This window comes from Loxodonta africana, chromosome 3, assembly GCF_030014295.1.
Source record: "Loxodonta africana isolate mLoxAfr1 chromosome 3, mLoxAfr1.hap2, whole genome shotgun sequence".
Classification (NCBI taxonomy): domain Eukaryota; kingdom Metazoa; phylum Chordata; class Mammalia; order Proboscidea; family Elephantidae; genus Loxodonta; species Loxodonta africana.
The window spans coordinates 22,822,294-22,894,382 of record NC_087344.1 but is presented as its reverse complement, the minus strand read 5'-3'; the positions used below and the strand labels follow the sequence as shown (position 1 = coordinate 22,894,382).

General features: G+C 41.3%; 1 protein-coding gene across 1 annotated transcript; it reads left to right on the top strand.

Annotated features, from left to right (window-relative positions):
* The first annotated feature begins 16,730 nt into the window (after positions 1-16,730).
* On the top strand, positions 16,731-47,886 carry LOC100677366 (zinc finger protein 14-like). The gene is made up of 5 exons (XM_064280605.1): positions 16,731-17,753; positions 19,104-19,352; positions 42,985-43,111; positions 44,073-44,223; positions 44,576-47,886. The coding sequence occupies exons 2-5, from the start codon at positions 19,350-19,352 to the stop codon at positions 47,307-47,309; spliced, it is 3,015 nt and encodes a 1,004-aa protein (XP_064136675.1). The 5' UTR covers positions 16,731-17,753; positions 19,104-19,349; the 3' UTR covers positions 47,310-47,886.
* The last annotated feature ends 24,203 nt before the right edge of the window (positions 47,887-72,089 follow it).

Here is a 72,089-nt window from a genome sequence, read left to right as displayed (position 1 = left end):
TATCATGTCTTGACATGTATGTATTTTCATATCCTGTCTCTACATGTATGCACACATTGGCATATCCTATCTTTACAGGAATGCTTGTATTTGCATACCAGGGTCTACAGGGTGGCCATGAGTCAGACTTGACTCAATGGTAACAGGCTTTTTTTTATCTTTAGAACATTATGTAAGAAACCTGTAACAGTGATTGCCTCAGGAGAAGGGAGCTGTGGTGCAGGAGAAGCTTATGTTTAACTGTCTACTCTTATACACATGAAGTTTTGTCAACCATATGGATATATATTCCAAAATTAGTTTTTTGTTCTGAATCTTAGCTAAATGACCAAATGGGCAACATGCACACATACACAATTACATTCTGGGAATATTATCCAGCCTGACTAATAATCCAATAAATACACAGTAAAATAAAAGAAGGCACTATCCTTCTAAATTAGTAAATCAGCAAAAACAAAGAAAAAAATTAATGTACTATTCAGTGCTATAGTGCTTGCCAAGGTATGTGTAGATAACCATTCTCATTCCCTTGTTGTGATAGCTATTCACAGCAATATTATTTAAAGTTGCAAAACAAAATTGAAATGACCTAAATATCCAACAATATGAGAATTGCTAAGTAAATTGATAAATTAATATGATGTTGCAATTGAGATTTTAAATGACGCTTATGAAACTGTAACTTAGTGGACATGCTTATGTTAAAATACTAAGTAAAAAACTGTGTATATATTATATTCCCAAATATGTACAGGTAGAAAAGACCAGGTGTGCACATATATATATAAATAAAACACATACATATATATACACACATATATATACACATATATATATATACATATATATATATATATATATATATATATATATATCCCCCACGTGTCTATCAGTTTGTCATACTGTGGGGGCTTGTGTCATGCTGTGATGCTGGAAGCTATGCCACCAATATTCACACACTACCAGGGTCACCCACAGTGGCCAGGTTTCAGCTGAGCTTCCAGACTAAGACAGACTAGGAAGAAGGACCCAGCAGTCTACTTTTGTAAAGAATTAGCCAGTGGAAGCCTTATGAATAGCAGCAGAACATTGTCTGATATAGTACCAGAAGATGAGTCCTCCAGGTTGGAAGGTACTCAAGAGACAACTGGGGAAGAGCTGCCTCCTCAAAGAAGAGTCGACCTTAATGACATAGATGGAGTCAAGCTTTCAGGACCTTCATTTGCTGATGTGGCATGATTCAAAATGAGAAGAAACAGCTGGAATGTACGAAGTATGAATCTAGGAAAATTGGTAATCATGAAAAATGAAATGAAATGCATAAACATTGATATCCTATGTAGTAGTGAGCTGAAATGGACTAGTATTGGCCATTTTGAATGGGACAATCGTATGGTCTACTATGCCAGGAATGACAACTTGAAGAGGAATGGTGTTGCATTCATCATCAAAAAGAACATTTCAAGGTCTATCCTGAAGTAAAACGCTGTCTGTGATAGAATAATATCCACATGCCTACAAGGAAGACCAGTTAATATGACTATTATTCAAATTTACACACCAACCACTAAGGCCAAAGATGAAGAAATTGAAGATTTTTACCAGTTTCTGCAATCTGAAATTGATCGAACATGCAATCAGGATGCATTGATAATTACTGGTGATTGGGATGCGAAACTTGGAAACAAAGAAGGGTCAGTAGTTGGAAAATATGGCTTTGGTGATAGAAAAGATTCAGGAGGTCGAACGATAGAGTTTTGTAAGACCAACAACTTCTCCCTTGCAAATACCTTTTTTCGCCAACATAAACGGTGGCTATATACGTGGAAGGAAACCCTGGTGGCGTAGTGGTTAAGTGCTATGGCTGCTAACTAAAGGGTTGGCAGTTCGAATTTGCCAGGTGCTCCTCAGAAACTCTATGGGGCAATTCTACTCTGTCCTAGAGGGTCGCTATGAGTCGGAATCGACTTGACGGCACTGGGTTTGTTTGTTTTATACACATGGACCTTACCAGATGGAAAAGCTCCGTATCATCAGCCAGAACAAGGCCAGGGGCTGACTGTGGAACAGACCATTAATTGTTCATATGCAAGTTCAAGTTGAAACCAAAGAAAGTTAGAACAAGTCCGCAAGAGCCAAAGTACTACCTTGAGTATCCCAAAACCCAGTGCCATCGAGTATATTCCACCTGAATTTAGAGAGCATCTCAAGAATAGATTTGATGTGTTGAATGCTAATGATGGAAGACCAGATGAGTTGTGGGATGACATCAAGGACATCATACATGAAGAAAGCAAGAGGTCATTAAAAAGACAGAAAAGAAAGAAAAGACCAAAATGGATGTCAGAAGAGACTCTGAAACTTACTCTTGAATGTAGACTAGCTAAAGCAAAAGGAAGAAATGACAAAATAAAAGAGCTGAACAGAAGATTTTGAAGGGCAGCTCAAGAAGACAAAGGAATGTATTACAATGAAATGTGCAAAGACCTGGAGATAGAAAACCAAAAGGGAAGAACACACTTGGCATTTCTAAAGCTGAAAGTACTAAAGAAAAAATTCAAGCTTCAAGTTGCAATATTGAAGGATTCTATGGAGAAAATAATAAATGACACAGAAAGCATCAAATGAAAATGGAATACAGAGAATCACTATACTATAAAGAATGGTCGATGTTCAACCATTCCAGGAGGTAGCATATGATCAAGAACCAATGGTACTGAAGGAAGAAGTCCAAGCTGCACTGAAGGCATTGGTGAAAAACAAGGCTCCAGGAATTGACGGCATACCAATTGAGATGTTTCAACAATCAGATGCAACGTTGGAAGTGCTCACTCATCTCTGCCAAGAAATTTGGAAGGCAGCTACCTGGCCAATTGATCCATGTTGTGTTGTTAGGTGCCATCGAGTTGGTTCTGACTCATAGTGACCCTACGCACAACAGAGCAAAACACTGCCTGGTCCTGTGCCATCCTTACCATCCTTGCTATTCTTGAACCTATTGTTGCAGCCACTGTGTCAATCCACCTCGTTGAGGGTATTCCTCTTTTCCACTGACGCTGCACTTTACCAAGCATGATGTCCTTCTCCATTGGGCAAATACACAGCAAAGGACCTCTTTAAAGTGTTGAAAAGCACCTTGAAGACTAAGGTGCATTTGACCCAAGCCATGGTATTTTCAATCGAATCATATGTGCAAAAGCTGCACAATGAATGAGGAAGACCAGGGAAGTATTGACGCCTTTGAATTGTGGTGTTGGCGAAGAATGTTGAATATGCCATGGACTGCCAAAAGAATGAACAAACCTGTCTTGGAAGAAGTATGACCAGAATGCTCCTCGGAAGCAAGGATGGCGAGACTGCGTCTTATGTACTTTGGAAATTTCGGGAGGGATGAGTCCCTGGAGAAGGACATCCTGCTTGGTAAAGTACAGGGTCAGTAGAAAAGAGGAAGCCCCTCAATGAAGTGGATTGACACAGCAGCTTCAACAATGGGCTCAAGCATAACAATGAGCGTGAGCATGGCGCAGGACCAGGCAGTGTTTCGTTCTGTGGTACAAAGGGTCTCTATGAGTTGAAACCGACTCGATGGCACCTAACAACAACAACATATATATATGTGTATATCTCTATCTATATATCTCAGAGTCAGAGTCTGTAGGCAAGTTGTATTTTCTCTATATTTTTGAATCCCTTTCAATTTTTATGATGAGCATTTATTACCTGTAAAGTTCTTTTTCAGTGTTTATTAAGAACAACTGTTGCCCACCTGAAAATCCATGGAGGGGACCCATTTTAATGCTTCATCCTTCAAATAATGAGATATCAACTTAAAAAACCTTGAAAAAGTACAAGGCAGAGTTATTTAGAAACTCTGAGCAAAATGTTTCTAAACATTGGCTCCTGGTTGTCTTTTTATAGCCATGACAGTTCATTGTCAGCCTTAGTTCTAGGTCCAGGGAAATTAAGCAGACCTTAGGGTAGAGGTCATCAATTTGAGTAAGAACTGACTCGATGGCAATGGGCTTTTTTGGTTTTAGGGTAGAGGTAAGGAGCCCTGGTGGCACAACGGTTAAGTGCTCGACTAGCTCACCCAAGGTCTGCTGCTCGAACCTACCCAGTGGCTCCATGGGAGAAAAGACCTGGCTATCTACTCCCATAAAGATTACAGCATAGGAAACCTTATGGGGCGATTCTGTTCTGTCCTATAGGGTCTCTACGAGGTCAAATCATCTCTACAGCATGTAACAATGACAGGCTGGGAATCAGCGAACTTTCTGGGAAGGGTCTTGTAAATGTTTTCAGTTCTGTGGACCATATAGCTTCTGCTGCAACTTCTCGGCTCTGCTGTTGTAGCACGAAAGCAGCCATAGACAATCTGGAAACAAATCAGCATGACTGTGTGCCAATAAAACTTTACAAAAACAGTCAGGGGGCCAGATTTAGTCCATAGGCTGCAGTTTGCCAATCCTTGCCCAAAAAGGAGTTAGAGTGGGGAGAAGAAGAGGTAAAATTGAAAGCACACCCCCTCTGCACTTATCCTGAGTGTTCTTGGCTGAGTAAAGTCACAGCTCTGGAGGTCCCAGGTGGCCTGTGAGGATACGTGGCTGGGATCTTCTGTGCCATGGGGCTTGTTGAAGATTTGCATAGTATGCATCTGCAGATGAGACCTGCAGCATGTCTCTGTCAGATGGATGCCATGTAGCCCACGTGGTGGTGGGGACTGGTCCCACGCCTGAGTCCCCTCTAGCCACCCACCTTGGTGTGAGGGCTGGGCTTGCAGGAGGGCCTCTGGATCTGGTCCTCTCTAAGTTTGATCCACACAGGTCCCAAGCACCCCAACCCTGAATGGTCTTTTTGCCCACAAAGATTGCTGGTTGGCACAGGGAAGCCTTGTCAAGCGGCCCCCAGGATCATGGTGACTCTGTGTGTGTCAGAGCAGAACTGTGCTCCGTAGGGTCTTTGTTGGATGGTTTTTCAGAAGTAGATCATCAGGCCTTTCTTCTGAGGCATTTCAGTGGACTCAAGCCTCCAACCTTTCAGTTAGAGCTGAATTCATTAACTCTTTCTACCACCCAGGGACTCCTATTCAGTTGCCATGGAGTTGACCCTGACTCATGGGAGCCCCATGTGTTTCAGAGTAGAGCTGGGCTCCATAGAGTTTTCCATGGCTGATTTTTGGGAATTAGATCACCAAGCCTTTCTTCCGAGGCACCTCTGGGTGGACTCGAACCCCCAACCTTTCCATTAGCAGCCAAAGAGTGTTAACCATTCACTTCACTCAGAGCCTGGGAAATAAACCTCATGAAATGCAACAAATGGGAGAAAAAATTAGGGACATCACTACAGAAGCATAAAACGTGTTCAACAAGTGGCAACTTCAGAAGCCCTTCTTGACCTGGTTTTGGAATGGGACGGCTTTCTTTGCAAAAGCACCTTTCAGCACTAATAGAATTGTCATTTCAGTCTTCACTGCTGCCCAAACACATGGCTGCCATCTGATGTGAGGACTCATTCTCTGTGGTTGGCAGCCAAAAGGGTGGCAGGTCCTCAGTCCCATGTCTGCCCACTGACATGTCTCTCTCTCCCACAGCACCAGCCTTAAGCGAGCGTGCTGGCAGTTCAACCCCAAGAGACTGCCTGCTTTCCTGGAGATTGTGGCCAGCTCAAAGACAACCTGCATCCCAGCTTTCTGGAAGTTTCCTTCTTGCACAGCGTGGAGAACAAGGCTCCCGAGAGTTAGGAACTGGAGATGGAGTTTGAGGACATGGAAAACATCCCTCTGGATCGGTCCTTCCACTCCAAGAGGATGGCGGGTCCTCGCTGAACCTAAAGCACAACGGTGAAGAACACATTCCCTATACCCATAAGAACAAGGACAAGGCAGATTCCGTCACTGCTGTGGTGCAATATCCTTCCTAATGGTGCCTGTGGAGGAGGGGTCCTGTCACCGCTTGCCTCTGGTATAAAGGGCTTCAAAAAACTCAGGATTCTAACAACTTTCCTACAGTGTCAGTCTGAATCTTTGCTGCAGTGTCAACCAGAACCCAGAGATAACAACTACACATTTGTGGTCATTTTGTAACTTAAAACACATTTGATTGCCAATTTGATTCATCGTCACCGGGTTTAACTGTGAACATGGCGGGCAAGGGATTGTGCAACTGTGGCTTCAGGCCAAGATGTTACATATTTTTTTTCTTGTAGATGGAAAGAAAGCACTTGCTCTTACAAAGACTATTTTTGGAGGGGGTGAAGGCAGGGGCTGGCATCTGAGCTGTAGTATAAAACCTAAAGGTTCTTTGTGGAGTAAAAGTTTGAAAGCAAAAAGCCTGTTGCAGCAGAATCCCAAGCATTACGGCTTCAAGAAGTTTTTTTTTCCATGCAGGCTTTTTTTTTTTTTAATTTTCACACAATCAGTTCCATGCAGACTTTTTTTTTTTTTTTTAATTTTCACAAAATCAGTTCCTTAAGTTGACCAATAGCTGCTGCTTTCATTGGATGAGTTTAAAGTTTGGTATGTGCTTATGTGTGTGTGCGTGTGTCCAGGTTAGACATAGGTGGTGGTGTGTGTACAGGTTAGATATAGCTGGCTGTGTGTGTGTGTGTGTGCACGCGCATGTGCAAAGTACTCATGGTGGGTTGGTGCTTTAGGGTTCTGCTCTTCTCGAGTGTGTGAGCTCATTTTCGTCTTTCCTTTCTTCCTCATCCCCTGGGAGATTGTGCCCGGGACAGAATTTTCTGTGTCTGAGCTGTGCCTCAGGACTCTTCTCTCCCTTAGCTTTGGTGAAAAACATTTTCTGGGAGCCGAGGGAGTAACATTTAGTTTGGAGTGATGGATCTTTTCAAGACCAAACAAAGCCAAGACAAAAAGGGAAAAAAGGGACTGAGATGATTTCAGAATATGCCCAGAAAATGTTTTCAGAATGTATTTGTAACATATTGAATTTTTAAAAAATGTCCAGCATTAACCTCATGAGTTGTCGACTCCTTCTCTTTCCCGAGGGGTCGTGGAGCGAATGGCCTCTTTATTAGGTCTGAAAGTTATCCATTTTCTGGGAATAAAGCCACATTAGCTGCTAACACTTGTGGACATTTTAGGCCATGTTCAGGGTACGGGTGACTGTGTCTTATAGGTGGTTTGGTTGTGACAGCACCGTCTGCCTGAAGATTCCTGCTTGGTTAAACTGATAGCGACCCAGAGCAGAGCCCTGCCTTTGCTGCCATCTGTGGCTGTGCAGTCCTTTGGTTCCCTGTAGGTACCAAAGGTGCTTCCTTTCCTGGGTGTGCATTTGTAGTTACTGTGCAAACACGACAGCATCCGATCTGAAAGAGCAACCTATGCAGATGAATTTTTGAGAGCATTAAACACCATAAAGCAGGGCATACTGAAACATCTGTTGGTCCCCTCAACACTTTTTTCCCCCACAAATCATTGGTTTATTAGAAAGTTTACAGTATATATATTTCTATCATATGTGATAAATACAGTGTGTTATGCTTGTAGGTAAGGTCATTTTGTTTTTCCTTCCTTTTTTTTTTTAAGTTTTAAAATCACTGTTCTGGAAGTTAGAGAAAACTACCCCCAGGAAGGCAGAGAGGACGCCAGAATATGGCTCAATCTGCAAGCTAACGGGAAGCAGCATGGAAATGTTCATACTGTATTATTTAAATATTTACATGGGCTGAAAACAAAGAAAAATAAGTCCCGTCACTTGAAACAGATGATTTCATTTTTTTCCAATGCTAGTCATCCAAAAAACAATGCTTCTGAATCAGGTGAGGAGCACCGAACAGGTAGGGGTTGCGTTGCACCCAGTGACCTCAGATGTGCCAGCTGTGGGCAGAACTCTCAGGTGCCTACGGCGTTGTAATCCCAAGGAGAGTGGAGTCTGGAAGCGTAGTCAGCAAAGGACCTTCACACCACCGAGGAATCGCAACTGGGAGTGAATTCATGGTTTCTTCTCTTTGGGAAAAGAACTGCAGCTGTTCAAATAAAGGCCACAGTGAACTCTTTCCCTGTCACCCACAAGTGTGAGAGTATTGCCTCACAAGTCTTCGATTTCTTCTCCTCTTAAGAATTGTGGGACTAAGTGAGACAGAACCACCACAGCGCTGTATTCCTTACCTGGCTTCGTCCCCTACAGTGTTGTTTTGCAAAATTGTTTCCTTTGCTGGGCTCCCCTCCCCCCGCACTCCAGCTTTGCATTTGAATCCTGCTTTTGCTTGGAGGTTATATGTAAGCCCCATCGTGCCTGTGTAGTACGATTAAGAATGTTGCTGACATTACTTGTATGAACTCTCTACCTATAAACCCCTTTAAAAGTAACTTGCCTGCCTACCCTTGGCAAGCAGTCTTGGCAGCAGTAAGCACCGACTGACTCCATTTCCTTGTACAACGAAATAAAGGTGCCTTTTTTTGCTCTGTCACCCTCAGTCTCTCCTTTACTGGCCAATATGAGTCATGCCGAGTAAGAACCTGGGGGTTCCACCTGGTAGCATTTCTGGTGAGCCAGCCAGGAGCCATCTACTTGGTTCCCCGATGTCTGGCACCACCAGAAGATTTCTCTTAGAGACCTTGGAACAGCTCTGAAAGCTGAGCCCCCGCCCCAGGACCCAAATGATGGCTCTGTGAGAGACGTGAAATGTACCTGGGTTGCTTAGTAAGTGCCTAGGTAAAGCCTTAGAAGAGTCTCAAGAAGTGGGAGGAATTGACTGCTGAGGGCATAAAAGGCTCGGGTACCTGTTAAGTTGGTGTACCGGATTGTGTGAGTGTATATGCGTGTGTATCTAGAGAATGGAGACCGTTCAAGGGATTCTGAAATGTGGCCCGCTAAGATGTATCCTTAAGAACTGGGAACAGAGACTGGGAAAGACATGGCTCTGGCAGCATGCTTGTCCACTTCCCACTTTTCCCATTTTGTATATATGCTGGATAAAACTTTTTGTTTTGCTTTACTAAACTTTTCAATGTTCTCACCCTACAAGAGTTAGTTGCTGCAGGGATTCTAAAACCATGAACCCAGTTGACCTCGAGGAGACCTGGACTGTGGAGCAGAAGCAAGCATACGGAGGTCCTATCTTCTGGACCCATGTGTTCCCTGTTCCATGTCCCTTCGACACTGACGGGATAAGTGCTCTCAGAAAACAAGAATTTGCTTATTCTTTTTGTTCTTTTTCTCATGTTGTTTAAAGTTTTGTTTGGCATATTGTTTGAAAAACTGGTTGTTTGATTAAGGAGACTCTTTCTTAGATTTTTGCTTGATCATTTGCTTTAAGAGTGATACCTAGTAACCCTAGGTGAACTGCAGTTTAAGTCCAGATTCGGGCATTTGAAACATCAGAGAGGTAATTCTATCTTCAAAGAGTTCTGAGCCACTAAAAGCTCCAAAAATTTGGGCACAGGTCAACCAGTAAAATTTATTAGGGTGGTCACCAGTGCTCATCATGAGCATTAAAGACTTCCGTGACAGGATAAGGTGGTGGAAAAACAGGCTCGAGCACTAGGCTGCCTGCCATCCACAAGAAAACGCTCATGGAATGAAGGTACACCTTGGTCTAAGCAAAGCACTGTTCAAACCCTCTGGCACATTTCTTGCTAGGTTTCTTTTTGTGGCTCAGAGAAAAACTGGAAAGTAGTAGTCTGTTCTGCCAAATTTGCAGGGTGAAGTGGTACTTCCATACCTGTTTTATGATACAGTTTCTTGATAAAGAATCACAATGTTAAAATTACAATCATCAGTACATACTTACTTTCCAATTGGAGCAACTAGTATATTTAAGGTCTAAAGTAAGAGACTAAGTCTCTAGCTATTAGAATGAGTTAAGTTCAAAAAAAAAAAAGAAAACAAAAGCTTGAACCATATATAACATTTTTGATAAATGAGCTTAAATTCTCCCCCTACTACTGAGACACTGGTTTGGGGTTCACATTTAAAAACACTATAAACTGAGTATGTTGTTGTTGTTTTTGTTAGGTACCATCAAGTCGGTTTTGACTCATAGCGACCCTATGCACGACGGAACGAAACGCCGCCTGGTCCTGCGCCATTCTTAAAATCATTGTTATGCTTGAGCTCACTGTTGCAGCCACTGTGTCAGTCCACCTCGTTGAGGGTCTTCCTCTTCTCCGCTGACCATGTACTTTGCCAAGCATGATGTCCTTCTCCAGGGAATCATCCCTCCTGACAACATGTTCAAAGTATGTAAGATACAGTCTTGCCATCCTTGCTTCCAAGGAGCATTCTGGTTGTACTTCGTCCAAGACAGATTTGTTCATTCTTTTGGCAGCTCATGGTATATTCAATATCCTTTGCCAACACCACAATTCAAAGGTATCAATTCTTCTTTGGTCTTCCTTATTCATTGTCCAGCTTTTACATGCATATAATTCGATTGAAAATACCATGGCTTGGGTCAGGCACACCTTAGTCTTCAAGGTGACATCTTTGCTTTTCAACACTTTAAAGAGGTCCTTTGCAGCAGATTTACCCAATGCAATGCATCATTTGATTTCTTGACTACTGCTTCCATGGGTGTTGATTGTGGATCTAAGTAAAATGAAATCCTTGACAACTTCAATCTTTTCTCCATTTATCATGATGTTGCTCATTGATATAGTTGTGAGGATTTTTGTTTTCTTTATGTTGAGGTGTAATCCATACTGACAGCTGTGGTCTTTGATCTTCATTAGTAAGTGCTTCAAGTCCTTTTCACTTTCAGCAAGCAAGGTTGTGTCATCTGCATAACACAGGTTGTTAATGAGTCTTCCTCCAATCCTGATGCCCCGTTCTTCTTCATACAGTCCAGCTTCCTGGATTTGCTCAGCATACAGATTGAATAGGTATGGTGAAAGAATACAACCCTGACATACATCCTTCCTGACTTTAAACCAATCATTATCCCCTTGTTCTGTCCGAACAACTGCCTCTTGATCTATGTAAAGTTTCCTCATGAGCACAATTAATTGCTCTGGAATTCCCATTCTTCACAATGTTATCCATAATTTGTTATGATCCACACAGTCGAATGCCTTTGGACAGTCAATAAAACAAAGGCAAACATTCTTCTGGTATTCTCTGCTTTCAGCCAGTATCCGTCTGACATCAGCAATGATATTCCTGGTTCCACGTCCTCTTCTGAAACCAGCCCGAATTTCTGGCAGTTCCCTGTCGATATACTGCTGCAGCCGTTTTTGAATGATCATCAGCAAAATTTTGCTTGAGTGTGATATTAATGATATTGCTCTATAATTTCCACATTCAGTTGGATCACCTTTCTTGAGAATAGGCATCAATATGGATCTCTTCCAGTTAGTTGGCCAGGAAATTATCTTCCATATTTCTTGGCATAGATGAATGAGCACCTCCAATGCTGCATCCATTTGTTGAAACATCTCAACTGACATTTCATCAATTCCTGGAGCCTTGTTTATCACCAATGCCTTCAGAGCAGCTTGGACTTCTTCCTTCAGTATCATATACTAGAAGTAATTTGGGATATCAGTGACTACTTTGAGAAAATTGTCTCTTTCTCTTTGGGGAACTTTGCTTGATGCTCAGGTTTTGTCAAAGGGTCTAACATTCCTTCATCTGAGGCTCTGGCAAGTTAATAAGTTTATCTAGAACCTATTTTTTTCTATTAAATTGAGTCAATATTACCAAAAATTGCTATATACATAGCCTTGTTTTGTGTGATATTTGTTCGATGAGTTTATGTGGTCTTTCTGTCTCCTTTTGTGCTGAAGGTTTTCTTCTGGTCTAGAGCATTGTGTCTAAGTTTCTGTCTTTATCAGGTTGGAGGCTATGGCTGAGAAATACTGTTTTTTTTTTTTTTTTTTGGTAAGGCTGTCTTAGAAACTCAGTTCTTTCCCTATCCAAGAAAAACTGTGTCTTGTGTCTATTTTATGATTTAAATTTTTAGTAGCTATACTGAAAAACTTTATGTTTAAGTCAATCAGAAAAACAAAGCCTTTCTAAGTAACTTAAGCTAGACATTATACAAAATGTCTTTTATTTAAAGAAAAAGGACAATTTTGTCTTAAAGTTAAACAGTTCCAGAGCATGAAAAAGGAGAAAAAAAAATTGCTAAAGGTCTTTGGTATTGACTGGGTAGATAAAAGTTTGTGATAAAGAGAAAGCAAAACTGCTTTTCAAGAGAATAATTAAAGGGAAAAAATTAGTTATCTTTTGCCTTTCAAAATGCCTAGATCAATTTAAACATATGTAAACGAATCAGAATGGCCTGATCTTGTCTTCTATCGTGAGTCAAAAAATAGAAAGGGTAGGACAACATCAGGGTTCCCTAGCCCCCAGTCTCCAAGATCAAATAGGAATCACAATGAGACACACCTGAAATGGCCTGGGAGAATGTTTTAATCCTAGACAGACACTTAAGGTTATACCTATGTCAATGAATTCGTCAGTTCAACAAAGACTTTGTGATTTCTAAAGCCAGTTGATAAAATCTTTAAGGGCTAAAATTAGATTGGGAAATATTAAAAATTGAATGAAAACTTAGAATGTTTAAACAGACTTTCTTTGAACAAGTTTTATGGTATACAGGTTTAAAATTATTTCTAACAACTTTTAGGTAACTTACCGATGTTAAATTGAGTTCTTTTATCCTTTTGCTTTTTATGCCACAAGAGATTAAAAAAAAAAGTGTATATTTGGGTATGCTAATGAGTTTTTTTTTTTTAATTTAATGAGTGTGTTCATTTTTGCCATTTAAAGGGATGCAACATAAGAGGTATGCAACAAAGACAATGTTTAAGAGGTTTATTAAAAATAAATTTAATATGGTAAAAAGTTTTATCTGTCTGACTACAGTTTAATGATTTAATTTATGAGATTTTAAGGAGCTTTAAAACATTAAATAAAATATAAAACAAAGAACTGGATTTCTTGCTGTTAAAATAAAATTTTCTTTGATTTCTGAGTTGAAGGGTTAACGTATTCTTTGTGTAATCTGCCTCGAAGGCAGATGTTTGGCCTCTCATTAGAATAAGATTCCTGAGCCACAAAAAAGCCTCGGGCCTTTTAGAAAAAAGTCAAGGTTTTTTTTTTTTTAATTTAAGATCTTTGGTTAAATAACTTAGGTACTGTTTCACAGTGACCTATAATAAACCCCTGACAACTTTGAGACTTCATGGAAAGGCACAAAAAATTTTTATAAAAGTGCTAAAAAGTTTTATTTAATAAATTACATGAAGGGTTTTGTCAAAATCAAGAAAAATGCCTGATCCTCTTTGGGTTAAGATTTATATGTTAGTTATTTCCTCTTGTGTTTTTGCCTAATATTGGACAGGAAACACATAGTATAATGTCATAATTTTATTATTACTTCTTAATTGCTAACTTGCTCACAACTTTATCAAAGCCAATTCTTTGAGAATTCACATCATTCATCTTTGAAGTTTTCTTTTATTGTTATTAAAGTATTGGAAGATTTGATAATCTTGGTATATCTCAAATTTTTTTAAAGCATATTTGGCCTTTACATTATGCTTATAATTAATTTCTATCAGGTCTTTCACTATAAGAGTATTATTTTTATAAGTTAATTATGCCATATTAAGTTTCACCACATGCAGATAAGTTTTTATTTTGCTGATTTGCTGAGAACGTTTGACTAAAATATTTCAACAAAAAGAAGGACTATATTGGACTTGCGAAATAGACTGTGACTAGATTGAATAAAATTTTCAGAACTACTATCAGAAGCTTACCGTGGCTCAGCCAGGATCACATGGAACAAAAAAATTAACTACATAAAACTGAGTAAATGAAAGTATGGGTTTTATGTGGGAACACTGCTGATGTTTTAATGACCTACTTTTGAGGTATAGGAAGCCATTTTCCTTTCTCCTAAATGATTTTACTAACAGGTTTAGACATTGTAACTCTTGAATTAGAAGGTCTTCTCTCATAAAAACAGCTTCGTGACACTACTGCTTCTGAGAAAGTGACCCACAGCTGTTAATAGGTGGGCCAAAGAGGGACAGCTGGTCCTTGAGAATGCTTAGTATGTTTTAAACAGATTAACTGAAGGGCTCTCTAACAGGAGAGGTCCATCCTATATCTTCTTGTTAATCATGTATTCTCTAATGAAAATCTGGTTGCCACATGTGCATTCTTCTATACCTCCTGTTTCCTCTAGACAAAATTTGTGTGTGTGGATCCAACTATACTGGTTTTAAATGATCCCTTTCCAACTGACAGTGAGTTCACGTGGGCAATCTCTTGTTTAGATTCCTGGTGAATGCATGGGAGACGCACTTTGAGAATTTTAAGATTACCCTTAGATATTCATAGTAATGATACTAGTAACTATTGAAAAAGTAATATTAAATTGTTACACAGTATAAATTTACTTTCTTTTATAAAATGAGAGTCAAAAGGAAACCCATTGGTCCAAAACTCAAGGTATGATTGGTAGCTTTAACTCCTAGTTATGGTATAGTTGAATTGGAAAAAGTTTTAAGAAATTTATCAATCATTATGGGACAAATAACAGACAAAGTTACTAATGAGTTAAAAACACAACAGTACTCTCTGACCTCATTAACCAAGGTGATGTGAGATAACAAAATATTCTTAAGATTTTTTATTAGCCCAAGAAAGTATAGTCTGTGCTGTAGCAAATACCTCTTGTTGTATTTGGATAAATAACACAAGAGAAGTAGAACAAGATATACATAGAATTAGACAGCAAGCTACTTGGTTACACACTGTCACACCCTTACAAACACCAGATTTATTTGGTTGGCTACCATCAGGAGTAAATACACGGGCTAGAGGACTACTGCAAGGGACAGTAATTTTCTTAGTCTGCATCCTGATAGTATTAGGCATAATAAAATTTATCTTCTATTGTCTTACACATCTAAAAGGGCAAAAGGTGGCCTCGGGCTAAAATGTTGATATACATTGAGTCTGCTTACTCCGGCAATGCCACTGAGAATATGGCTCTTTCTTAACATCCTGGTGAAGAGTCAAATGGTATCCGGTGGAAAACCAGCACTGTGAGTTTAAAAAGCCTGCAATGGCTGCCATTTAGGAGCTCGAATAAGTGCAGGTATTCATCATCATGTGTTATTTCCAATCTCCAAGCAACAAGAGGGAATGATTTAAAAAATAATATTGAAATCATTATTCCCTGTCCTTGAGCATAGAGAATGTGACCCAGCTGGAGCTGGACTCACAAAGACTCATAAAGACACATCAACTGGGCCCTGAGATATAAAGACAATAGCTAACACAATCCGAATTAAAAAGGGAGACAATCACATACATAGGGCAGAAAAGCCACTCTTTTTCTTTTAATATTTAGTAAATAGTTACAAGGCAACAAGAGGTCAGTAGCCTAGGTTCAATATTTGCCTCTCTCTAAAAATATGCCAAATAATTCTAAGCCTGGCTATAGTTCAAAATGGACACTGGTCTTGAATGACCAATGTCCAAAAAGGAATGGGAGTGAGACAGAACCCCCACAGGCCTGTATTTTTTACCTGGCTTCCTCCCCTACAGTGTTGTATTGCTGAATTGTCTCCTTTTCTGGGCTCCCCGCCTCAGCTTTGCATTTGAATCCTGCTGTTGCTTGGAAGTTGTATGTAAAACCCATTGTGCCTATGTAGTATGGTTAAGAATGTTGCTGACATAACTTGTATGAACTCTCTACCTATAAACCCCTTTAAAGTAACCTGCCTGCCTGCCCTTGGTGAGCAGTCTTGGCAGCAGTAAGCACCGACTGACTCCATTTCCTTGTACAACAAAATAAAGGTGCCTTTTCTGTTCTCTCACTTTGATTTCTCGTTTATTGGCCAATACCAGTCATGTTGAGTAAGAACCTGGGGTTTGCACCGGGTAACATAAGAATGGAATAGAGGCGTAATCACAACATCCAAGCTTTGTTGGTTTTTGGTTAATAATGAGATACAAATCCCAATAGCCTGTTGCTATCTCATTTATATGATTTGAGAAAAAACAGCATGTATAACATTGCCAGTGAAACTCAGTGATTGTGAAAGGGGCAGCGTGAGAAAGAGATTGTAGGCAGCTAACATCCTGGGTACTGTAGCATTGTTTCTCCATGGCTTGCTTTTGCATACCCCAGTGATTTTGTGATTTGTGGTTTGTTTCCTCCCTTCTCTCTCCTATTCTCTATGTTCCTCTTGAAGAAGCAGAACAACAATCTGGGACGAGACAACCCGACAATGGGGGCCCATCTTGTGACCGAAACCAGGATGCTGGAATGTGGTCAATATGCCCATCTCAGAGAACAACTGACAGATTCCAGATTCTTCAAGCCTAAGCCCTAACCCTATAAAACCCTCCGGTCGGTCTCTGGCAAACAGACAGATCTTGGAGGAGCCCATTCGTCTCTGTCTCTTGTGTACCAATACACAATAAAGCACTCTTGCTGCTTACCTCACCCCTGTCTCAGTATTGGCTTTACGGCAGGGGGCCTGAATCCTTGTTTTGCGGTAACGACTGCCTACAAGAAGAGTACAAAATTTATTTTCACCAAATTCGTTGTGGAAGCAGAAGAGGGTCTGTTAGTAAAATAGAAAACATGCAGATACAGATATTTGGTACTTTTCCGCCTACTCTCCAAGCTCTCAGTCCTTCCCCCGCCTCAGCCTCTTCTCCGCTGGGCTCTCTCCACCTGACATTGGTTTTCTCTACCACTCCCCGCCTCAGCGGGGCTCTCTTCCTTTAGTCTGCATTCTCTCCGCCACAAATCGGCTAGACTCGGTTCTTCCCGGCACTCTCCGGCTTTTCTCGGTAATCTCCACCGGATCTCAGGTCCCTTCGCCTCCTTCCGGCCCTCTCCGCCACTTCTCGGCTTGGCATGGGTTGGCTTTCTCCCCGAGCCTCGTCTTTCTCCGCCATTCCTGGCTGTGATCGGCAATCTCCGCCTGATCTCGGCTCCCTTTGCCTCTCCTAACTCTCCTCAGCTCTCTCCGCCTGGCCTCGGCTCTCTCCGCCACTCTTCGGCTGGTCTCGTCAATTTCAGCCTAGTCTCGGCTCCCTAGGCCACTTCCCGTTCTGTTCAACCCGCCTCTCTTCGACTGGCTTCGTCTTTCTCGGTTTCTAGCTGCCTCAGTTGAGCTCTCCCCGCCTCTCTCAACGACTCCTTTGCCGGCTTGCCTCCGCTTCCTTAAAAATTACAGCCTTAGGAAACCCCACGGGGCCGTTGTACTCTGTCCTATAGTGTCGCTGTGAATCGGGATTGACTACATGGCAATGGTTTTTCTGGCTTAAGGCTTTTTTTGTGTGTGGAGGAAATAAAAACAAGAGGCAGACCCCAAGTCCAAGGGAAAGTGAACGTCCCAGCCACTGGGCGGAGCCCTCTGCGTCCCCACGCGGAATCCGGCCCTTCCTGCGCCGTTTGGCGCAGAGCTCAGAAGGGGAACTGCGCGTGCGCGGCCCGTAGCCTTATTTCGTAGAGGTCCTGCTGGTGTGTGAGGTTCCTTTTCATCGCCGTGGGCTTCTGGCCTGGCCCGGGACCAGGTGCAGCACGCCGGACACCGAGGCTTGTTGGGGTTCTAAGGAAGTGGCTCCGCTCCCGCCCAGTCCTGGCCTTTCCGGCCTCCCTGGATGGTCCAGAGCCGCGGGAGCCCTACTAGCCGGACTTCGCCTGGAGCCTCCTCTTTCCCGCGGCTTCAGACTCGGCCGCCGGCGCAGCGAAGCGCCTGCTCTGACAGCCCCGGCTCAGTACTCCTGCACGGCCGAGGTCGGGACGGCCAGGTAGGTGGGATCGCCCCGAAGCTGGGAGATTGTGAGAAATACAAAGTCACAAGCCTCAGTGAAACCCAGGGTAGGGAGTCCGACGGTATACGTGCTGCCCCCACCTCCTCCAGTCTGCCCCGCACCATGCTTCATTGCATTTCTGTGCCTCAGCAAGCAAGGACATTTGTCAAGTTTTTCGTGGTTATAAAAAAAGTTAAGATTGCTGTGAAACATGCCCCCCTCCTCCCCCGGCAGTTTAATTGTTAAGGAGCCCCGGTGCTAAGCGCTGGCCGCTTATCTGCCAGCCACTGGGCGGAGAAAGATGTGGCAGCCGGCTTCCGGAAAGATTTATGGCTTTGGAAAGCTTATGGGGCAGCTCTACCCTGTATTATACGGTCGCTTTATTAGTTGAGATTGACTGATGGCAGCGGGTTTGATTTTTGTTACATTGTTACAGTCGTGTTTGAGAAATCTTTGCTAACTCCAAAGTCATTAACATAGTCTATTTTTGTAATGTTTAGAATTGTGATTCACTGGAGTTGCTATTATGGAATTAGTCTTGTTATTTTCTTTCCCTATTAATAACCACTTGACCCAGATCGATTTACTTTCAAGAGTCCACTTTCCTCACTGCAGTTTCTCAAAGGTGATTTGGTTTCTATGAGTTATCCCTACCTAGGGTTGGCATTTAATCTTTGAAATGCCTGCATACCTGTCTACATTGCCATGATATCAATCCCGTGTAGAGTGAAAGCCATATATTTTACTTTTGGTAACAAGATCTTACATAATCAGGCTTCTGTGTAGCTCTCTACGGGGGGAGTGGGGCGGGAGGGAGATCTTATAAGGAAGAAAGAAATGTTTATTGCAAAATTGACAGGAAAAGTGGTGATCACATCTTATAAAAAAAAAAAAAAAGTTTAACTGCCAATAATGAAAAATTAAGGAATCATGATGGATTCATTGACCAAACTGGAAAAATACATTCTCACTGAAAATTCACCCTTGTTGATATCAAATATAAATGTTCATATGAATTTAGAGGGAGCACAGATACCCAGGTGAAACCACAGTCTGAACCGTGGGCCTCTGATACCCAGGGGGAAATCAGGTTCAAGTTTTCATGCCTGTCCAGGCGTGGATGCTTTTCATGCTCTGGGATGAGGAAATTGCTCTATTTGTGATTTCCTTGCCCTAACGTTGAAAACTGTAGAGCTGCATGAAGAACGTAAATACCCTCAAGGTGGAGCAATACCTTAAGCCTGGGAGAAAGCCCTGCCCAGGGAAAGAGTTGGAGCCAAGAGCCTGTTACCTCTACTTACTCAACACTGTCTCCCCTACCGTACCTCCCATTTTCTTCCATTTCAGGTCCCAGGTGTGGCTCTGGAAGAACTGGTCCAATCTAGGCAGCTGGGGGTCTATGTTGGACATCTTACACATCTGTAAACTGCAAGTAAGGATTTCAAGTGCTGATTGGCTTTGTAGACGAAACACTATTCATCTGCCTCTGGACTGCATAGTGGCCTAGCTGTCACTCCCATCCCTCTTGCCTTAATTGGCTTTTTGGGCTCAAAGAGGACTTTCACTTAGACTCGCAGAGGCTGGAGCCAGGAAATGGTGAGTACTACTGAGAACTGGGTTATTCTTAGCATAAAGGGGTGAGGCTAAATATGATATCATGGGGAACCAACTGTGTGCTCCGTGTTCCATGTATTTCTGTGATGTAAAAGGTGGCAGAAGAGGCCAAGGTGTAAATTCTAAAAAGCGCTGTTGTCACAGGGCACTGTCTCCACACACCTATGGTTTTTTAGCCTTGAATGCCTGAATCACCTTCCTTCTGTGACTTCCAAGTTGGCACCTTGGGGCTTTACCCTCCCACCCTGGGTCTTGGTGCACTGTCTGTGTTGAATGATGGAATCTCCTGAGCAGAGTCTGAAGATGGAGCAGCTGTGGCTGAGGAGACTGAGCCCCAGGCCCTCCAGAGCCATCCTTGTCCCATCATTGCAAACTGTTCTTGGCTTCCCCCAGGAACTGCAGGCTTTTCTGTACAGTTCTGATACTGTAGCTCCAACTTTCACACAGTGTAAGGGAGTAAAGGATGAGAGAGAGAGTTATTCAGGGGAGGACCCTGACTCTTTGTGGGTCCTGTGTGAGGCTTGGCATGCTCATGACCTCACCAAAGGAATGAGCAGGAGAGTGAGTCCAGCTAGATCATGTGTAGGGTCTCCAAATCCATCATTTTTCCCCCCGCAGTGGGTGGTGGTTTTGGTTGAGGCTTTCAGGTGTGTGAGAAGCATGGTACCCAATCCTGGCCCCTGTCTTCCCAACCTGATTCTGCCTAGAGCTGGTACTAAACTCCTAAATTATTTCACTGCTCCTCACAGTCTTAGATTAGAATCTAAGAGTGGTTTTTTTTTTTTGATAAAGAAGCTCAGGGTGGGGGATGGTTGTATTTAACTTCTCAGGGTTACAGTTTCCACTGGAGGCAAATTATGGATTCAGGTTGTTATGTTTCTACTAAGAATTTTTCCGTTTAATAGATCTAAAACATTCTCACACAGATACATGCCTATTTACTGATGTGAAAGTTACTCTAAAGCTTACCTAAATCTTGAGAAGAATCCTTAAAATTTGTATCACGTTTACCATGTCACATAGGAACTCCTAATGTTTTAAATCTTCCAACCATTTTAGAAACATGCTGACTGAGATAAAGCGGGAGTCCAGATTGATGTCTCTGGTCACTATTTAAAAAGAGATCTCAGACTTACATTTTTATGATTTGTTCAAATACATTAGACCGTTTAATAACAGTTAGGTCCTAGGTGATTACATCTTAAATGGTTTTGTACATTTGAATGGGATTTCCTTAGAAACACATTAAGTATCACATTTGATTTATATCACGTTTAAAAGTAAATGCATATTACTGTATTTTCCAATAGATAATGCCTTCAGAGTTCGAATCTCGTTATGAACTTAAAAAGGATACTTTATCAGAGTTGTTCAAACTCTTGGCTCCTCTAGACTGTTTTGTTTTTCCAGCAGCTATTGTTAGATAGCTGGCTTTATTGTAAAATATCTTAAGCACCTTGCCAATATTTCTGTATGTAACGTAAGCAATTAGAACTAGAAATTTTTATTTCTCCTATTTTGTTCCACATAAGATTGTATGGAATTTATATTTGCTTTTTACAGTTCACAGATTGTTCTGGAGATTTGTTCATAACAATACATAGACAGCTTAAACGTAAAGTTTTATAAAATTCCATAATACTGCATTTAATGGATCTTAGATTTTACCAATTTTTGTTGTTATTATTGGTGGTGGTTGTTTTTTTAGCCTCACCATCGTGGATGGACACTTCGATGGTCTCTAGTATTTTGTTTTACAAACCTTACTGTATTTTATAAGTTTAAATTTTTAAGATTTAGGCATAAAAAATTGCAGACTCAAAGCTCTTGTGATCTAATACAAGTTAAATCAAAATGAAGGGATTGTCACATTACTAGGTAAAATTAATATATGAAGATCACATTTCTTTCCAGGTTTTAAATAATGCTTTAAGTTTTCTATTATAAAATACATTATAAACAAAGAATGCATAAAACTTTTCATGTAATGTTTTAATAACACTAATATGAACACCTGATTATAAATAGCACTTGGGGTGTTCTTAGAGCCTCCCAGTGTGTCTTGGCCTGATCTCATTAACCTGAAGGTAACTATTGTTAGGTGTCATCTAGTCGATCTGACTCGTAGCGACCCTGTGAACAACAGAACGAAACACTGCCCGATCCTGCGCCATCCTCACAGTCCTTCCTATGTTTTAGCCCATTGTTGCAGCTACTGTGTCAGTCCATTCCTTTGAGGGTCTTCGTCTTTTTCACTGACCCTCTATCTCGATAAGGATTATATCCTTCTCCAGGAACTGGTCCATCTTGATAACTTGTCCATACTACATGAGATGAAGTCTCACCATTCTCTGTTCAGAGGTGCGCTCTGACTGTACTTCTTCCAAAATGGACTTGTTCGTTTTTCTGGCAGCCGAGTCTTTGCCAACACCATAATTCAAAGTCATTTTGCTTATTCTGTCTTCTTTATTCATTGTCTAGCTTTCACATGCTTATGAGGCTTTTGAGAATATGGCTTGGGTCAGGCACACCTTAGTCTACAAAGTAACATCTTTACTTTTCAACACTTTAAAGAGGGCTTTTGCGGCAGAATTGCTCAATGCAATATGTCGTTTGATTTCTTAACTGCTCCTTTCGTGGGCATGAATCGTGGATCCAAGTAAAATGAAATTGTTGGTAACGTCATTGTTTTCTCATGATGTTGCTTATTGGTACAGTTGTGAGGATGTTTGTTTTTATGTTGAGGTGTAATCCATACTGAAGGCTGTATTCACTGACCTTCATCAGTAAGTGTTTCAAGTCCTCTTGACTTTCAGCAAGCAAGGTTGTGTTATCTACATAATGCAGGTTGTTAATGTTCACCAGTCCTGATGCCACATTCTTCACATAGTCCATCTTCTTGACTTAACTTGCTCAGCATACAGATTGAATAAGTATGGTGAAAGGATACAACCCTGACACACACCTTTCCTGATTTTAAACCATGCAGTATCCCATTGTTCTTTTCGAACGACTGCCTCTTATTCTGTGTACAGGTTCCTCCTGAGCACAATGAGCTATTCTGAAATTCCCATTCTCTGTAGTATTTTCCGTAATTTGTTCTGATCTACACAGTCAAATGCGTTTGCATAGTTAATAAAACACAAGTGAACAGGTTTCTCATATTCTCTGCTTTTAACCAAGATCCATCTGACTTCAGCAATGATATCCCTTGTTCCATGTTCCCTTTTGAATCCGGCTTGAATTTCTGGCAGTTCCCTGTCAGTGTTTTGCTGGAACCGTTTTTGAATTATCTTTGGCAAAATTTTACTTGTGTATGATATTAATGACATTATTCGATAATTTTTGCATTTTGTTGGATTACCTTTCTTTAGAATGGACGCAAATACAGATCTCTTCTGGTCAGTTGGCCAGGTAGCTGTCTTCCAAATTTCTTGGCATAGATGAGTGAGCACCTCCAGCACTGTATCTGTTGATACATTTCAATTGGTATTCCATCAATTCTTGGAGCCATATTTTTGACAATGCCTTCAGTGCACCTTGGACATCTTCCTTCAGTACCATCCGGTTCTTGATCATATGCTACCTCCTGAAATGGTTGAATGCCGCCCAGTACTTTTTGGCATAGTGTCTCCATGTATTCTTCCATCTTCTTTTGATGCTTCCTGCTTTATTCAATATTTTCCCCATAGTATCCATCAAAATTGTAACTCGAGGCTTAAATTATTTCTTCACTTCTTTCAGCTTGAGAAATACTGAGTGTTTTGTTCCCCTTTGGTTTTCTAACTCCAGGTCTTTGCACATTTCATTATAGTACTTTGCTTTGTCTTCTTAAGCCACCTTTTGAAATCTTCTGTTCAGCTCTTTTACTTCATTGTTTCTTCCATTCAGTTTAGCTACTCTACTTCAATAGCAAGTTTCAGAATCTCTTCTGTCATTCATTTTGGTCTATTCATTCCTGCCTTTTCAGTGACCCTTTGCTTTCTTCGTGTATGATGTCCTTTATGTCATTTCACAACTTGTCTGGTATTTGGTCATTAGTGTTCAACGTGTCAAATGCGTTCTTGACATGGTCTTCAAATTCAGGTGGGATATAGTCATGGCCGTATTTTGGTACTTGTGGACTTCTTTTAATTTTCTTCAGTTTCAACTTGAATTTGCATATGAGCAGTTGATGGTCTATTCTGCAGTTGGTCTCTGGCCTTGTTCTGACTGATGATATTAAGCCTTTCCATCGTCTCTTTTCTACAGATGTAGCCAGATTTGATTCCTGTGTATTCCACCTGGCAATGTCCACGTGTATGGTCACCGTTTATGTTGTTGAAAAATGTGTTTGCAGTGAAGAAGTTATTGGTCTTGCAAAATTCTCTCATGTGATCTCCAGCATCGTTTCTATCACCAAGGCAGTATTTTCCGACTTCCGATCCTTCTTTGTTTCCAGCTTTCACATTTCAAATCACCAGTAATTATCAACACGTCCTGATTGCATGTTCGACCAATTTCAGACTGCAGAAGTTGGTAAAAATCTTAAATTTCTTCATCTTTGGCCTTAATGGGTGATGTTCAGATTTGAACGATAGTCATATTAACTGTTCTTCCCTGTAGGCTTATGGATATTGTCCCATCTGTTGTACCTTGGGATAGATCATGAAATGATGTTTTTGACGATGAATGCAATGCCATTCCTCTTTGGTCATTCCCAGCATAGTAGACCCATATGATTATCCGATTCAACATGGCCAATATCAGTCTGTTTCAGCCTAGGATATTGATGTTTATGTGTTCCATTTTATTTTTGACGATTTCTAATCTTCTTGGATTCATACTTCATAGACTCCACGTTCCAATTTGTTTTAGTAGTGTGTTATTTAATTTCCATGTATTTATTCTTTTTTCCTTATTTATCCTGTTGTTGAATATCAGCTTCATATTGTTGTGATCAGAGAAGATGCTTTGTGCGATTTCAGTCTTTTTAAATTTGTTGAGACTTGTCTTGTGTCCTAACGTATGGTCTGTTCTGGAAAAGATCTATGTGCGTTGGAGAAGGATGTGTATTGTTCTAATATGTCCATTAGATCCACTTGGCTGATGGTTTTATTTAAGGTCTCAGTGTCCTTAGTGATATTCTTTTTAGGTATTTTAAGTGTCTATAATTGAACATGGTGTGTTGAAGTTCCCTACAGTTATTATGGAGTTGTCTATTTCTCCTTTCATATTACTCAGAATTTGTTTCGTATATTTTGGTGCGTTGCTATTAGGTACCTATGTTGTTATGTTTTCTTGCTGAATTGACGCTTTCATTGTGTAATGTCCATCTTTATCTCTTTTAATACATTTTGATTTAAAGTCTCTTTTATTTGAGATCAGTATGGGCTGCAAAATACCATGGCCAATTTGTGCCGCTTAAAAACTTGGGCTAGAGCTTCCTCAGATTAGCTCCTTTTCTGTGTTCCCTTTTTGGGGTATTACCCATCCCCATCCCAACATGGCTGCAGTGAACGAGTATTCCTGTTGTTAGCTGGTAGGATCTCCTGGCTTCTTTGGCAATCTCCATCCTCTTCTCCCCTACTTTTGGACTCACCCTGACTCTCCAGTTCCTCAGCTTCTGTTCGGAGTTCTGAGATCTCAGGCTGTGCTTAGTTTGATTTATTGTTTAGTGAGTTAATTGCTGGGGGAGTAAATGGGAGCATCCACTCACTTCACCATCTTGGTCTGCCTCCTGTGTTTTCCATTCGAGTTTAATTTTTCAACTGCTTTGAACTAGTGTATATAAATATGTAAAATAAACCTTACATTGATATTTTCCAACCTGAAAAACATGCTTAAATTTCTGAGTTCTAGAATCATCTGTGTGTTCTTTTGGGGTTGTGTATGTATGTTATTTATTTACGCTATAAAATTGAACAGGCTGTGGTTTTTTCCCTTTAAAATGCTTAATCCTTTTTTTTTTTTGAAGGGAATGTACTGGTTAAAATCTCTAGGATAAGGTTTGTTAGAAATGGAATACTGGATATCCTTGTTTTTCACCTGCTTTTCTGGAACACAGTTGAACTTTTCACTGTCTACATCGATGCGCCCATTGTCATGGATTGAATTGTGTCCCCAAAATTATGTGTTATAAATCCTAACCTCTATGCCTGTGGTTATAAGCTCATTGGGAATGCGTTTTCTTTGTTATAGTGATAAGGCAGGATTAGTTTAGGGTATGTCTTGAGTCAGTCTCTTTTTGGGAAATAAGAGATTACTGTAAAAAAGCAATTGAGCAAGCAGAGATGGGGAAAGAGACAGCCAAGCCACATGAAGATTGCCCAGGAGCAGAAGCTCAGAAGAGAGAAGGACCTTCCTCCAGAGCTGACTGAGAGGGAAAGCCTTCCTGAAGAGCCAGCACTCCAAATTTGGATACCAGGCCTCCTAAACTGTGAGAAAATAAATTTCTGTTTGTTAAAGCCACCCATTTATGGTGTTTCTTTTATAGCAGCCCTAGGTATACTGTAATAATTTAACAATTCTATTTTTTGACAGTATTTGGGAAATTTCCATTTGGGACTATTGTGAAGAGTGCTTTTATGGTCTCACCTCTTAAATTTAGGTTGTTTGATCTATTTTGAATTAATTTTTGTATATGGTGTGATGTGTAGGGGTCTAACTTAATACCTTCGCATGTGGAAATCCAGTTGTGCTTACACTGTCTGTTGTACAGACTCTTCTTTCCCTTTACAAACAATTCTTTAAAGTACGTTTCTTGTTTTCTATATCTTAGTTGTGGTATCCTCATTTCAGCCTCAGCAAACCCCAAGTAACATCTTCATTCTTTCCCATAAAGTGTGCTCCCTTCAGGCTTCACATCTATGGTAATGGCACTCCACGTTTTCACTTTGAATGGCAAAAATCTTGGATTCATGCTTGCCACCTCTCTCAACACCAACCTTTAGTACATAAGGAAGTTCTTTTGACTCTACCTTAAAAGTATCTAGGGACCGTCCCTTGCACACTCACTTTTATTGCCACCACTCTAGTCTCAACATTTCTTTGTTTTATTGTACTTTAGATGAAGGTTTATAGAACTAGTTTCTCATTAAACAGTTGGTACACATATTGTTTTATGACATTGGTTAACAACTCCACGGCATGTCAACACTTTCCATTCTGTACCTCAGGTTCTCTTTTACCAGCTTTCCTGTTCCCTCCTGCCTTCTAGCCCTTGCCGGTGGGCTGGTGTGCCCCTTTAGTCTTGTTTTGTTTTATAGGCCTGTCTAATCTTTGGCTGAAGGGTGAACCTCGGGAATGACTTCATTACTGAGTTAAAAGGGGGCCTGGGGGCCATACTCTCAGGGCCTCTCCAGTCTCTGTCAGACCAGTAAATCTGATCTTTTTTTTTGTGAGTTAGAATTTTGTTCTATGTTTTCCTCCAGATCTGTCTGGGACTGTCTGTTTTGATCCCTGTCAGAGCAGTTGGTGGTGGTAGCCAGGCACCATCTAGTTGTACTGGACTCAGTCTGGTGGAGGCCGTGGTAGATGTGGTCTGTTAGTTCTTCGGACTAATCTTTCCCTTGCATCTTTAGTTTTCTTCATTCTCCCTTGCTCCCGAAGGGGTGAGTCCAGTGTTGCATCTTAGATGGCTACTCAGGCTTTTAAGACCCCCAGTCTCAATGGTTCTTGTGATTATGGCCATAACCTTCTCACAAATCTGCCAGCTTCTGCATTTGCCCCTACACAAGATCTTTTAAGAGTTGTCACATCAGTTTCCTCTTCTACTCCAAACCAAACCCACTGCTGTCGAGTCGATTTCAACTCATAGTGACCCTATAGGACAGACTAGAACTGCCCCATAGAGTTTCCAAGGAGCACCTGGCAGATCTGAACTGCCAACCTCTTAGTTAGCAGCTGTAGCACTTAACCACTACGCCACCAGGGCTTCCCTCTTCTATTCAAAAGCCTGAAATTGCTGTGTGTTTCACTCAAAAGCCAGAGGCTTTACAATGGCCAACAGGTGTCATAGAACATATGTCCACCTACCCTAATCACCTTTCCAACTTTCTCTAATATTGCCCTCCCATGTCTCACAATGCTCCTGTCACCATCAAACTGGCATTTGGCACACTTTGGCTAAGGCACATTCTAACTGTTTGGCATGCTTCCTCTTCCTAGAATAAACTGTTGTCAGATATTTCCTTGGATAACTCCTTCACATCCCTAAACAGAAAAACCAGTTGCTGTCGTGTCAATTCCAATTTATGGTGACCTCATATGTGTTCAGAGTAGAAGGCTCTGTGGGGTTTTCAATGGCCATTACCTTTTGAAAGTAGATCGCCAGGCCTGTTTTCTGAGGCACTTCTAGGTGATGTAATCTGTCAACCTTTCAGTTAGTAGCCTTGTTCTTACTAGTTTATGCCAATCAGAGACTCACTTCACAACTCTAGGTAAATGGCAATTCTGTGTTTATCTTCTTGAGGAACTGCCAAATTGTTTTCAACAGCGCATGTATCATTCTACATTACTGCTAGCAATGGATGAGGGTTCTAATTTCTCCACACCTTTTTTTTTTTTTTGGTTTTAACAAAGAGAAATTTATTTCTTCACAGTAAAGCAGGCCAAAAGTCCAAATTCAAGGTGTCAGCTCCGGGGGAACGCTTTCTGTCTGTCGGCCTCCTCATCAATGTTCCCTGGAACTAGGAGCTTCTTCACACATGGATCTCAAGTCCAAAGCACATGGTCTGCTCCCGGCACTGCTTTTTGGTGGTATGAGGTGCCCAACTCTCTGCTTGCGTCCCATTCATCTCTTGAGAGAGAAAAGGTGATGTAGGCCACACCCCAGGAAAACTCCCTTTACATCGGATCAGGGAGGTGACCTGAGTAAGGGTGTTACAATCCCACCCTAATCCTCTTAACATAAAATTACAATCACAAAATGGAGGACAACCACACAATGCTGGAAATTGTGGCTCAGCCAAATTGATATACACATTTTTGGGGGGACATAATTCAATCTATGACATTCCACCCTTTGGCCCTCAAAAAATCACATCCTTGCAACATGCAAAACATATTCAGCCTATCATATCTTAGCAAAAGTCTTAAATTAACTCCAGGTCCAAAATCCAAAAATTCCTCTTCATCTGTGACATCTAGAATACAAGTTATCTGCTTCCGGTGGTACAGTGGCAGAACAGGCACAAGCTAGACATTTCCATTACAAATGGGAGACACTGGAAGGAAAGAAAGCATAATAGGCACCAGACAAGTCAACAGAACATATTACAGTAGCCCTCAAAACTTTGAAAATACTCCTCTCTTCTCTGAGACAATTTACATAATGGCCCTGCACTCCAGATTCTAGGTATTGTCCACATTCTCTGGATTGTGAGTGGAGGCCTCTCGGCTCTGAGCTTCAGCTCTGCCTTCCAGGCCCACTGGGACAGCAACTCTGCTCCCTCGGCTTTAGGCGCACCATTCTAGTCAATCTGAGTGGAGACTCCATCCTTAGAAACACTAGAGGCCATGGGTCCACCCTTTGAAACCTCTCAGGTCCCATACCTTTTGAGACTGAGGCAGCCTGGCTTCTTGTGTTCTTTGTCTCATCTTCTGCTTCCTGGTTCCTTAGCCTCTGAGCCCCTCGGGCTATACACCCGCATCTGCCAGGCACTCAGCTCTCTTGCTGTGTGGGTCAGCAATCCTAGCTCTACTGATAAGTGCCCAGAGGCACCCCAATCTGCCGGGAAGCCTCCTGCGCACAGGTACTCAGCTCTCTTGCTCCATGGGTCAGCTCCAGTGACGTCTTGTACTGGTCTCCTGGCTCTGCTGCTGTTGGTTCTCTGGTGCTGCCACTTCTCTGTCGCTACAGGTTCTTTGCTGCGTTTGTTGGTCCTCTACTGCTGTCGCAACTCTATTCATTCATAGTTTCAAAACTGCTTCCACATTTTAGGTACCTGGTAGAGCAGCACCCCACTCTGTCAGTACCAAATTCTTAGTTATCTAGTGCTGCTGTAAGAGAAATACCACAAGTGGATAGTTTTAACAAGGAAAAATTTATTTCTTCGCAGTAAAGCAGGCTAAAAGTCCAAATTCAAGGTGTCGGCTCCGGGGGAAGGCTTTCTCTCTGTCAGCCTCCTCATCAATGTTCCCTGGAACTAGGAGCTTCTTCACACAGGGATCTCAGGTCCAAAGGACGTGCTCTGCTCCCGGCACTGTTGTTTTGGTGGTATGAGGTCCCCAACCCTCTGCTTGCTTCCCTTTCATCTCAGAGAGAAAAGGTGGTACACGCCACACCCCAGGGAAACTCCCTTTACATTGGATGAGGGAGGTGACCTGAGTAAGGGTGTTATTGCTTTCTTGATAGTATGAGTTCACCCTCCCCACATTCTTGATAACACTTGTCATTTTCAGTTTTTTTTAAAAAATAATACCATCCTAGGGGCTGTGAAGTGGAATGCCATTTTGCGGATTTGACTTACATTTCCCTAATGACTAATGATGTTGAGGATCTTTTTATGTGCTTTTTGGCAGTTATCTTCCTTGGGAAAATGTCCATTTAAGTTTTTAAATGGGTTCATCTTTTTGTTGTTAAGTTGTAGGAGCTGCTTATATGTCTTAGATATTAAGTCCTCTTCAGATCTTTGATTTATACGTATTTTCTTCTATTCTGGAGGTTGCCTTTTCACCACTTGATAATGTTCTTCAATGTGTAAAATTTTTAATTTTGATCAAGTGCGGTATACCCATTTTTTAATTTGGTAGCTTGTCCTTTTGTTGTTGTAGCTAATAACCACTGTTTTAGTTCTTATATTTAGATAATTGATTCCTTTTGATGTAATTTTTGCATATGGTGGATGCCCTGAGTGGCACAAACAGTCGTGGATTAGTTGTCATAGCTAGTCCACTGCTAAGTTCAAGGTCATGGAGATTTATCCATGTTTTCTTCTGTGAGTTTTATGCTTTTAAGTTCTTATAGTTAGATCGTTGATCCATTGTGGTGTAATTTTTGTACATGGTAGATTCCCTGGGTGGCGCTTAGCTACTAATTGAAAAGTTGCTGGTTTGCATCCACCCAGGAGTACCTCAGAAGAAGGGCCTGGTGATCTACTCACAAACGATCACAGCCCCTGAAAACCCTATGGAGTGTAGTTACCCTTTACACACATCGGGATTGCCATGAGTTAGAATTGACTCAACTGCAACCGGTTTGATTTTTAGCTTTTTTTGTGTGCGTGTGTTTTTTGTATATGGTGAGAGGTAAGGTTGAACTTCATTCTTTTGCATGTGGAAATCTAGTTGTCCCAGCACCTTTGTTGAAGAGACGATTCTTTAGCTGTTGACTGATCTTGGCATTCGTAATGGAAAATCAGTTGAGCGTACATTTGGTCTATTGGCTGTCAATTCTGTTGCATTTTATATGTACATCCTTATACCAGTGTAACACAGTTTTGGTAAGTGGAGCTTTGTAGTAATTTTTGATGGCAGGAAATGTCCATCATCCCAAATAGTAGTTCTTTCTTTCATTGTTTTGGCTCTTTGGGCCCTTTGGAATTCCATATGAATTTGAGAATCCTCTACTCCATTTCTGCCTAAAAAGCATTGGAGTTTTGACGGTGATTATATTCCTGTTTATATAGCACGTTGGGTAATACTGACATCTTAACAGTATTAAGTCTTCCAATCCATGAAGATGGATTGTCTGTGAATTTGTTTGGGTCTGTATTAATTTTTTTCAGCAACGTTTTATACTTTTCACGTAAAAGTCTTTCACTTTTTTGGTTGTTTTTATTCCTTGGGTATTCTTTCTTTTAAATGAAATTGTTTTCAGAATTTTATTTTCAGATTGTTGCTTAATCATTTTTAAAAACACAACTGATTTCTTTTTTGTGTTTTTGTTTTGTTTTTAATCATATTAAATACATATGTAACAAGACATTTACCATTTTTACATTTCTGTATATACATTAAATACATGTTCAGTGACATCGTGTTCATCATGTTGTTCAAACATTGTCATTAACCAGTCCTGAATTTTCGCTTCACCCTTAACAGAAACTCAGTGTCTCCTAATCGTTTTTTCTTTATTTCCCACTCCCTACTACCTGCCCAAAGTAACCAGTAATAAACTCTGATATCTATACACTTGACTTTCCTAGATATTTCGTTTAAGTGGGATCATACAATATCTGTCCTTTTGTGACTGATTTATTTTTCTTAACACGTTTTCAAGGTTCATCCATGATTGTAGCATGTATCGGTACTTCGTTTCTCTTTATGGCTTAGTAGTATTCCATTGTATTTACGTACATATGTACTACGTTTTCTTTATTCATTCATCTGTTGTTGGACAATTACCCTGTTTACACCTTTTGGCTCTTGTGGATAGAGCCACAGTGAATATCTTTGTACAAGTATCTCTTTGTGTTTCTGCTTTTAGTTCTATTGGGTATATGCCCAGGAGTGAAATTGCGGGATCATGTAGAAATTCTATGTTTTAACTCTTTCAGGAACCACTACATTGCTTTCCACAGCCACTGTACCATTTTACAACCCCACCAGCAATGGAAGAAGGTTCCAGTTTTCCCCCATCTTTGCCAATACCTGTTTTTTCCTTGGTAACCATCTTAATGGGTGGGAAGCGATACCCCATTGTGGTTTTGATTTGCATTTTCCAAATTACTAATGATGTTGAACATCTTTTCATGTCCTTGTTGGCCATTTGAATTTCTTTTTTGGTGAAATGTGTATTCAAGTGCTGGATACTAAACCATTAGTATATGGCTTCCAGTTTTTTGTTTGTCTCTTCACTTTCTTGTTATAGTGCTTTGATGAATGAATGGAACTGATTTTTACATGTTAATATTGTATTCTACAACTTTGCTGAAATCCATTATTAGGTCTAATAGCTTTCTTTTGTATTTTTTGGGACTTTCATTCTGTATGATTGCGTCATCTTAAAATAGTTTTGGGTGCCATTTCTTTTTCATGCATGATTTCTCTGGCTGCAACTAGCATTGGTGAAGAGAGGCATGTCTGTCTTGATCTTAGGGGAAAGCTTTCATTCTTTCACCAGTGAATATGAGATTAGCTATGGATTTCATGAATCCCTATTGTCATGTTAAAAAATTTCCATTTGTTTCCTAGTATCTTGAGTGTTTTTATCATTAAAGGGTGTTGGATTTTATGAAATACTTCTTTTTTATCACTTGAGATATTATGTGTTTTCCTTCGTGTTACTGGTGGGGTGTATTACATTGATTTTCTAATATTTAAGCATCCTTGCGTTCTGGGATATTGATATTAGGTTTCCTAGTATTTTGGTAAGGATTTTTTTGCCTATATTCCTGGGTTACATTGCTTTGTCATTTTCTTTTCTGGCCACATCTGTATCTGCCTTTTGTATCAGAGTAATGTTTGTCTGATAGAATGAGTTAGAAAGTGTTCCTTCATCTATTTTTGGAGGAGTTTGAAAAGAGTTGCTGTGAATTCTTTAAATGTTTGGTAGAGCTGTGCAGTGAAGTCATCAGGTTCTGGAGGTTTCATTCTTTTTTTTTAAATTGTGCTTTAAGTGAAAGTTTACAGTTCAAGTCAGTTTCTCATACAAAAATTTATACACACATTATTATGTGACCCTAGTTGTTCTCCCTATAATGCAACAGCACACCCCGCCTTTCCACCCCAGTTTTCCAGTGTCATTCAGCCAGCTCCTGTTCGCGTCTGCCTTCTCATCTTGCCTCCGGACAGGAGCTGCGTATTTAGTCTCATGTATCTACTTGAGTTAAGAAGCACAGTCTTAACGAGAATCATTTTATGGCTTATAGTCCAGTCTAATCTTTGAAAGAGTTGGCTTCAGGAATGGTTTTAGTTTTGGGCTAACAGAGAGTCCTGGGGTCATGTCTTCTGGGGTCCCTCCAGTCTCAGTCAGACGATTAAATCTGGTCATTGAGTTCTGCATCCTTACTTTTCTCCTGCTCCATCAGGAACTCTCCATTGTGTTCCCCACTGGGGTGGTCATTGGTGGTAGCCAGGCACCATCTAGTTCTGGCCTCAGGCTGATGGAGGCTCTGGTTTATGTGGCCCTTTCTGTCTCTTGGGCTAATATGAATGGAAGGAATACATAGTCACTGTACCAGAAAGAATTGGTCAGTGTTCAACCATTTCAGGAGATAGCATATGATGTAGACTGATGGTACTGAAGGAAGAAGTCCAAGCTGCACTGAAGGCACTGGCAAAAAACAAGGTTCCAGGAGTTGACACATTACCAATTGAGAAGTTTCAACAAATGAATGCAGGAGCATTGGAAGTACTCACTCATCTATGCCAAGAAATTTGGAAGCTAGCTACCTGGAAAACGGACTGGAAGAGATCCATGTTTATGTCTGTTCCAAAGAGAGATGATCCAGTCGAATGCGGAAATTATTGAACAATACCATTATATCACATGCAAGTTCAGTTTTGCTGAAGATAATTTAAAAGTGGCTGCAGCAGTGCATCGACAAAGAGCTGCCAGAATTTCAAGCCAGATTCAGAAGAGGATGTGGAACAAGGGATACCACTGCTGATGTCAGATGGATCCTGGCTGAAAGCAGAGAACACCAGAAAGATGTTTACCTGTGTTTTATTGACTATGCAAAGGCATTTGACTGTGTAGATCATAATAAATCATGGATTACATTTAGAAGAATGAGAATTGCAGAACACCTAATTGTGCTCATAAGGAACCTGTACATAGATCATGAGACGGTCATTCGAATAGAACAGGGGATACTGCATGGTTTAAAGTCAGGAAAGGTCTGTGTCAGCGTTGTATCCTTTCACCATACGTATTCAGTCTGTATGCTGACCACATAATCCGAGAAGCTGGACTATATGATGAAGAACGCTGCATCAGGATTGGAGGAATACTCATTAACAACCTGCATTATGCAGATGACACAATCTTGCTTGCCTGAAAGTGAAGAGGAGTTGAAGCACTTACTGATGAAGATTAAAGACCACAGCCTTCAGTGTGCATTACACCTCAACATAAAGAAAACAAAAATCCTCACAGTTGGACCAGTAAGCCACATCATGATAAGCAGCGAAAACATGGAAGTTGTCCAGGATTTCATTTTACTTGGATCCACAAGCAATTCCCATGGAAGCGGCAGTCAAGAAATCAAACGATGCAAAGTGTTGAAAAGAAAATATGTCAAATATGTCACCTTGAAGACTACGGTGTGCCTGATGCAAGCCATTGTATTTTCAGAAGACTTATATGCGTGCAAAAGCTGGGTGATAAATAAGACCAAAGGAGAATTGGTGCCTTTGAACTGTGTGGGTGAAGAGTCCTGAATATACCATGGACTGCCAGAAAAATGAACAAATCTGTCTTGGATGAAGTACAACCAGAATGCTTTTTAGAAGCAAGGATTGCAAGACTAAGTCTCACGTACTTTGGGCATGTTATCAGGACAGATCAGTCCCTGGAGAAAGTACATCATGCTTTGTAAAGTATATGGTCAGCAACAAAAAAGAGGAAGATTCTCAACGAGATGGATTTTCACAGTGGCTGCAACAATGGGCTCAAGCATAACAACAATTGTGAGGATGGCGTAGCACCTGGCAGTGTTTCGTTCTGTTGTACATGGGATCACTATAAGTCAGTATACATTGGATGCATGCCATATCTCCAAGGAAAGTCCGTTTCAACCGATTAGCTTCTCATGAGATATCTCACCGTGGAGGAGATTACATTATATCAGATATCATGGAGGTGATTACATCATTACATAACTGCCAAACCACTGAGCATCATGGCCCCAGCAGGTTGACACACAACCTTAACCATCACAGTCTACCCCTCGTTAACTTGGCACCTCTACGCATCTCATTAAAACACACATAATCTCTAAATAATAGAAATTATTAAATCATACTTGAACTTAATGTGATACAACTAATGCCTGGTACAACCGAAAATGCACTAGCCCTGTTTACATCTTATATTTTATAAGTGAAGAAAACTGAAATATTTGGTGAACACATGCAAAAAAGGAATACTCATAACAATACAGTCCTTGTTTATGCAACTGCTCACGTGATTGTAGCTGGTATTTAGAACTGCCTTCTTCCACCAGACATTCGGTATTCCTTTACCCTCAGCAAGCACCTCAGCTGGTTGTCATTCTTTGCCTGGTTAGATGACCCAAACCTTCATTCCTGAAGGTTTTGGGTCATTAGTAGTCATTTTGGAAAAGTGTTGCTGTAGTTTTTCATTGACTTTAATCACAGGGCATAGTAGTACTAAGAAGGGCCCGATGGGATCGCTTGTATTCCAGACATACTCTTTTTTACCTATATTTAGTAATACCAATCCAATTTCCTCTAGGTAATTAGGATCAAACACATCAGCCATTATGGTAACTTCCTTCTTTGCCTATTGATCCAGAGACATAAGGAGCTCAGTTTGGCCTGGTGGCATTTTTCAGTTTCCAGTTCAGTGGAATCAGTGATTTGTCACCAGGTGTGGGAACATTCCCCCTTTTGACTAAGACCTCTAATCTCGCAGAGCATAGGGTTGCGGGGACAGGAAGCAGAAATTTTGTGAATGAGTGAAGAGGGGTAATAGTGGTGTCACACCCATTTCCACTCCTTGATTCCTGCACCCATGAATCCTGGCCGTGGGAGAAACAGCACCATACACTGGACACTAATTTAGAGCATATACAGCCTCCTGGAGAACATTGCCCCAATCCTGCAAGGTATTGCCACCTAGCTGGCTCCATAATTGTGTCTTTCAAAGGCCATTCTATTGTTCTGTCAAGCTAGCTGCTTCAGGATTATGGGGAACTACACTGTAAGACCAGTTGAATTGCATGAACATGGGCCCATTGCTCCACTTCATTTGCTATGAAGTGAGTCTCTTGATCCGAGGCAATGCTGTGGGATACCATGATAAGGCATTCTGTAAGTCCATGGATGGTAGTTTTGGCAGAAGCATTGCGTGTAGGGAACGCAAAACCACATCCAGAGTAAGTGTCTAATCCACTAAGAACAAAATGGAAGTGGTTTCCAAGATGGAAGCGATCTAATGTAATCAACTTGCCATCAGGTTGCTGGCTAATCACCTCAAGGGATAGTGCCATACTGGGGACTCAGTGTTGGTCTCTGCTACTGGCAGATTGAATATTCAGAAGTGGGTGAAGTTGAGTCAGCCTTGGTGAGTAGAAGTCCATGTTGCTGAGCCCATGCATAAGCTTCATCCTTGCCGCCATGGCCACATTGTTCATTAGCCCTTTGAGCAGTGATGGGAGTGGCTGGGGGAAGAGCATGACTGGTTTCCGTAGAATGCATTATCCTGTCTACTTGATTATTAAAATCATCCTCTGCTGAGGTCACCTTTTGGTGAGCATTCGTATGGAAGGCAAATATCTTCACTTCTTTGGTCCAGAGAGGTGTATACATATACCTCTTCCGCATACCTCGTCTCCAGTTTTACAACCATGTTCCTTCCAAGTCCCTGACCATCCAGTGAAACCATTGGCTGCAGCCCATGAATTGGTATACATTTACACATCTGGCCACTTTTACTTCCAAGCAAAGTGAACACCCAGGTGCACTGCTTGAAGTTCTGCCTATTGGGAGGATTTCCCTTCACCACTGTCCTTAAGGGCGGTCCCAGAAAGAGGCTGAAGTGTTTCCACTGTCCAGTTTCAAGTGGTGCCTCTACATCATGCAGAACCATCTGTAAAATGAGTTTTCTCTTCCTCAGTCACGATCATAAGCAACTCATGAAGCCATAGGTGCAGACTGGGAGAGGGCAGATAGTGTGACAGGAGTGGAGACCATGGGCATTCAGGCTACTTCCTCATGAAACTTGTGCTTTTAGGTCCTGCTCAGGCCTGATCTCGTATGTACCACTTCCATTTAATGATGGAGTGCTGTGGTGCCTGTCCAACTTTATTGCTTTGTGGGTCAGACAACACCCAGTTTATGACAGGCAGATCAGGCCGCATGGTATCTTGGTGGCCCATGGTTAAGTGTTCAGTCTCTACTAAGGCCCAGTAACAAGTCAAAAGCTGTTTTCAGAAGGAGAATATTTATCTGTAGTAGATGACAGGGCTTTGCTCCAGAATCTAAAGGGTCTGTGCTATGATTCACCAATAGGGGCCTGCAAAAGACTCTAAACGGCAGCTCTATCTGCCACTGACACGTCAAGCACCATTGGATCAGCTGGATCATATGGCTCTAGGAGCAGAGCAGCTTGCACGGCATCCTGAATCTGTTACAGAGCCTTCTCTTGTTCTGGCCCCAGTCAAAACTAGCAACTTTTCGAGTCACTTGATAAGCAGGCTGGTGTAGTACAGCCACATGAGGAATGTGTTTCCTCCAAATTCAAAGAGGCCCAGTAGGTGTTGCACCTCCTTTTTAGTTTTGGGAGCGGCCAGATGAAATAACTTATCCTTCACTTTAGAAGGAATATCTTGACATGCCGTACACCACTGGACCCCTAGAAATTTCACTGAGGTGGAAGGTGCCTGAGTTTTTGTGAGATTAATTTCCCACCCTGTAGCATGCATATGTTTTACTAATAAGTCCAGAGTTATTGATACTTCTTCCATACTAGGTCCAGTCAGCATGTCGTCAATGTAATGGACCAGTGTGATGTCTTGTGAAATGGAAAGGTGATCGAGGTCCCAGCAGAGTTAATTATGACATAGTCCTGGAGAATAGATATATCCATAAGGTAGGATGCTGAAGGTGTATTGTGAGCTGAAGGCAAACTGCTTCTGGTGGTCCTTCAAAACAGGTGTGGAGAAAAAGGCATTAGCCAGATCAGCAGCTGCATACCAGGTACCAGATATGTATTAATTTGCTCAAGCAATGAAACTATGTCTCTAACAGCAGCTGCAGTTGGAGTCACCACCTGGTTAAGTTTTCAATAATCTGCTGTCATTCTCTAGGATCCATCTGTTTTTTGCACAGGCCAGATAGTCAAGCTGAATGGGCATATGGTAGGAATCACCACCCCCTGCATCCTTCAGGTCCTTGATGGTTGCGGTAGTCTCTGCATCCATCCAGGAATGCAGTATTGCTTGTGGTTTACTATTTTTCGAGGTAGGGACAGTTCTCGTGGCTTCCACTTGGCTTTCTCGGCCATAGTAGCCCTTACACCACATGTCAGGGATCCAGTATAGGGGATTCTGCTAGTTGCCGAGTATATCTATTCCAATTATGCATTCTGGAATTGGGGAAATCACTACAGGATAGGCTTGGGTACCCACTGGACCTACTATGAGATGGACATGAGCTAAGGCTCCATTAATAACCTGAACTCCATATGCACCCACTCTGACTGGTGTGCAACAGTGATGTTTTGGGTTTCCTGGAATTAATGTCAGTTCAGATCCAGTATCTGGAAATCCCTAAAAAGTGTGATTAATTCTTTTTCCCCAGTGAGCAGTCTTTCTCGTAAAAGGCCATAGATCTTTAGGGAAGGCTGGGAGAAAGATTAACAGTATAAGTTTTTGGCAGTGTATTGGAGTCCTTCAAGGGGACCTGGCCTCCCCTTCGTTCAAGGGGCTGTGGATCTTCAAACTTGTTCAACTCTGGGAATTGATTGAAGGGCCGTGGCTCTATTCTGGCAATTCACGTTTGCTTGTGTTCGTCATTGTCATGGATTAAATTATGTCCCCCCAAAAATGTGCATATCAACTTGGTTAGGGCATGATTCCTAGTGTTCTGTGGTTGTCCTTCATTTTGTGATTGTAATTTTATGTTGAGAAGATTAGGGTGGGATTGTAACACCACCCTTACTCAGGTCACCACCTCGATCCAAGGTAAAGGGAGTTTCCCTAGGGTGTGGCCTGGATCACCTTTTATCTCTCAAGAGATGAAAGGAAAGCAAGCAGAGTTGGGGACCTCATACCACCAAGAAAGGAACACCGGGAGTAGAGTGCGTCTTTTAGACCCAGGGTTCCTGCGCAGAAAAGCTCCTGGTCCAGGGGAAGATTGATGAGAAAGACCTTCCCCGAGAGCCAACAGAGACAGAAAGCCTTCCTCTGGAGCTGACGCCCTGAATTTAGACTTCTAGCCTACCACACTGTGAGAAGATAAATTTCTCTTTGTTAAGGCCATCCATTTGTGGTACTTCTGTTATGGAAGCACTAGATGACTGTCTTGGAAATACCACAAGTGGATGACCTTAACAAAGAGAAATTTATCTTCTCACGGTCTAGTAGGCTAGAAGTCCAAATTCAGGGTGTCGGCTCCAGGGGAAGGCTTTCTGTCAGCTCTGGAGGAAGGTCCTTGTCATCAGTCTTCTCTTGGTCTGGGAGCATCTCAGCACAACAACCTCAGGTCCAAAGGATGTGCTCTGCTCCCAGCACTGCTTTCTTGGTGGTATGAGGTCCTCATGTCTCTCTGCTCTCTCATATTTCAAAAGAGATTTGCTTAAGACACTATCTAACCTCGTAAATCTCATCAATATAACTGCCACTAATCCATCTCATATCAGTGATTGGATTTATCACACATAGGAAAACGAAATCAGATGACAAAACAGTAGACAATCATACCATACTGGGAATTGTCACCTAGCCAAGTTGACACAGTTTTTGGGGACACAATTCAGTCCATGACACTGCTGTTCACTTGACCTAGAATTATTCAGCTTGTACAGATGAAGAAAATATTTAGTAGGTTTCCTATCTGTTTCACTCCTAGGGATACCATGACTAAGTTGCCAAAGCCGTAAGTCCATACAGGTCACACTATTCTGATTACTGCTTTGACTCCACTCTCCATTATGGTAACCTTGCCCACCTTGCCTTTGTTGACTGAGTGCTGCCAGTTGACCCCTACCGCCATGGGTTCAAGTCAGCCCCATTGTAGTTAGGTGTCTTAATTCAGTTAGGGCAATTCCCATTGTCAAATCTGACTTACATAAAGTGGTGATCACAGCAGTCTTCAAGGATGCTGGAGTTTCCTTCACAAATTTGTTCCTCACTGTTGTGGTAAAAGGTATGTCTTCTGGGTACTCCATGTGTGGGTCTGTGGGTCTAACATGATAAATCCATTCTAACATCCCAATTTCTTTAAGTCTTTGGATACTTTGTTCTATAGTATACCGAGGCAGGTCTGGTACTTCAGCTTGATTTGGTGTAGGCCACTGTGTAATCCGTGCTTCAGCAATTCAACCAAATAAACTATCAGATCCTTCTCTGACCCCTCGAGCTGAAACATTGAATGAAGAATCTGTACTTCGTGGGCCCATATCAATAAACTCAGACTCATCCATCTTTATGTGCCTTGCAACATTATCCCACAGCCTTAATAGCTATTCTCATACATATTCCCCAGGTTTCTGTATACATTAGTAAAGTCAAGCAGTTCTTTTGGAGTATAGCCTACTTCTTCATAGGTCACACTTTGTACTTGACCTTTTGGGGCCCACTGGGACTTGTCTATAGGTCTAGAAGCAAAAATGAGTGGTGGGGATGTGTTTTGAGAACACTTCAGCAAAGTCTTGTAAAGCATGTGCTTCAGGCAATGTCCCAGATAATGACTCAGATACCTTCAGAGTCAGTATTTCAGAAAAAGGCTCTTTACACACAGTTGGGTTAATCTCATCAGATGGGGGTGGAGGGGTTAATGGTTTTGTTGACAAGAGATTCAGACGAATTCAGTGGCTCAGTGTCCATGTCCCCAGCTTCTTCTGGGTTATCTGCCCATATGTCCATATCCCAAGTTTCAGAATCTCATTTCTTCCCAATCAGTGCTGTTATTGTAACTTCAGACACCATTTGCAGTTGGGAATTAAATTCTAATTGTAATTCAGCCACTCTTAGGATAGGATCCTGGGTATGGTTTTTGGCAATATCAGTTCTGTTACAAGAAATAAGGCTTTCTTTCAGGTGGCAAGTGGCAACTTTGAGGTCATTTATGTGGGACTTGAGCTTTGACTCTGAAGCCCTGAGCTCATCTCTTTTCTCACCACTTTGTCTAGTGAAATTAGGACCAACCAATCAGCTTCCTTCTACTTCTCATTCTGACAAAATTGTAGAAAAGTATCAAATGAGCATCCAGAGCATATCCTCTCACCAGTACCTGATATATTGCTGATATTTTGTGTATTTCTGTTGGCACCTTACAGTATGAATTAATGGTACACTATTTACTGCTGGAAGCAAAGTCATCAACATCTTTAATGAAACTTGAGAACCAATTTACCATTTTGTTTCTCTACAACTACTCTCAGTACCAAATACCTTAGGCTGGGTTCTCTAGAGAAGCAAAACCAGTGAAGCATATAAATATGGTAGAGGGGATTTATATCAAGGAAATGGCTCACACGAAAAAGTCCAAAGTCCATGGACCAGTGTCAGGCTGGAGGCTACTTCTTACTCCCATAGTTGTAGGGGCTGACAAACCCAAGATCTGCATTCAGACAGTGGGCTGCTGGCTTATGGGCTGCAGAGGCTGAGGAATCCAAGGTCGCAGGTAACACAGCAGGATGCTGGCCCAAGTCCCAAGAAGTAGAATTCAGATGATGAGCTGAGTGCAGGATCAGAGCAAAGGCCAGCAAGCTTTGCCAGAATGTCAGTATATATTGAATGCAGGCCATACACCCAAGGAAACTTCCTTTGAATTGATTGGCTGCTCATAGCAGATCGCATCATGGAGATGATCACATTACACCAGATGTCTTCATGGAGGTGATTAAATCATTACATAACTGCCAAGCTACATCATGATTGCCAAACCACTGAGAATCATGGCCCAGCCAAGTTGACACAGCCTTAATCATCACAGTCTGCCTTTTAATTTTTTCTTGGAAGATGAACAATAGTATAGATAGTGATGTACTGGGTAAAAACGGTAAATTGACCTTTAGATTGATGTTTTATGGTTATGTGGCTAGAAATAGACTGTGTTTCTTGTAGCTGTATGTGTGAGAGGCTAAATTTTCCTTTTTTTTGCCCCCTCCCCTCTTATTTTTGGGCTTCGCTAGAGACTTCTTCTTAAATAAGATTTTAAACTAATAATTCTTTCAGTTTTAATCCCTTTTTTAAATACAGGGGCCCTGTTGGTATGGTGGTGTATGTGTGGAGGGTGAGGAAGCATTCTTTAGTCCTGTAATTGGATTTAAGTATTTTAGTGAGCCCGATCTCCTCAATTGGCACCGCCACAAGTACTTCACAGCTTTCCTCCTCTTACATTAAAAAAAAAAAAAAAAAAATTAGACAAATATCCTAGATGGAATTGGAGTTGGGTATTTTGCTTCTCTCAGTTCATTTAGGCTCTTATAAAAGCCTCAGTTGGTTAAAGATCACATGAAATAGTTTCCTTTGAGAGAATGTCTTTTTACGGAGAAGAGAATGATTTGGGCGTATTTCAAAATGGCTACTTTTTCCTCTACCTGCTGGAGACTCCAAGTGGTTTGTCTTTGATCAACACAATAGGATAGGAACACACAGGTCAAGATGTAAATGTAGATAGTGAAGGGAAGAAGCTGATGGCCAAACTGTAGAGTAGAATACAGCATCTTGTGTGACCTTTCTGAATTCTCCATTCGCCTGCAGTGACAGACTCATCTTTGCTTTCACACACTTTGAGGAAGATGATTCCTTTCTGATTCAGAATATTTGGGCTGTTTTAGGACTCAGTGGTGTTTGAGGATGTGACCGTGGACTTTACCCAGGAAGAATGGGCTTTGCTGGATTTTTCTCAGAGGAAACTCTACAGAGATGTGATGGTGGAAACCTTCAGGAACCTGGCATTGGTTGGTAAGGAGGACTTCATTTTTCTTATTTTTTTTCCATTAGTGAAAGATCGTATCTTACTTGTTGACCTTGTTTCAAGGTTTGGTTTGAGGAATGGGAATAAACTGGAACACAATGAAAAACGTTCTCAGCTCTCATGGAGCTTAGTCTCTAGAATCTTTCCTGTGAAAGCAAAAATCTACAGACTATACTGTGGTTGGATTTCTTTTCTGGCTAAAATCCTTTAGGATTTTTAAGTGTTGTAAGTGTGTGCATTGGCTTCAGGGGTCACTTTGGACACAGGGAGATTCGTAGATTGGTTCCAGAGTTTTACTGTATTTATTACAACTTTAAATGTGAGTATTTTGCTGTAAATAAACTCATACCAGTCCATTTATAGAAACTCTGGAGACCAAAATATTGGCCCACTGTCAGAGAAATGCTGCAGTCCACTATCTTTTCTCATGATCGGCATTCCCCATGAACACCATCAGCCACACCCACATGTCCTCCGAGGAAAAAAATCTAAGGAGAGTGGAGGTAGGACTTATCCAGAGCCATGGTGCCAACCCACAGGAAAGGCAAGAATCCTTTGAAGGATGAGCCCAGTATGGAGAGAATTGCATTTGAATAAATCGTCCTGAAAAAGTCTTTTGGTTTGAGGAGGCTCAATGTCCACATATACCTGTTATTTTATTCACGGAACAGATCTTCATTTCTCTTTTAGCATTACCTTTGCACACATGCGTTGTTTACAGTACCTTTCTACTGTGCTTTCCTAATTACACCCCATTTATGATGCTGTCACTTTCAATTGTCAAGGAATTAGTTTTTAGTAAATTGGTTACCCTTTTGACCATGGCCAAAGTCTTGGAACTTCCAAATGCCTCAAAGTCTTTCTGTGCTCCCAGGTGTCTGTTGTTCATAAAAGTTCCTTACCATTCTGTTTCATATTGTGAAACTCCACCTAAAATTATTGGGTTAGTTTCTCAACAGGTTGGTAATGGACAAATGATGTCCAGTGAACATTTAATAATGCAATTCATGAAGAATAACTCCTGGCATACCATGTTAGGAGAAATCTGTGAATTCTGTGGCATTGAAGAGCAGCATAACAATCTGGGAAGGCATGCCAGGTGAGTATCATTCACAAGTGTGAGCAGTACCTCAGGAGGGAATCTTAAGATATCAGACATTCGTGTGTGTGTGTGTATAAAACTCCAAAGCTGCGTGTTCATGTAATTTTCACAACACTGTGTTTCCATAAGTATAAATGAGACATTAAGTATCTGAACCATATTTCACTGTACACAATTATCGGAAGGCCCCTTTATTTAGAAACACTAACATGAATGGAATTGACCTCTACGAGATGATTCAAACAATTCAATGTGAGATAACTTAAGTGCAGAAAACACACATTTACTGTGTACTGTAATGATGAAGTGATAAAAAACTTAATTCTAGCATGCCACCTATTTTTGACAGAACGCATACAGTTGAGAGCCTCTGTGAAGGTAAACAAGGGAAAGTAAAGAAAAGGAAAGAATGTACTCAGTGTGGAAAACCTGTCAGCAAGATTGACTATCTTACCAAAAGAAGTCCTGCTAGAGAAAATCCTTCTGAATGCCATGAGTATGGAACAGCTTTCATGAATTACTCTTCATTTAAACGTCATGTCATTTCTCACACTGGGTGCAATAGCTATCAATATAAGGAATGTAGACTAGCTTGCAGTTGTTCTTATCTAAGCACACATGTAAAAACGCTTATTGGAAAGAAAATTGGTAAATATGAGGAATGTGGCATCACCTGTAGTTGTGCGTCATCCCTCACTACACATATAAGAGCTCACAGTGGAGAGTGGCCTTATGAATATAAGGAATGTGGAAAAGCCTTTAGGCAGTCCTCACAGCTGATCAGACATATAAAAACTCACAGTACAGAGCAACCTTACAGTTGTAAGGAATGTGTGAAATCATCTTGTCATTTCTCAAGCCTCAGTACCCATATAAAAACTCACTGTGCAGAGCGACCTTATGAGTGTAAGGAATGTGGGAAAGCATTTAGCCAGTCCTCACACTTAAGTAGACATAAAAGAATTCACAGTGGAGAGAGGCCTTATGAATGTAAGCAATGTGGAAAAGCCTTTAGCCGTTCCTCCAACTTAAGGATTCATGTAAGAACTCATAGTGGAGAGAGGCCTTATAAATGTAAGGAATGTGGAAAAGCCTTTTGCCAGTCCTCTAAGCTGACTAATCATGTAAGAACTCACAGTGGAGAGAGGCCTTACACTTGTAAGGAATGTGGAAAAGCTTTTAGCTGTTCTTCCAGCCTGAGGATCCATGTAAGAACTCACAGTGGAGAGCGGCCTTATGAATGTAAGGAATGTGGGAAAGCCTTTAGCCAGTCCTCACACCTCACTAACCATGTAAGAACTCACAGAGAGAAGTCTTATGAGTGTACAGTGTGTGGGAAAGCTTTTAGTTGTGACTCATCCCTCACAGCACATATGAAAACTCACAGTGGAGAAAAGCCTTATGAATGTAAGGAATGTGGAAAAGCCTTTAGCAGCTCCTCAACGCTGACTGTCCATATACGAACTCACAGTGGAGAGCGTCCTTATGAATGTAAGGAATGTGGAAAAGCCTTTTGCAGTTCCTCAGCGCTGACTAACCATATAAGAACTCACAGTGAAGAGAGGCCTTATGAATGTAAGCAATGTGGAAAAGGCTTTCGCCATTCCTCTAGCCTGAGGATTCATATAAGAACTCACAGTGGAGAACGGCCTTATGAATGTAAGGAATGTGGGAAAGCCTTTATCCAGTTCTCACACCTCACTAAGCATGTAAGAACTCACAGAGGAGAGAGGCCTTATGAATGTAAGGAATGTGGGAAAACTTATACTTCTGATTCATCCCTTAATGCACATATAAAAACTCACAGTGGAGTGAGGCGTTATGAATGTAAGGAATGTGGGAAAGCCTTTAGCCATTCCTCAAAGCTGATTCTCCATATAAGAAGTCACAGTGGAGAGCGGCCATATGAATGTAAGGAATGTGGGAAAGCCTTTAGCCAGTCTTCAAAACTGACTAACCATGTAAGAACTCACAGTGGAGAAAAGCCTTACAAATGTAAGGAATGTGGAAAAGCCTTTTGCCATTCCTCCAACCTGAGGATCCATATAAGAACTCACAGTGGAGAACGGCCTTATGAATGTAAGGAATGCGGGAAAGCCTTTAGCCAGTCCTCACACCTCACTAACCATGTAAGAACTCACAAAGGGGAGAGGCCTTATGAATGTAAAGAATGTGGGAAAGCTTTTAGTTCTGACTCATCCCTTAATGCCCATATAAAAACTCACAGTGGAGTGAGGCCTTATGAATGTAAGGAATGTGGGAAGGCGTTTAATCGGTCCTCACACCTCACTGAACATAAAAGAACTCACAGTGGAGAGAAGCCTTATGAATGTAGGGAGTGTAGAAAAGCCTTTAGCCAGACCTCACAGCTTAAGAGCCATATAAGAACTCACAGTGGAGAGAGGCCTTATGAATGTAAGGAATGTGGGAAAGCATTTAGCCGGTGCTCATATCTAACTGTACATATAAGAACTCACAGTGGAGAGAGGCCTTATGAATGTAAGGAATGTGGGAAAGCCTTTAGTTGTGATTCATCACTCACTACACATAAAAGAACTCACAGTGGAGAGAGGCCTTATGAGTGTAAGGAATGTGGGAAAGCCTTCAGTCAAGCCTCACAGCTCTCTAAACATACAAGAACTCACAGTGGAGAGAGGCCTTATGAATGTAAGGAATGTGGGAAAGTCTTTAGTTGTTCCTCATACCTTACTATGCATATAAGAACTCACAGTGGAGAGAGGCCATATGAATGTAAGCAATGTGGGAAAGCCTTTACTCGGTCCCTATCTCTCACTCACCATATAAGAACTCACAGTGGAGAGAAACCTTATGAATGTAAGGAATGTGGGAAAACCTTCAGTCAGGCCTCACATCTCACCAAACATATTAGAACTCACAGTGGCGAGAGACCTTATGAATGTAAGGAATGTGGGAAAGCGTTTAGCCAGGCCTCACATCTTACTAAACATATTAGAACTCACAGTGGAGAGAGGCCTCATGAATGTAAGCAATGTGGGAAGGCCTTCATCCAGGCCTCACATCTCACAAAGCATGTAAGAACTCACAGTGGAGAGGTCCTTTAGGAATGTAAGGGTAATGGGAAAGCCTTCAGTGGGTTGCTGTATCTCACCGTATAAGAACTCAGTGAAGCAAGGCCTATGAATGTAAGGAATGTGGAGAAGTGTTTGTTCCTCAGACCTCACTAGACATAAGAACTCGCAGTGGGTAGGCTTTTTGAATGTAAGGAATGAAGGAACAGTTTCAGGTCTCTTTTGAGAATGTAAGGTACACTGAAAAGAAATAGTATATGTCTTATATATGTGACAGGTCCTATGAATATAGAATATAAGGGAAATCTTCAGTATCCATACTTCAGGACTTCTACGAGACCTCATACACTGGAGAGACTGCAACTCTAAGCAAAGAACTTGAGTTATAGCCCATGACTTGGAATTTTCATGGAAATGTTGTTTTGGTTCCATTATACAAAAACTGTCTTTATTACAAAATTTCATCAACCTTTGGTGTCTTCAAATGTGTTTTTCTTTTAATCAGCTATTTAAAAAGTTTTATTTATATCTTTTTAAATTATAAAGCCATATGTTCTCATTGTAGAAAAAATTGACTTTTAACGGAAAATAAAAACGAAAAATCTCAGAATTCCACCACTCTCGTTATTTTGGGTATTTTAGTCTTTGTAAACAATACAGTGCCTTCTTCAAGAATCTGGATTATACAGTGTGTGTAGTTTTTTTTTTTTATTGTGTTTCTTATTTGCCCTCTCCAACTACTATGAACCCTGGTTTACTAATGAGAAAACTGCACAGAGAATTTTAATGTATATTGACCATTTCACGTAGAAGTCCATTTGAAATAGTGTGAAAAATAGGATTTTTTATGGAGGGCTCACATTGGGAATACATATAGATGGTGGGCACTCACAGACCCGCAACCTGACTGAGATGTAATGGAGCTTCTGTCCAGCACAGGCATGAAACCTGTATTTTGAAACAGTCCTGCTTTTGGTAATTTTGTGGTTCCAAGAGAGAGCACTAGGCCATGAGTTGAGACTGCAGTTGCTGGACTGGGCGGTACAGGTGGCTACTGCGCCACCTGGGGTGTGGACCTGCTGCAGGGTCTGAAGGCTTATACAGAACTCTCCTGCCCTACAATGCACTGGACCCTATTACATGACTTCTCTCGTAAGAAGCTTGGAAGATGGTGCCTGTAGGTAGCAGGAGCCTTCAAATTAGGCCTTCCTTTAGTCCAGCAATTCCCCTTTCAGAATCATCATATGGAAATCTTAAAATTCCCCTTTCAGAATCATCCTATGGAAATCTTACAGTACCTTGGTAATAGTGCTAGATTGTGGAAATAGTGAAAGAGGGTAAATGGTGTCAGTGTCCTACAGTAAGGCAATCTTTAGATAAATGCTCTGCTACATGTCACAGTATTCATCATCCATGGAAGCACTAATCAAGAAATAAAGTAGTGCCCCATTGCATTGGGCACATCTGCTGCAAAAGACCTCTATAAAGTGCTGAAAAGCAGAGATGTCAGCTTGAAGACTGATGGCACCTGATCCAAGCCATGGTGCTTTCAGTTGCCTCATATGCATGTGAAAGATGGATGGTGAATAAGGAAGACTGAAGAATTGATGCCTTTGAATTGTTGGTGAAAAATATTGAATATAGCACGGACTGCCAGAAGAATGAAGAAATCTGTGTTTGAAAAAATACAGCCAGAATGCTCCATAGAAGGATGACGAGACTACATCTTACATACTTTAGACATGTTATCAGGAGGGATCAGTCCCTGGAGAAAGACATCATGCTTGGTAAAGTAGAGGGTCAGCGAAAAAGAGGAATATTCTCAATGAGTTGGATTGGCACAGTCTTTACAACAATGGGCTCAAGCATAACAATGATTGTGAAGATGGTGCAGGACCAGGCAGTGTTTCATTCTGTTGTATATAGGGTTGGTATGTGCCAGAACTGACTTGATGACACCTAACAACAGCACGTGACAGTATTGTACTGCCACTACATGATTTCTTTAGGAGGCGGAGCCAAGGTGGTGTAATGGTCAGATGCTTCCTGTGGTTCGTCTTACTACAAAGATGTGAAAAAACCAGTGAATCAATTATATGTGACAGTCTAGGAGCCCTGAACATCAAAGACAAAGTTGAGCAGTCGCGCTCAGTAGCAGGGTGAGGGAGTGACAGTTCAGAAGCAGTGAGGAGGTGCCATAACATGACCTGGCGAGCACCTGGCAGGCTGGATTGTTTGGCGCACATGAACTGAGGCAAGCAATAGTGCTCAGGATGCATTTTTCACGTCGAGAGAAGCCAAGTGGCAGACAGTTTTTACAAGCCTCTAGAGCTAGGGAAAGTGGCACTGGGTCTTCGAAAGTTAAGTGCAAGGATCTAACCTACTGCATGGGACCAAAATAACCCCTCTGGGAAGTGCCTTTCTTACCCTTACCCACCCCATCCCCACTCTGATCCAGTCCCAGTCTGGCAGCGTTCAGTGGCTGCCATGCCCTGTAGGCCAGAAGTCAGACCCATCGTGTGCTTGACCCAGTCTCCTGGGTTTGGGGAGGGGACAAGTAAGTGAACAAACAAGAAAAAAGAAACTCAGCTCCTCCAAGTCAGGAATCAAGGCAGGAACTGCCCCTCTGCCTAGGCACAGGCATAAGGGGTCCATGGATTTTGAATGCCTTTCACCCCTGCCTAGATCTATGTGGACCTATTGAACAGCATAGGCCCTCTTTAGCATAGTGCAACAGGGTATATACCCCAAGCCTATTTTCAAGTGCAACAGCTAAGGTGGAGTGGCAGATTCACGACATTTGACACCACTCTGCCCATTAAGCATGGTCCTTACCAACATTGGGGCCTGGGAACTAGTGGCTCCACTCACTCCACCTAACAACTCACGACAGGGATCCGAGAATCAGTGCTGCTTCCCAGTCCCTACAACAAGCAGTTTTGGGTGCCCAAAGTCTGCCTGCAAAACCCACTCACCTGTGTGCTCTAGGGGACAGGGACATGCCTTCCACTGAGGCACTTGGGTAGCTGTCAGCCCCCTACCTTGCTCAACACATAGCACCCTAATGTAGCCAGATACCTGTGCCTGCTCATCACCCCTACGTATCCCTGCTCATCTAGGATCGTAGATGAGAGCCTGCACCACCCACTCAGTGGCCGACAACCTGGTCACCTGAGCTGAATTCACACAAGAAAAGTAAATGGACTGCTGTACTCACATACCTAGTAGTAGATCTAATCACCTTGTGATATATCCAGCAATCCCACTCCTTGGAATATATCTTAGAGAAATAAGAGCCTTTACACAGATATCTGCCCACCCATGTTCATTGCAGCACTGTTTACAATAGCAGAAAGATGGAAGCAACCAAGATTACCATCAATGGATAAATGGATAAATAAATTATGGTATATTCACACAATGGAATACTACAGATAGATAAAGAACAGTGATGAATACATGAAACATTTCATAACCTGGAGGAATCTGGAAGGCGTTATGCTGAGTGGAATTAGTTACAAAAGGATCAAAATTGTATAAGACCATTATTATAAGAACTCAAGAAAGAGTTTAAACAGAGAAGAATATATTCTTTGATTGTTACAAGAAGGGGGAGGGAGGGAGGGGGAAGGTCTTCATTAATTATAGTAGATAAGTATTATTTTAGGTGAAGGGAAAGACAACACACATTACAGGAGAGGTCAGCACAATTGGAATAAACCAAAAGCAAAGAAGTTTCCTGAAGAAACTGAATGCTGAGTTGGGGTGGAGGTTTGAGGACTGTGGTTTCAGGGGACATCTAAGTGAATTGGCATAATAAAATCTATTAAGAAAACATTCTCCATCCCACTTTGTAGAGTGGTGTATGGGGTCTTAAACGCTAGCAAGTGGACATATAAGATGCATCAATTGGTCTCAACCCACCTGGAGCAATGGAGAATGAACAACACCAAAGACCCAAGGTAATTATGAGTCTAAGAGACCAAAAGGGCCACTTAAACCAGAGACTACATCAGCCTGAGACCAGAAGAAATAGATGGTGCCCTGCTACAACTGATGGCGTAGTGGTTAAGTGCTATGGCTGCTAACCAAAGGGACAGCAGTTTGAATCTGCCAGGTGCTACTTGGAAACTCTATGGGGGCAGTTCTACTCTGTCCCATAGGGTCGCTATGAGTCGGAATCGACTTGATGGCACTGGATTTGGTTTTTTTGGTTTTGCTACAACTGATGACTTATGACAGGGAACCAACAGAGAACCCCTGAGGGAGCAGTGGAATGCGGACCCCAAATTCACGTAAAAAGACAAGACAATGGTCTTACTGAGACTAGAAGGACCCTGGTGATCATGGTCCCCAGACCTTCTGTCAGCCCAAGACAGGAAGCATTCCCAATGCCAACTCTTCAGACAGGGAGTGGACTGGACAATGGCATCGGAAATGATACTGGTGAAGAATGAGCTTCTTGGATCAAGTAGACACATGAGACTATGTTGGCATCTCCTACTGGAGGGGAGATGAGAGGGCAGAGGGGTTCAGATGCTGGCAGAATGGACAGGAAAAGAGAGAGTGGAGGGAAGGAGTGTGCTGTCTTAGTAGGGGAGTGCAATTAGGAGTATATAGCAAGGCGTATATAAAATGTATGAGAGACTGACTTGATTTGTAAACTTTCACTTGAAGCACAATAAAAATTAAAAAAAAATGGACAAAGCACTGGCGAAACTGGCAAAAGAAAAATGAGAGGAAGCAGATAACTGGAAGAAGACATGAGTTGGGTGATATCACAACAGTCGCAACTGAAATTTAAAGAATTATAACACAATAGTATGAAAATTATACTCCAACAAATTGTACTCCAAGAATTTCCTAGAGGAAATGTACAAATTTCTAGAAACAGACTACACACCTAAAACAACATGAACTGAGGTAGAAAAATAGAATAAACCCATAATAAAAGAAGAGGATGAAGAAGTAATTAACAGACTCCTAAGAACAACAACAAAAAAAGTCCTGGCTCGGATGGCTTCACTGGGGAATTCTACAAAACTTTTGGAGAAGAGTTCACAGCAACACTACTAAAGGTATTTCAGAGCACAGAAAATGATGGAATAGTCCCGAACTCATTGTATCAAGCCAGCGTAACCCTGATACCAAAACCAGTTAAAAATATCACAAAGACAATTGCAGACCAATATCACTCATGAACATAGACGCAAAAAATGTCAACAAAATTCTCTGCAATAGAATTCAACAACTTATCAAAAAATAATTTGCTATGACCAAGTGGGATTCATACCAGCTATGCAAGGATGGTTCAACATGAGAAAAACAATCAGTGTAATCCACCACATAAATAAAAGATAAGAGCCACGTGATCTTATCAATTGGCTCAGAAAAGGCATTTGACAAAGTCCAATAGCCATTCATGTAAAAAACTCTCAGCCAAATAGGAATAAAATGGAACTTTTTTGACATAATGGGCATTTATGCAAAGCCTACAGCCATCATCATCCTAAATGGGAAGAGTCTAAAAGCACTCCCCTTGAGAATGGGAACCAAAGAAGGATGCCTTTTATCACCACTGTTATTCCACATTGTACTGGAGGTCCTAGCTGGAGTAATAAGGTAAGAAACAGAAATAAAGGGCATCCAGATTGGTAAAGAAGAAGTAAAAGTATCCCCTTTTTGTGTATGATATCATTTTACACACAGAAAACCCCAGAGAATCCAGAAGAAAACTACTGGAACTAATGGAAGATTTCAGCAATGTATCAGGATGCAAGAGAATTATACAAAGATCAGTTGGATTCCTCTACATCAACAAAGAGAACTTCGAAGAGGAAATAACCAAATAAATACGATTTGCAGTAGCCTTCGAGAAGATAATATACTTAGGAATAAATCTAACAAAGATGTAAAAGACCTATACAAAGAAAACTACAAGACGCTACTGCAAGAAACCAAAAGTGACCTACGTATATAGAAAAACATACCATGCTTATGCATAGGAGGAGCCATCATTGTGAAAATGTCAATTCTATCCACAATGATTTACATACGAAGTGCAATCCTGATGCACTTTCCAATGATATTTTTTAACAAGATGGAGGAACGAATCACCAACTTCGTGTGGAAAGGGAAGAGGCCCCAGATAATTAAAACATTAATGAAGAAGAAGAATAAACTGGGAGGCCTCATGCTACCTGATTTTACAACCTCTCATACCACTACAGTAGTCAAAACAGCCTGGTACTGATACAACAGACACATAGACCAATGGAACAGAATTGAGAACCCAGATGTAAATCCATCCACCTATGAGCAGCTGATATTTGACAATGGCCCAAAGTCCATTATATGGGGAAAACACAGTCTCTTTAACAAATGGTGCTAGCATAACTGGATATCATCTGTAAAAATGAAACAAGACCCATACCTCACACCATGTAGAAAAAGTAACTCGATATGGATCAAAGACCTACACATAAAATCCAAAACTGTGAAGATCATGGAAGAAAAAACTGGGACAAAGCTAGGAGCCCTAGTACATTTCATAAACAGAATAAAACCCACTGCTGTCGATTCCGACTCATAGCGACCCTATAGGACAGGGTAGAACTGCCCCATAGAGTTTCCAAGGAGCGCCTGGTGGATTTGAACTGCTGACCTTTTGCTTAGCAGCTGTAGCACTTAACCACTATGCCGCCAGGGTTTCCGAATACAAACCATAATTAGCAATGCACAAACACCAGAAGAGAAACTAGATAACTGGGAGCTCCTAAAGTCAAACACCCTCATCAAAAGACTTCACTAAAAGAGTAAAAAGACAACGTATAGACTGTGAGGAAACCCTGGTGGCGTAGTGGTTAAGAGCTACGGCCGCTAACCAAAAGTTTAGCAGTTTTAATCCACCAGGCGCTTTTTGGAAACCCAATGGGGCAGTTTTACTCTGTTCTGTAGGGTAGCTATGAGTCAGAATCGACTCCACGGTAATGGGTAGTAGTAGGTCGTACAGACTGGGAAAAAATTTTTTGGCTACCATATGTTTGATAAGGGCCTAATCTCTAAGATCTACAAGATACTGCAACACCTCAACAATAAAAAGATGAATAACCCAGTTAAAACATTGGCAAAGGATCTGAACAGACACTCCACCAAGGAAGACATTCAGGCAACTAAAAGATATATGAGGAAAAGCTCACCATCATTAGTCATTAGAGAAATGCAAATAAAAACTACAATGAGATACCATCTCACCCCAACAAGGCTAGCATTAATCCAAAAAACACAGAAAAATAAATGTTGGAGTGGTTGTGGAGAAACTAGAACACTTATACGCTGGTGGTGGGAATGTGAAATGGTGCAACCACTTTGGAAATCGATTTGTTGCTTCCTTAAAAAGGTAGAAATAGAAGTGCCATATGACCCAGCAATCCTATTCTTTGGAATATATCCTAGAGAAATAATAGCTATCATATGAATAGGTATATGCACACCCATGTTCATTGCAGCACTGTTCACAGTAGCAAAAAGATGGAAACAACCTAGGTGTCTATCAGCAGATGAATGGATAAACAAATTATGGTACATACACACAATGGAATACTATGCAACCGATAAAGAACAATGAAGATCCTCATAGCCTCACAACATGGATGAATCTGTATCTATGTTTGCTTGTTGTATCCTAGCTTCTTGCTTTGTTTTGTTTTGATATGCCTAAATAGGCTACTTGAGTGAGCTAGCTTGATTATTTGCACCTTTGAAACTCTAACATTCTGTCACCAGATGGCCAGAGCTGTTACCAGGTATATGAGCCTAGGATTCCATTCACTTTTCTTGTATGGATCGAGCTCAGGCGTCCAGGTAGTCAGTCACCAAGTGTGCGGTGCAGGCTCTGTCCTACAGTCTTAGAGGCGCAGGGGTGATTGGCGTAGGCACAGGTATCTGCTTGCAATAGGGTGTCACACTCTGAACAAGGCAGGGGGCTGACTATTGTCCCGAGTGTCTGTGAGGAAAGTGCATCCCTGTTCCCTAGAGCACACAAGTGGGTGGGTTCTGCAGCCAGACCATGGGCACCCAATGCTTTTGGTTGTAAGGACTGGGAGGTACCACTTATCCTTGGACCCTTGTCACTGGTGACTAGGTGATATGGGTTAAGCCACCAGTCCACAGGCCCTTGATGTGGGTGAGGACCCTGTCTAATCAAAAACCTGCCTCTTCACTGCACAGCTGAAACAGTTGCAGTCTGCCAACAAGGGCCCACACAGGTCCATGCAGGGGTGAAAAGTATTGAAAGTCCTCAGACCATTTGTGTCTGGACAGGAGCTTCTTCTGTCCTGTGTTCCCCAGCTTAGTGGAGCTGGCAGATTACCTTTTCCCCCAAGAGTTAATTTATTCCTTCTTCGAGGCCGTGAGAATGGCTCAGGGCGTACAGCAGGACCTATCTCAGGCCCAGGGAAATCGACAACCCCTGAAGCAGGCTTGGGGGCTGGGGGCACAGTAAAATAAATGCAAGTACTTAGCTTTTGCCTAGAGCACCATTCTTCTCTGATTCCAGAGGTGTGCGTAGGCTGTGTGGCTCACTGTCTCTCCCTGAGGAAACCGCATCTGGAATGCTACCGGCAGCCCTGCTGTGGTCGCTCCAGGGGATAATGCTTGAGAGTTCCCATGGAGTCAGGTTTAGCAACTCCTCTCTGCTTTTGAACTGTCTTACCCCCCCCCCCCCACCACTGCTCAGTCCATTTTCTAACTTTGTCTTTAATGTCCAGGGCTTCTAGCTTGTCATATATATAATCGTTTCACTTGTTTTTTCAGGTTTTTGTTGTAAAAGGGATCACCGGAAGCGTCTGACTACTCCATCTTGGTCTCAACTCCCCTCTTTTTTATTTCTTGACTGCTGTTTCCATGGGTGTTGATTGTGGATCCAAGTAAAATGAAATCCTTGACAACTTCAATCTTTTCCCTGTTTATCATGATGTTGCTTACTGGTTCTATTGTGAGGATTTTTGTTTCCTTTACATTGAGGTGTAATTCATACTGAAGGCTGTGGTCTTTGATCTTCATCAGTAAGTGCTTTAATGAAAATGTGAATTACAGGAATTGGCATAAAACTTAGATATGTTATTGTTGTTAGGTACCGTCGAGTTGGTTCTGACTCATAGTGACCCTATGTACAACCTAGTGAAACATTGCCTGGTCCTGTGCCATCCTCAGAATCGATGCTATGTTGGAGCCCATTGTTGTAGTCACTGTATCAATCCATCTCGTCAAATATCTTCTTCTTTTACACTGCCTCTCTGCTTTACTGAGCATGATGTCATTCTCCAGGGACTGGCCTCTTCTGGTAATGTATCCAAAGTACATGAAATGAAGTCTTACCACCCTCACTTCCAAGGAACCCTCTGGCTATGCTTCTGTCAAGACAGACTTGTTCGTTCTGGCGGTCCATGGTACATTCAATATTCTTTGCCAACACCATAATTGACAGGCATCGATTCTTCTTTGGTTTTTCTTATTCATTGTCCAGCTTTCACATGCATATGAGTTGACGGGAAACATCATGGCTTGTTCAGGGGTATCTTAGTCCTTAAAGTGATGTCTTTGCTTTTTAACATTTTAAAGAGATCGTTCGCAGCAGATCTGCCCAATGCAATGCGTCGTTTGATTTTTGGACTGTGAATTCAAGTAAAATGAAATCCGTGACTTCATTGTTTTTTCTGTTTATCAAGGTGTTGCTTATTTTTCCAGTTGTGAGGATTTTTGTTTTCTTTATGTTGAGGTGTAATCCATATAGAAGGGTATGGCCTTTGATCTTCATCAGTAAGTGCTTCAAGTCCTCTTCACTTCAGGAAGCAGTGTTGTATTATCTGTATAATACAGGTTGTTCATGATTCTTCCTTCAATCCTGATGCTGTATTCTTTTTCATATAGTCCAGCTTCTTGGACCATTTGCTCATCATACAGATTGAATAAGTATGGTGAAATGATATAGCCCTGACATACACCTTTCTTGACTTTAAGTCACGCAGTATCCCCTCATTCTGTTCGAACGTCTACCTCTTGTTCTATATACAGGTTCCTCATAAGCACAATTAAGTGCTCTGGAATTCCTGTTCTTTGCAATTTTATTCGTAATTTGTTATGATCCATCCAGTCAAATGCCTTTGAGTATGTAGTGAGTAAAACACACGTAAACATCTTTCTGGTATTCTCTGCTTTCAGCTAAGATCCATCTGACATCAGCAATGATATTCCTCATTCCATGCCCTCTTCTGAATCTGGCTTGAGTTTCTGGCAGTTCTGTGTGGATGCATTGCTGCAATCGATTTTGAATGATCTTCAGCAGAATTTTACTGGTGTGTGATATTAATGATACTGTTCGATGATTTTAGCGTTTGGTTGAATCACTTTTCTTTGGAATGGGTACAAACATGGATCTCTTTTAGTTGGTTGGCCAGGTAACTGTCTTCCAAATTTCTTGGCATAGATGAGTGAGCACTTCCAGCACTGCATCCATTTGTTGAAATGTGTCAATTGGTATTCTTTCAGTTCCTGGAGGCTTGTTTTTCGCCAATGCCTTCAGTGTAGCTTGGACTTCCTCTTTCAATATCATTGGTTCTTGATCATATGCTGCCTCCAGAAATGGATGAATGTTGTCCAGTTCTTTTTTGTACAGTTACCTGCTTATTCCTTCCATGTGCTTTTGATGCTTCCTAAGTCGTTTAATATTTTTCTGGCAGAATCCTTCAATATTGCAGCTCGAGGCTTGAATTTTTTCTTCAGTTCTTTCAGCTTCAGAAATGCTGAGTATGTTCTTCCCTTTCGATTTTCTATCTCCAGGTAATTGCACATTTCTTTATAAAACTTTACTTTGTCTTCTCGAGCCACCCTTTAAAATCTTCTGTTCAGCTCTTTTAGTTCATCATTTCTTTATTTCCCTTTAGCTACTCTACATTCAGGAGCAAGTTTCAGAGTCTCTTCTGACATCCACGTAGTTCTGTTCTTTCTTGTATTTTTAATGACTTCTCGATTTCTTCACGTATGATGTCCTTGATGTCATTCCACAACTCTTCTGGTCTTCAATCAATAGTGTTCTATGCATCAAATTTATCCTTAAGATGGTCTCTAAATTCATGTGGGATATATCCAAGGTCATACTTTGGCTTTCATGGACTTGTTCTAATTTTCTTCAACCTCAACTTGAACTTGCATAGAGCGCTTGATTGTCCATTCCACAGTCCAACCCTGGCCTTGTTCTGAGCGATGATATTGAGTTTTTCCATTGTCTCCACAGATGTAGTCAATTTGATTTCTGTGTATTCAATCCACCTTTTATGTTGTTGGAAAAAAGTATTTGCAATAAAGAAGTCATTGTTGTTGTTATGTATCATCCAGTTGGTTCTGACTCATAGCAACCCTGTGTACAACAGAACAAAACACTGCCCCATCCTACACCAGCCTCACAACAGTTGTATGCTTGAGCTAATGGTTGCAGCCACTGTGTCAATCCACCTCGTTGAGAGTCTTCCTCTTTTCTGGAACACTGGTGGTATAGTGGTTAAGAGCTAGGGCTGCTAACCAAAAGGTCAGCAATTTCAATCTACCAGGCGCTGCTTGGAAACTCTATGGGGCAGTTCTACTCTGTCCTATAGGGTCACTATGAGTCAGAATCGACTCCAGGGCAATGGGTTTTCAATTTTCCCCATAGAATCCTTCAATATTATAACTGGTGGCTTGAATTTTTTCCTCAGTTCTTTCAACTTGAGAAATGCCAGGAATGTTCACTGCCTCACCTTGGCTTTCTTCTCCACTCCCTGGCTTGTCTTGGGTCTCTGTGTTTGGTCTTGGCTCTCCCAGCCCTCCTCCTCCAGTCCGTGGCTGGCCTCGGTTCTTCCCGCCACTTCCCCAGCTCTTGGTAATCTCTGCTTGTTCTCTGGTCCCTTCACCTCTCCCTGGTCCTCTTTGTTTGGTTTTGACTCTTTCAGCTTCTCTCCGCCTCTTCTTGGCTTGGCATGTCTTGGCTCTCTCTGCCACTCTTAGGCTGGTCTCGGAATTATCACGCTGGACTCGGCTTCGTTTGCCTCTTAGGTCTTCGCTCAGCTTGGCTCTATCTGCTTGGCCTCAGCTTTCTCCTTTTCTCACTGCCTCAGTTGGGCTCACCCTGCCTTTCCTCGCTATTCCGTTGCTGTCGTGGCTCTGCTTCCCTAAGGATTACAGCTTTGGAAACCCTATGGGGCGGTTGTACTCTGTCCTGCAGGGTCGCTGTGAGTCAGGATTGGCTAGATAGCAGCGGCTTTTTTGGTATAAGACTTTTCTTTATGGGGGAAAGACAATAGACAGATCCCAAATGCAAGGAAAATTTCCAGAACGCCACGGCCACTGGCGGAGCCCTCTGTGTCCACGCACGAACTGCCTTCATTCCCACGGAGCGTCTCACGTCTCACAAGTGTAGCTGCGCGTGCGCGGCCAGCAGGCACGTTTCGTAGAGGTCCTGCTGGTGTCTGAGGTTCGCTTTCGCCGCCTGGCGGCCGGCCTGGCCCGGGACCAGGTACAGCCCACCGGACACCGAGGCTCGTTGGGGTTCTAAGGAAGTGGCTCCGCTCCCGCCCAGTCCTGGCCTCTCCGCCTCCCTGGATGGTCCAGAGCCGCGGGACCCCCACTAGCCGGACTTCGCCTGGAGCCTCCTCTTTCCCGCGGCTTCAGACTCGGCCGCCGGCGCAGCGAAGCGCCTGCTCTGACAGCCCCGGCTCAGTACTCCTGCACGGCCGAGGTCGGGACGGCCAGGTAGGTGGGATCGCCCCGAAGCTGGGAGATTGTGAGAAATACAAAGTCACAAGCCTCTTTGAAACCCAGGGTAGGGAGTCTGACGCTATGCGTGCTGCCCCCACCTCCTCCAGTCTGCCCCGCACCATGCTTCATTGCATTTCTGTGCCTCAGCAAGCAAAGTTATTGGTGGTTATTAAAAAAGTAAAATTACTGTGAAGAATATTCGTTCCTCCTAGTTTGTTAAGGAGCCTGTTGTGGCAGTGGTTAAGAGCCGACTGCTAACCCAAAGGTCTTTGGTTAGAACCCACCAGCTGCTCTGCCAGAAATAGATGTAGCAGCCTGCTTCTGTGAAGATTTACAGCCTTGGAAACCCTATGGGGCAGTTCCGCCCTATCCTATAGGGTTGCTTTGAGTCAAGATTGACTGGATGGTAACAGGTTTGGTTTTTAGTTTGTTGTACAACTTTAACATAGATGAACAATTAAAAAACAGGAAATGGAGCTAGTGTGTTCATTTAGGACCAAATTTATCCCCACTTGAGGAGGAAATATTAAGAGTCACATTTCCAGGAATTTATTTGGCTCTAAGGCGGAAATTTCTGCCACCGTCGTGTGCAATACGGCCAACCTGATATGGCTGAACAAGGTAAACGTAGGAGACAAGCAGTTTAGAGAGCTCACACACACCCATTGTTTCTCCAGGATCCTAAGCATCGATTGAGACAGGATCTGTACCAGATTGGATGCTACTGAGTTGCCTGTAATTTCTGCTACCAGAGAGCCACACTTAATAGGTTGAATGCCTCTTGCAATAAAAAGTCGTCCTATTTCCATTATTAGAGCAGCAAATATGGGGAATGAGGGCAAACTGAGAGGCGTGCATTATGGAAGTATTCAAAATATTTCAACACACGGTGATCAGCCCCAGTACAGTGAGGCTGAGTGTACCTCATTCTCTAAAATAATGATTTTAGAATGTGCTCTTACTTGGATAAATACGAAATGTGCCAACTATTGGAAAGGGTTAATATATAGGACATGACTTTGAAAATGAAGTAGAACTTAAATTGATGAGTAATGTGTGTAGCATTTGTAGTATAAATAAAACAAAACAAAACAGAACAAAAATAGAGAATATGTATTTAAACCAAATGTGATAATGTTGAATGAAGGTAGTGTGTGTATATCAAATCTGTGGAAGCTAAGAGTAACAAAAGGATACCATTTTATATAGGACAAAAAAATATAGATAATAATCAAACAGCAACTGCATATATTTCAAAACTTAAAATGTGTAATTTTAATTGTCCTGTTTGAGAAATCATTGCTAACTCCAAAGTAATTACCAATCTATTTTTGTAATATTTAGAATCTTAATTCACTGGAGTTACTATTGTGGAAATAGTCTCATTATTTTCTTTCCCTGTTAATAACCACTTGATTCAGATCAATTTACTGTAAGAGTCCATTCAAAAATGGCTGTAGCAGTATAGTGATAGAGAACTGCCAGAAATTCAGGCTGGTTTGAAGAGTATGTGAAACCAGGGATATCATTGCTGTTGTCAGATGGATTCTGGCTGAAAGCAGAGAATAGCAGAAGTATGTTTACCTGTGTTTCATTTACTATGCAAAGGTATTCGACGGTGTGGATCATAACAAGTTATGGATAACATTGCGAATGATGGGAATTCCAGAACACTTAATTGTGCTCATGAGGAACCTTTGCATAGATCAAGAGGCAGTTGTTTGAACAGAATAAGGGGATACTGATTGGGTTAAAGTCAGGAAAGGTGTGTGTCAGGGTTGTATTCTTTCACCACACGTATTCAATCCGTATGCTGAGCAAATAGTATGAGAAGCTGGACTATATGAAGAAGAACAGGACTTCAGGATTGGAGGAAGACTCATTAACAACTTGTGTTATGCAGGTGACACAACCTTGCTTGCTGAAAGTGAAGAGGACTTGAAGTACTTACTACTGAAGTTCAAAGACCACAGCCTTCGGTATGGATTGCACCGCAACATATAGAAAACAAAAATCCTCACAACTGGACCAATGAGCAACACCATGGTCAATGGAGAAAAGATTGAAGTTGTCAAAGATTTCATTTTACATGGGTCCACAATCAACAGCCATGGAAACAGCAGTCAAGAAATCAAAAGACGCCTTGCATCGGGTAAATCTGCTGCAAAGGACTTCTTTAAAATGTTGAAGAGCAAAGATGTCACCTTGAAGACTAAGGTGTGCTTGACCCAAGCCATGGTATTTTCAGTCACATTGTATGCATGTGAAAGCTGGACAATGAATAAGGAAGACCGAAGAAGAGTTGACGCCTTTGAATTGTGGTGTTGGTGAAGAATTTGGAATATACCATGGACTGCCAAAAGAACGAACAAATCTGTCTTGGAAGTACAACCAGAACGCTCCTTAGAAGCAAGGATGGCGAGACTGTGTCTTACATACTTTGGAAATGTTGTCAGGAGGGATCAGTCCCTGGAGAAGGACATCATGCTTGGCAGAGTACAGGGTCAGTGGAAAAAAGGAAGACCCTCAACCAGGTGGATTGACACGGTGGCTGCAACAATGAGCTCAAGCATAACAATGATTGTAAAGATGGCTCAAGACCGGACAGTGTTTCCTTCTGTTATACATAGAGTCGCTATGAGTCAGAACCAACTCGACGGCACCTAACAATAATAACAGCAACAGGCATGGGTGCTTCTCATGCTAAGGGATGAGAAAATCGCCCCATCTTGATTTCCTTGCCGTAATGTTGAACCTGTACAGCTGCCTGAAGAATGCAAATACCCTCAAGGTGGAGCAATGCCTTGAGCCTGGGAGGAAGTCTTGCCCAGGGAGAGAGCTGAAGCCAAGAAGCTATCACTCCTGCATACTCACACTGGCTCCCCTACTCTACCTCCCATCTTCTTCCAGTTCAGGTCCCAGGTGTGGCTCAGGAAGAACTAGTCCAGTCTAGGCAACTGGGAACCTAGGGCGACCATCTTACACATCTGTAAACCAAAGCAGGGATTTCAGCTGCTGGTTTTGTAGACAAAACATTATTCATCTGCTTCCAGAGTGTCTACTGGCCTTGCTTCCTCTCCCATCCCTCTATCCTTAACTGGATTTTTGGGCTTAGGAAAGACTTTCACTTAGACTTGCAGAGGCTGGTGCCAGGAAATGGTGAGCACTACAGAGATCTGGGTTATTCTTAGCATAAAAGAGTGAGGCTAAATATGATTTGTTGGGAACCAACTGTGTACTCTGGATGCTCTGTGTTCTGTGTTTCGTCTATGATGTAAAAGATGGCAGAGGAGGCCGATGTGTAAATCCTGAGAAATGCTATTGTCACAGGGCCCTTTCTCTACACGTGTGGATTTTAAGCCTGTAGTGCATGGGTGACCTTCCTTATGTGATTTCCAAGTTGGCACCGTGGGGCATTACCATATCCACCCCTGGGCCTTGATTTTTGTTGTTAGGGGCCGTCATGTCAGTTCCGACTCATAGCAACCCTATGTACAACAGAATGAAACACTGACCTGTCCTTTGCCATCCTTACAATTGTTGTTATGCTTGAGCCCATTGTTGCAGCCACTGTGTCAATCCGTCTACTTGAGGGTCTTCCTGTTTATTATTTACCCTCCACTTTACCAAGCATGATGTCCTTCTCCAGGGACTGATCCCTCTTGACAACATGTCCAAAGTATGTGAGACATACTCTCGCCATCCTTATTTCTAAGGAGCATTCTGGTTTTATTTCTTCCAAGACAGATTTGTTCATTCTTTTGGCAGTCCATAGTACATTCAGTATTCGTCACCAACACCACAATTTTAAAGGCATCAGTTTTTCTGTCTTCCTTATTCATCGTTCAGTTTTTGCATGCATACGAGGCAATTGAAAACACCATGGCTTGGGTAAGATGCATCTTAGTCTTCAAGGTGACGTCTTTGCTTTTCGACACTTTAAAAGAGGTCTTTTGCAGCAGATTTGCCCATGGTGTTTGCTTCCATGGGTGTTAATTGTGGATCCAAGTAAAATGAAATCCTTGACAACTTCAATCTTTTTTCCTTTTATCAGTATGTTGCTTAATGGTCCAGTTGTGAGGATTTTCGTTTTCTTTATGTTGAGGCATAATTCTTACTGAAGGCTGTGGTCTATGGTCTTCATCAGTAAGTGCTTCAAGTCCTCTTCACTTTCAGCAAGCAAGGTTAATGAGTCTTCCTCTAATTCTGATGCCACGTTCTTCTTCAGATCGTCCAGTTTCATGGGTTATTTGCTCAGCATACAGATTGAATAGGTGTAGTGAAAGGATACAACCCTGACTCACATCTTTCTTGACTTTAAACCACTCAGTTTTCCCTTGTTCTGTTCAAAGGACTGCCTCTTGATCTATGTGCAGGTTCCTCTTTAGCACAACTGAGTGTTCTGGAATTCCCATTCTTCACAATGTTATCCATAAATTGTTATGATCCACACAGTGGATGGCTTTGCATAATCAATGAAACACAGGTAAACGTCTTTCTGGTATTCTTTGCTTCTACCCAGGATGCATCTGACATCAGCAGAGATATCCCTGCCCTGGTTCCTCGTCCTCTTCTGAATCCAGCTTGAATCTCTGGCAATTCCCTGTTAATGTGCTGCTGCAGTCACTTTTGAATGATCTTCATCAAAATTTTACTTGTGTATGATATTAATGATCTTGTTCGATAATTTCCACATTTGGTTGGGTTGCCTTTCTTTGGGATAGTCATAACTATGGATCTCTTCCAGTTGGTTGACCAGATAGCTGTCTTCCAAGTTTCTTGGCATAGATGAGTGAGCACTTTAAGCGCTGCACCTGTTTGTTGAAACATCTCAATTGGTATTCTGTGAGTTCCTGGAGACTTGTTTTTCGCCAGTGCCTTCAGTGCAGCTTGGACCTTTTTCCTTCAGTACCATCGGTTCCTGATCATATGCTACCTCCTGAAGTGTTTGAATGTCTACCAGTTCTTTTTGTTATAGTGATTCTCTGTATTCCTTCCATCTTCTTTTGATACTTCCTGCATGCATCATTTAATATTTTCTTCAAAAAATTCTTCAATACTGCAACTCGAGGCTTGAATTTTTTCTTTAGTTCTTTCAGCTTGAGAAATGCTGAGTGTGTTCTTCCCTTTTGGTTTTCTATCTCCAGGTCTTTGCACATGTCATTATAATAATTTACTTTGTCTCCTGGAGCCACCCTTTGAAATCTTCTGTTCAGCTCTTTTACTTCATCATTTCTTCCTTTTGCTTTAGCTACCTGAATGTTCAAGAGCAAGTTTCCAAGTCTCTTCTGACATCCATTTTGGTCTTTTCTTTCTTCCTTGTCTTTTTAATGACCTCTTGCTTTCTTCATGTGGGATATCCTTGATGTCATTCCACAAGTCGTCTTGTCTTTGGCCATTATTGTTTAATGCATCAAGTCTGTTCTCAGATTGTCTCCAAATTCAGGTGGGATATACTCAAGGTTGTATTTTGGCTCTCCTGGACTGGTTCTAATGTTCTTCAATTTCAATTTGAACTTGCATATGAGCGTTGATGTTCTGTTCTGTAGTTGGCCCCTGGCTTTGTTCTGATGGTATTGAGCTTTTCCATTGTTTCTTTCCACAGATGTAGTCGATTTGATTTCTGTGTATTCCATGTGGCAAGGTCCATGTGTATAGTCACCTTTTATGTTGTTGAAAAAAGGCATTTGCAATAATGAAGTTGTTGGTCTTGCAAAATTCTATCATGGTATCATTTCTATCACCAAGACCATGTTTTCCAACTACCAATCCTTCTTTGTTTCCAACTTTCACATTCCAATCACCAGTAATTATCAGTGCATCCTGATTGCATGTTTGATCAATGTCAGACTGTGAAAGTTGGTAAAAATCTTCTATTTCTTCATCTTTGGCCTCAGTGGTTGGTGCATAAATTTAAATAATAGTCATATTAACTGATCTTCCTTGTAGGCATATCAATATTATGTTATCACTGACAATGTTGTACTTCAGGATAGATCTCGAAATGTTCTTTTTGACGATGAATGTTACGCCATTCGTCTTTGAGTTGTCATTCCCAGCATAGTAGACCATATATATGGTTGTCTGATTCAGAGTGGCCAATACCAGTCCATTTCAGTCCGCTAATGCCTATGGTGGAGCCCTGGTAGTGCAGTGGTTAAGAACTAAGGCAAGTTATGGCTGCTAACCAAAATGTCGACAGTTTGAATCCACTAGGCACTCCGTGGGAGCTCTATGGGGCAGTTCTACTGTGTCCTATAGGTTTGCTGTGAATTGGAATTGACTTGCCGGCAATGAGTAATGCCTAGGATATCAATGTTTATGCATTCCATTTCATTTTCAATGATTTCCAGTTTTCCTAGATTCATACTTCATCCATTCCATGTTCTATTTATTAATGGATGTTTGCAGCTGTTTCTTCTCACTTTAAGTCATGCCACATCAGCAGATGAAGATTCCAAAAGCTAGACTTCATCCATGTCATTAAGGTCAACTCTACTTTAAGGAGGCAGCTCTTCCCCAATCATATTTGAGTGCCTTCCAATCTCAGGGCTCATTTCCTGTCAGTATATCAGAGAGTGTTCCACTACTATTCATAAGGTTTTCACTGGTCAATTCTTTTCAGAAGTAGGCTGCTGAGTCCTTCTTCCTAGTCTGCTTTAGTCTGGAAGCTCAGCTGAAACTTGTCCACCATGGGTGAGCCTGCTGGTATTTGTATACAGGTGGCATAGCTTCTAACATCACAGCAACACACGAGCCCCAACAGAACAACAAACTGACAGATGCTTGGGGGTCATTATCTCTAGAATGGCTATTATCGGAAAAATAGAAACTACAAGTGTTGTTAAGGATATGGAGAAACTGGGACCCTCATACATTATTGGTGGGGATGTAAAATGTTTAGCCCCTTTGAAAAAGAGTTTGACAGTTCACCAAAAAGTTAAATATAGAAATACCATATGACCCAACAATTTCTTTGTAGATATTTATCCAAGAGATTTGAAAGTTGGGTCTCAAACAGATACTTATACACCAGTGTTTATTACAGCATTATTTACAATAGCCAAAGGTGGAAACAAGCCCTGTGTCCATCAACAGATGAATAGATTAGCAAAGCTTTATATACCCATACAATGGAATATTGTTTAGCCATAAAGAATAATGAAGTTCTGACACATGGTAGAACCTGGATGAACCTTGAAAATTTTATGTCAAGTGAAATAAGATGAACACAAAAGAAATATTTTATGATTCTCTTTATATAAAGTATCTAGTTACACAAATGCATAGCCAGGAAAGTTTATTAGTGGAGTCCAGAAGCTGTGAGGGGCAGGGAGGGAATAGGAGTCATTGCAGAAGGGATGCTGAGTTTCTCTTTGGGGTGATGTAAAGTTTTGGGAAATGAATAATATTGATGGTAACACAACATGGTAAATATAGTTAATGTCATTGAATTGTAACCTTAAAAATAGCTAAACGGCAAAGTTTTTGTTATATATATTTGCCACAATAAATTGAAAACAAACAAACAAAAAAACCAGAACGCAATAGCACCTCACTCATACTAGGATAGCTATACCAAACCAAACCAAACCAAACCAAACCAAACCAAACCAAACCAAACCAAACCAAACCAAACCAAACCAAACCAAACCAAACCAAACCAAACCAAACCAAACCAAACCAAACCAAACCAAACCAAACCAAACCAACAAAAAAACAGATAATAACAAGTGTTGGAGAGAATGTAGAGAAACTGGGAACTCTCATACACTGCTGTTGGGGATGAAAATTGTGCAGCCACTTTGTAAAAAAGTTTGGCAGTTCCTCAAAATGTTAACCATAGAGTAAATTTATGGCTCAGCAGTTCGCCTCCTAGGTTTATACTCAAGGTGACTGAAAATGTATGTCTACACAAAAACTTCTACTCAAATGTTCATAGGACCATTTTTCATAATAGCAACATGGTGGTAGCAACCCAAATGTTCATCAACCCATAAATGAATAAACAAAATGTAGGATAGCTAGATAATGGAATACTATTAAGCAAAAAAAAAAAAAAAAAAAAAAATGAAGTTGTGATGCATACTCCAGCATGGATGAACCTTGAATACACTATACTAAAGGATAGAAACTAGAACTAAGAAAAGACCATAGAGACAGAAATCAGATTAGTGGTTTTCAGGGACTGTGGGTTCAGAGAAATGAGCAGTGACTGATAATGGGTATGGGATTTAGTTTCTGGGGTGATGAGAATGTTCTGGAATTAGATAATGGTGATTGATGAACAACTTTGTGAATGTACTAAAAACCACTGAACTGTACGTTTTAAAAGGATAAATTTCATGGTATGTGAAATGTATTTTACTTTTTATTGTGCTTTCAGTGAAAGTTTACAAATCAAGTCAGTCTCTCACACAAAAACTTTTATACACCTTGCTACATACTCCCAATTGCTCACCCCCTAATGAGACAGCCCACTCCCTCTCTCCACTCTCTCTTTTCTTGTCCATTGTCTGCTTCTAACCCCCTCTACCCTCTCATCTCCCCTCCAGACAGGAGATACCAACATAGTCTCAAGTGTCCACCTGATCCAAGAAGTTCACTCCTCACCGGCATTCCCCTCCATCCCATTGTCCAGCCCAGTCCCTGTCTGAAGAGTTGGCTTTGGGAATGGTTCCTGTCCTGGGCCAACAGAAGGCCTGGGGACCATGACCACCGGGGTCCTTCTAGTCTCAGTCAGACCATTAAGTTGGAAATATATTTTAATAAAAATGTTATTAAAAGTAATAAATTTAAAGCTTTTGTGCATCAAAGGACTTTATCAAGAAAACTACAGAATGGGAGAAAGTATTTGGGCACCATATATCTGATAAGGATTTAATATCCAGAATATAGAAAGAACTATAACTCAATGACAAAAAAACAAACAACCCAATTTAACAACGAGCAAAAACTTGAATAGGCATTTCTCCAAAGAAGGAACACAAATGGCCAATAAGCCATGGAAAGATGCTTAACATCATTAGTTGTTAGGGAAATACAAATCAAACCCACCATTGGATAACACCTCACACCCAGTGGGGTGGCTATTGTTAGAAAAATGTTAATGATGCAGGATGAACGTAGGATGTATTTTGAGTCGATCTCTTTTGTGACATAAAGAGATTAAACAAGCAAGCAGAACAGAGATGAGGGAAGATTGATTGAGATCTTCAAGGAACCAGGAAATAAGTTGAAGAGACAAGGACCTTCCTACAGAGCCAGCAGCGAAAGAGAGAGCCTTCCCTTAGAGCAAGCATCCTGCATTTGGACTTCTACCTTTCTAAATTACAAGAAAATAAATTTCTATTTGTTAAGCGATCCACTTGTGGTATTTCTGTTGTAGTAGCCCTAGGTAACCAAGACACACTCTTTTTTATTTTTGAACAATTTATTGTACACAGCAAATTAATTTCCCATTCAACAATTTATACACAAATTGTTCTGTGACCATGGTTCTTATTTCAGCAGTGTGTTAGCACTCTCCCCATTTCCACCCCGACATCCCCGTTTCCATTCCTTCAGTTTTCCTGCTGCTCTTGGCCTTCTTATCTTTGCTTTTGGGCAAATGTTGCCCATTTGGTCTCGTATAGTTGATTGTTCTAAGAAGCGCTTTCCTCATGGGTGTTACTGTTTATTTTATTAGCCAATGTATTATTTGGCTGAAAGGTGACCTCTGGGAGTGACTTCAGTTCCAGATTAAAAGGATGCCTTAGAACAATTGTCTCAGGGATTTCTCCAGGCTCTGTTTGTCCAGTAAGACTGGTCTTTTTTTAATGAATTTGAATTTTGTTTTATATTTTCCCCCCATTCTATCTGGGACCTTCTATTGTGTCTGGAAAGACACACCCTTATCAGTAAATCAGCGAAAAGGAATCAAACCAAATAAGATGACTGAAAGATTACAAACAATGCCTACTAATTATATTACTAAGACTAGTGAAAGCTGGTGATAGATATTATGACAAAGGTAAACCAATATAACTGCTGAAACAAGTGGTAGAAATACATGATAGTGAAGAATTACAAGTCTTAATAAATGATAGTAAGATAGAGAACACAATGATCCTAGTTAATTTTTATTGTATATATTTGCACCAAACATTGTATGAAGTGCTTGTAGTAGTTACCGGGGTTGACTTCCCAACAGAAAATATACTCTACATAGCCAGTCTAAGGCTCTCATAGTAATTATTTTTCACCATACCAGAAATTTGGTTAAGAAGGAATATATGATCCTATTCTTAGTGATGAGATGGGAGGAATGTCTTCTGTATGACTTCATGTAAGAGTCTACTAATAACAGACCCTCTATTAACAACAGGTTCAGGAATGAACAGTCATTCTTGTGTCTTTGAGCATTATATCTGGATATGATGCCTGAGTCCGTCGCAGCCGTCTGTGATCCTGAGGATTACCATTCACAGAATGAAGCTACCTCCTGGAGGACTGAATAAAGCCCTACTGTCCTGTTTTTTTTTTTTTTTTTTTTTACATTGTCTATCTTTAAAGTCTTTGTAATAAGAGTTAACCATCTTTACTTTTTAAGCATTTCGGAGTCAGCGTTTATATTTTTCTAATTAGAAGCAAAATATTCCTCACTGACAAGATTCAGTTATCACACAATCATCTGAAGCCACTGAGGTAATCCAAATCTGCCATTTTTGTAGGTTATGTAGGGGGAAAATGGTGGTTCAGTGGTAGCATTTCACCTTCCATGTGGGAGACCCAGGCTCAATTCCTAGCCAGGAACTTCATATGCAGCCACTACCTGTCTGTCAGTGGCGCATCAAGTGTTATGATGCTGAACAGGTTTCAGTGGACCTTCCAGATTAAGACAAAGTTGGAGGAAAGGATCACTCATGGTAGACAGGTTTTGGCAGAGCTTCCAGACTAAGCAGACTAAGAAGAAGGACTTGGCAGTCTACATCTGAAAACATTGGCCCATGAAAACCTTATGAAAAGCAGTGGAACATTGTCTGATATAGTGCCAGAAGATAAGCCCCTCAGGTTGGAAGGGACTCAAAATTTGACTGGGGAAGAGATGCCTCCTTTAAGTAGAGTCAACTTTAATGATGCGGATGGAGTCAAACTTTTGGGGCCTTCATTTGTTGATGTAGCATGACTCAAAATGAGAGGAAACAGCTGTAAACATCCATTAATAATTGGAATGTGAATTACAAAGTAGGAAAATTGAAAGATGTCAAAAATGAAATGGAACGCATTAAGATTTACAATCTAGGCATAAGTGAGCTGAAATGGACTGGTACTGGCCATTTTGAATCAGAAAATCATATGGTCTGTTATGCTGGTAATGACTAACTGAAGAGGAATGGCATCACATTCATCGTCAGAGAGAACATTTCAAGATCTATCCTGAAGCACAATGCTGTCAGTGATAGGATAATATTCATAAGCCTACAAGGAAGACCAATTAATATGGCAATTTTTCAAATTTATGAACCAACCACTAAGGCTAAAGATGAAGAAATTGAAAATTTTTATTAACTTCTGCAGCCTGAAATTGATCAAACATACAATCAAGATGCATTGATAGTTACTGGTGTTTGGAATGTGAAAGTTGGAAACGAAGAAGGATCAGTAGTTGGAAAATATGGCCTTGGTGATAGAAACAACACCAGAGATCGCATGATAGAGTTTGGGAGGACCAATGACTTCTTCATTGTAAATACCCTTTTCAATAACCAGTGGTGACTATACACATGGACCTCATCAGATGGAAAACACAGGAATCAAATCGACTATATCTGTGGAAAGAGACAATGGACAAGCTCTATATTATCAATCAGAACAAAGCCAGTGGCTGACTGTGGAACAGACCACTAATTGCTCTTATGCAAGTTCAAGTTGAAGCTGAAGAAAATTGGAACAAGTCCATGACAGCCAAAATACAACCTTGAGTATATCCCACCTGAATTTAGAGACCATCTCAAGAATACATTTGGTGCATTGAACAGTAGT

What these genes read in the sequence shown, in the direction of transcription:
- LOC100677366 (XM_064280605.1), top strand. An exon ending in CAGGAACCTGGCATTGGTTG is followed by an intron (nt 43,112 to 44,072) that starts GTAAGGAGGACT and finishes TTATTGGGTTAG; the next exon opens with TTTCTCAACAGGTTGGTAAT. An exon ending in AATCTGGGAAGGCATGCCAG is followed by an intron (nt 44,224 to 44,575) that starts GTGAGTATCATT and finishes TATTTTTGACAG; the next exon opens with AACGCATACAGTTGAGAGCC.